General features: G+C 40.7%; 1 protein-coding gene across 1 annotated transcript; it reads left to right on the top strand.

Moving 5' to 3' along the window:
- Nucleotides 1–13,529: 13,529 nt before the first annotated feature.
- Nucleotides 13,530–57,426, top strand: spata17 (spermatogenesis associated 17). Its single transcript, XM_075471605.1, has 9 exons — nucleotides 13,530–13,598; nucleotides 14,068–14,157; nucleotides 15,121–15,202; nucleotides 16,592–16,642; nucleotides 20,006–20,109; nucleotides 25,589–25,712; nucleotides 39,705–39,920; nucleotides 43,629–43,775; nucleotides 56,852–57,426. Exons 1-9 carry the CDS (start codon nucleotides 13,531–13,533, stop codon nucleotides 56,945–56,947), a joined length of 978 nt encoding a protein of 325 aa, XP_075327720.1. The 5' UTR covers nucleotide 13,530; the 3' UTR covers nucleotides 56,948–57,426.
- Nucleotides 57,427–72,089: the final 14,663 nt, after the last annotated feature.

Below are 72,089 nucleotides of genomic sequence, written 5' to 3'. Positions count from 1 at the left end.
TTCGCCTCTTTTGACATGAACCTGTATGAAATCCCATATTAGCAATATCATTTATGAACATTGACTTACCCCCTGCTGCGTCCTGTGAGCCGAGTTCCAGCCTCGTTTTGGCGTTGAGGAAGGTAGTCCGGCTAGTTGGCTGGGGCTAAAAAAATAAAGCGTCTTGCTTCTCAAAACAATATGCGTTCAAAAGAGTAATACATTTGCATCACAAAATCGTTCTCCAAGAAAAAGTCAGACCTCACATCGCTTGGCGCTATTTTTGCCTCCCTTGATATCAATGCGTTCAGCCACCTAGCGATAGCCGCACCTGTTACAGCAGGGGAGAGCTCGGTCTGCACTTCGGTCTGCAGTTTACATTGGACGCAAGGCTTCACCAAAGTATTATATTTTTCAGCTGAGGAGAGGGAGATCTTGGGGTTTCTGCTCAGACTGTTGCCCATGGGACGCAGATAAGCAGTAGAAAATACATGGATGAATTTTTAAGCAAATTAATTCTAAAATTGTCACATGCCCTGCATAAGTGTACGCAATAGTATGTGTCTGTGTCTTCTCTATGAGTTATTTCTAGATGGATCAATAGCATCCATACGGCCAGTTCAGCATGGGATGGGTAGGAGGACACTTTGGACATCTGTTTTCATCCTGTTTAATTTGCATAACTAACAACCATTTATCAATCCAAACAAATTATTTTTTAATGGACCACACCACATTTCTCTATTCCTGACCACTGACTGATCCAGCACTGTGCAAAGAATTAATTGATCACCGAATAAATGAGACCATGCTGGGTGATGAATTGAATTCTTACATCGTCCATCATTACCCAACCACAAACAAAAAGACTAGTTAAAACTTGGTCAAATATGGAAAGACAAACTTTTTGAATAGTCAGACAAATCGCTGGTGGTACACAGATTTGGCATTCTTACTTACTTTTTTTTTTTCGGTGAGGGCATCAAATTTATAATCATGTATACACACAAACAATTTGGACCAAAATTCAGTTAATAGTGGCTCATTGCTAGAAGTTGAGATGATAAAATCCCAGTTCCAAAAAGACTACATTGTGTTAAATGTCAATAAAAACAGAATGCATTTCATTATTATGTAGTGAAAGTATTCACTAACAATTGAATATTTCAAATGTTGAAAGTGAGATCATATCACCTTATCTTGAATTTGATGTCAGCAACGAAAAAAAACTAAACAAAGAAAAGTTGGTACATGCAGCAAGCCCCACAAGAAGACCATACAAAACAAACAACAGACAGGCCAGACATAAATCATGTCGTTGCTCCCACCATAGTTATTTTGGCCACTTAAAGACATGGTTGGTAATCCTGTTCAGAAACACATTTTGTAATACTGGGTGAAATGGTCCGTCTATCCTGAGAGAAATCTATACAAGATGTATTTAGAAAAAGGGACGAAAATAATCAGACCTCTGTGGCAGCTGCAGGACTGAGAAAAAGCCGACCAATCCGAGATCAGCGTCCCGCTGATCTCGGATTGGTCGCCTACAAAAAACCAATCAGATGCCTCTGCTTTCTGCCTACGCCCCCCTCTGCCGGCTCCCTGCTCCATGTGCGCACGCGGTTCTACCAGCTTTGGATGAAGCACTGACGGAATGGGGAGGGGGGGGGGTGGAGCTTAGAGGAGGGGACACTTTCGAATCTTGCTAGCTCTCTTGCTAGCTCTCTAGGATTACCTACCATAGCTTTAAGTAGCTAAAATTTATACTAATCTGCTTCGGCAAGCAACCTTTGGGGTCACTCTTTATGGTGAGACAATCTCTATTTTCATTATCTAAATTTAAGGATAACACAAACTCATTTGATCATTATACCAAATAGAAGCAGTTGGTTGACATGCTTCAGAAAAACTATAATTAAATAAGAAAATTGTTTTTGTTAACTGGCACAGAATGCACCAAATCAAGTGAGATATTAGTGTTGTTTAATGTGGTCACTCTGTGTGTTTGCTAGAAAACCAGTTGACCAGACAACAAAATGTTTCGCAATAATCATTGTATTGTGTGGGATTGCTTGCAACTAAACAGGCTTTTTTGTTTTGTTTTTGGTAGGTAAAGTAATACCCAGCCAGCCCCTTCATTAAGGACCTTACGCAAGCAGTGTTGGTCAAGTTACTTTTAAAAAGTAATTAGTTACAGTTACTAGTTACTGCTCCCAAAAAGTAATTGAGTTAGTAACTCAGTTACCACATTGTAAAAGTAATTAGTTACTCAGCAAAGTAACTGTGGCGTTATTTTTTATTTTCTATAACGCTGTTACGTTCTATAACATCTTTAACATCAAATATGTTTATATTAACTGATTGAAGAATAAAACACTATATACAGTAATTTAGAACATTCTGTATTTATTTGAACTCAATAGATTGCAGCCAGCCATTTGATGCATAGAAATAAAAACATAAATATTGAATATAAAATGGTGATGGTGGTCACCTGTTTCTGACCCGAAAAATCGAGTGTTGTTTGTTTTCGAGTGGCTCCGTCTCCTTCGCTGGGGCTCACGCTAGCTGCATTTGGGCTTGGGCTTGGGTTAGCAGCTGCAGAAGCAACAAGTGTCATACTCGCATGGGTTGATGTGAGGTGCTTCATTAGATTTGAGTTACTTGAGGCAGACGTGGATAAAGTTTTTTTCCCTGGGCATAGCGTACATGTTACATACACATTCTTGCCTTTTATCTCCACGAGTGAGAAGTAGTGCCGGTACTTCCAGTTAGAGAACGCTACCTTTGAACTTCCCTGGCTCGTCGTCATTGTCGCTGTCTTGTGTGTGTTTAGTCGTAGTAGTCAGCGCATGCAGTGAGACAGAGTGAGCAGGTCATGCGCCCACCCAGCCAATCATCATCGCATTTGCAACGGTGTCATCATCCCCACCCCTGCTCTCTCCAGCATGCAGCTGATGTGTAGCCGAAAGCCTACAACCCAATTGTAGTAACACGCCACTTTATATTCTCAGTAACGATAACGGCGTTGTAACGATGGGAAAAGTAATTAATTAGATAACTCCGTTACTGGAAATATAACGCCGTTAGTAACGCCGTTATACTTAAACGCCATTACTCCCAACACTGTACACAAGCACTGCATTTAAGAATGATTGTCATTCCATTTCTAACTATGTTAAATGCAAAAAAACAAGAGGCAAACTTGTTTAAATCTGTTGCTTAGAAATTTTTATATATTTTGAATGAGTGGCTGCTGACACATGACAAAAAAAATGCTCTTTCATGTAATGGTTAGATTGAGATGAGATGAACTGTCAGTAAATGCCATTAAGACAGCTGAAAAAAACATAGACTGGCTACTTAGTGTGGCCTCTAATTTTAAGTAAACAACTGACATACAGTATAAATAGGCACACTCAATGCTGCACTCACTCACAAAAGCATAACCCACACTCACACCTGTAAACATGACTATGTATGTATTCTTAATTAAGGTTTTATGTAAAGACAAAGGCAGATTCAAATGGATTTGGGACGTATGCGCACACATACCTATGTACACTTTAACATACACACGCGCACACTTCTAATATTGTTATATTGCTGTCAGATTTTCAGTGGCTGGGTTAATCAGAAAAGCAAGGGGAAGGGTGCTATCTACTCACCACACTACCACATTTATTGATTCCATTTACACACACACACAGAGACACACACTCACACACACAAACTGACACCCATTTTCACCTGAAGAACAGGCACTCATAACACCCCTTTAACTATTCTATTGGCCCCAAATGGATTTTCCCATTTTACGCTGTTGAGGCAGGGGAAACACTGGAGCAGAACTGAAAGTGATATAAATGTATCAAAAAACAGATGAACAAACATTGTGGGAAGATTTATTACTGGAGATTTTATTAAAAATTGGAGGCGGATGAATTGATTTTGGTTTAAGGGAGGGTGTTATAAGGAACAATTTATCGAGATGGCCCAGCTAAGATGCATTATTTTCCGATTGTTATCTGGCTTCACTGTTTAAGGGGCTGATTTGTGTTGTGTATTGCATTTTATGGGTAAGAAAGAAAGGGGAACTTTCAATGATTTAGATGGGATGTATTAATCAAAGGCAGCCGGTGTGAACCATAGATCGCCAAGCAAAAGAGGTACAGGTGACAGCTCATTCTGCTAAAGAATGTTTTGGAGCTGCACATCACCGCTTCTCAATTCCCCTTTCCTCTTCACACCCTTCGTCACCTCCCTGTTTTTTTACTCTCTCCATCTCACTATCTTTCTCACCTCATCATCTAAGCCTCTTCCCTTCTTTTGCGACTATCTCTCTATACACTTGCCTCTTTTCTACAGTGTGGTGCACACTTGGTTTTAATTTTATGAGGCTGAGAGTAGCTTTTAACCATCCATGCAGCAAATAAACTGGGGATTAGGAGTATTTAGTGTTTTCCTCCTTCCTAAATGCTATCTCAGTGTTCAGTGACCTTTGTTGCTGCATCTGACATGTTAAGAGACAAGTCCATCATCCTCAGGTTTATGCATTCATTCCACTATCAGCTGGCAAATGATGTACTGTTTGCCTTTGTATCAACTATAATATTAGAATACTATAAATAAATTCAAAGAAGTATACAGTTATGTTAAACTGACTAGAGACTAGCACATGAACAGAAATGAGACGACTACTTTGCAAAGGGCATATTTTCAGTGTTGAGGACCAATGCCCTCTTTCGAAAACAGCAAGACATTCTCTCTCCCTGTCTCTCACCCACACAAACACACACAAGTGCACACGCACACACTGAAAGGCTATTTGGCCTGGCCATTCACCTGTGGTCAGAACTGATTTACGCTGATTTGAAACTTAGATTGGTTCAGTGATGAATGAGGCAATGTGTATATGTGAGACGCTATGGGTAAAAGTGTTATGGCTTGAATATATTAATACTACAGCATAATGACTAACCTGAAAAATTGACTGAGAGGGGCTCTGTAACTAATTCCTATAGAATTTAATCTATAACAAACTTTTACATTTGTACAACTCACTTTACAATCACTCCTTAATGCATGTATGATGCCATGGCTATCAGTTAGTGAATGGAAGGGGGAAAACAAAACTATCAGTGAGTATAATGGCCAAGAGGTCAAACTTTGTCTCAGATTCTTGGACACACTTGGTGGTAAAAAAAAAATGCAGGTGTGTTGATGCATGTTATTGGGTAGTCACTGGCAATGATCAGCTTCATATTGAAAAGCCGGGTGTGTACAAACAAGTATCATGTGACCACTAAAGGTCACCGTACATGTCTCCTGCAATATATACACTGAAAAGACAGAGTGGTAGATTTATTAAATGTTTTAGGGCACGCTACGTTCATATAAGACATCCAATGATCAAGGATTGCTGCACTTTTTTTTTCTTTTTTATTTGCACCTTTGTTACAGATTATACTTTTATGCTAGCCCATGCCAGTCTTATTTTTTATCTGATGCAATACCATAGACTATTTAAAAACGATGGACAAAGTCAGCAACCCTTGGCAGGGCAACAGTCTTGTAATAACGATAATAATAATATTATTAATGTTATACCAACAACAGCCACCAGGCTCCAATAGTTTCCCAATCAAAATGTATCAAATTTTCACATTAAATATTCAATTTTCCGCAAGTCATTATGGTGTCATTCGGGGGCTGGTGGTCTTCCTGAAAATGTCCATACTCAAATAAATATTAGTCCTCAAAAATAAATATTTTTTTATTAAATCAGCTTTCAAGAATCAATGTCTAGCTTCACCTAAATATGGTCACTTCGAACTCCAAAAAAACCAAGATGGTATCAGCGCACAGCATCATAGTTCACAAACCAAAGAAGTACAACGGCTCTGCCAATCTTTTTTTTTGCGCTGACAACTGAAACTGGCTGCTTCTGAGCAAGTGCAGATATATAAAGCACAACACCAAATACGCACTTAAAAACCCTCCCACATGTGGTCACACCACCGCAATACATAACTGAAAACATATAAATGGGATCAGGAGCCCCTGTGGCCAATGGATCATGCACAGAGGCCCCTGGGGGGCCAAAGGTCAAGGTCTTTACAAGCAGCTGAAACCCATTGCTTTGAAACAAAAGAATGTACTGTTCCTTTAAGCCAGTGCTTTCTTTGTCTGCGTATTTATTTTTTGATTGATATAAAAAAAAATTACAATTGAAGATATGAGTGGTCTCCATCTACTTGGATGGCAGTTATGTGGTTTTATGTGGGTAGGGAAGTAAAGATGGCAGAGTACTGTATTCAGTTGTCCAGAAACCAGAAACAAGGTTGGGCCATACCATAGCTCCATTTGAACAAGTTCTAGAGTAGCAACATGGGGCTGGAGGCAACTCCAAGCAAAAATCTCTGTATGGTATACCTGTGATAAATAAAGAATAAATAGCAAAATGTTAATTTTACCCAGTGTAGGTGATGTCATCTTGAGCATCACAACTAGATGCAGGACCTGCAGATGGTGGCCGTATTCTTGGTGTCCCCAAGGCAAGACTCATGGCCAACCCCTCAAAAGTGTATAATTAGGCGCAGGGAGATTGAATGTCTTGGGAATCTCTTAACCTGAAGACGGGTGCATCCCCAGCTAGTGCGCTGCCATTACTGACTGCCTGCGGCCCAGACTTAAAAATGATGGCAGGCAGTTTGCACGGCTGGCTGGCAGGCTACAAGCTGTTTGAGCTCTGGATTTCGCATTTTTCGTGCTGACCAGCACCAGGAGATACTTAATGCTGAAGTGTCCCACTACTGAACCAGAGATTTTCTTTCCTGCCTTGTGTCTGAACATGTTAAAGATGGAAGGATGGCAGATCATTTGTCTCAAGATGAAAGTAGTACAGTCTTCGTAGGTGGTGCGTCATAAAAACAGCAAATGAGCAAGCTGCCTTGGTTGTTGAAAGTGGTTTACCGGGACAATCAGAACTTGCAGATGTAGTTGATCTTAATTAACATTGACATCTATTCCATGATTGCAGCTCTCCTTCAAACACTATTGGTTCGAACATTGTTGATCTTTGACTTATCATTGGTACCAAAAATTTACTGGTAAATTCACCACATACTGTACTTCCCTCATCAGGTTTGGCAATACAAGAGCTTCAAATGAATATTGATGATCAGCACAGCATTGACATCTCATCCTTTCTAAGATCTGTACGAGTGGTCCATTTTTCATCCTTCATGCATTCATGGCAAGAGGGATTTTCCTTTTATATTTCAGAAAAGAAAGTCTCCAATTCTATATCTGTATTACTTTAGAATTCCTCTGTATTTCCTGTGTAGTATAAAATCGATTAATCATAGCATTAAAAAACTGTCCAGATGGTCTAAGTTTAAGTTAAGCATGCATGCAAAAAGGAACTTTGATAACAGCAACATATGTAGGTACAGATGTTCTCACAAGAAGAAATTCAATTAATCATTAAGTCACTCCACATGTCACTGCCTCAGCTAAACAAGGTCCAGTGCATCTGAGCCAGAACTACTATATGTTTTCATGCGTGTGCAAATAATTGAGTGTGTGCGTTTGTATGTCCCTGTTGGTGTGTCAGAGTTGATTGCTCTTGACTTCATTAATCTCTGCAGTGTGGTTATGATTAGCTCTCTGAGGCATGCCAAAGGACATCTGACACACTCGCTCACACACTCACTGTCAGGTCTGGCCACCTCTCAGCCTGTCTCTTTCACGGTCCAACCAATTAGCTGGGCTCAAAGAGAAATAGACTAGTTCCTGTGGTGACAGGACACATGTGCACATACAAACATGAAAACGATTTGTTATATTGCTAGTGCTATAAATGTAGCTTGAAGCAACAAAAATGTGAAAAGTTGTGCTTCAGGAAAGGTGAAACAAGAATATCAATAACTGGGAGATTCAACTGGCTTGGTGAGATGTTTTGATGGTTGAGTGATATAAAAACTGGAACTTTGAAGCTGGCAGAGATCTTGTGAAGTCATTGGTGAAGTCCAGATGCTCTCATAAATCTAGTTACACAGCTTATTACATGTAACAGGATATATCATCTGTAAATACATACAAAAAAGATTAACTAAACACAAGAAGGTAAATAAACCAAGAGATATAAGGCAAAGAGGTTAATGACCAAGCAAAACAGTATTCATGTGCATGAAATTAAAAATCCTTGTCAGACAAAGAGAAAGTTAGTAAGCAATGTCAATCAGACAGACATAAACCAGAACTAGAAATGAACGATACAGTGTATGGGTAAGGGCAGATGAAAAGAACAAGTGAAGTGTAAGTGGTGAAGTGCTACAGAGAGAAAGAGTTGTGAGATGCAAGATTACACCCCGCCATGATCAGAGTACGGACTGGATGATTTATTTTCCCTCTCCAATATTGAGTCCCTGGAAAAAAAGAAAAAAAAATCTACATTCCATTAAACTACTGAAGGATTTATTTTGAAAGGAGAATGTGATTGTGGGCGTGAATGTGTGACAGTGAAGGAATGGTCATCAGATGTGGCAATCACGCAACAAAAGAAGTCTCTTTTTATCTTACTCTCCTTACTCCACTTTGATTGCTGTTGTGTCTTTTCCCTCCATTCTATGAAAATGTAGTAGACAATAAAAACGTATGCAACCAAAATTTGTTTGCAAATTAGATACAGCAACATTCACTGTTGTGTTTCCTTTTTTCTCATGTGGTCTGAGCATCGCGTTGTACATTCAAATTGCCAAACATCTTGTCCAACATTTGAAATGTGGTCTTACATTAGAGTTAAAATGCATTTTTGCATTTGCAAATGCAAATGCATTCACACACATTTAAGGGAAGATTGTGCTGCAATCAGGAAACAAGATCACGAGTCTTTGGTCACATGTTATCACAGATCGGTCACACTGTTGTGAGTGCAACAAATAAAGTTGTGGTCAGAAAGCGCTCTCCATAAATCCAGAATGTGCAATACCTACATTGGTCCACATGGCAAAACCATAGCAGCTTCATGATGAAGTATTTTGACAACTTTTTTGAAGAAATTTGTTTTATTCCTATGTTTGCCATTAAAAATCATGACATGCCTTCAGTTTAATTCATGTGAAACTGTCACATAGTAATGCTTGTCATTTTTAAGATGCCCAAAAACATTTCTAAGTAAAGAGGGAACAGTTAATTGTATTAATCCGTAGACTGTCAAAAGACCTGAGTTGGAGCCCCAAGAGGCCTGGCATTTTCTATAGAGCTGTTGCTTTTCACCTTCACTGTCACTTGGGATTGGTTAGGATCAAATATTAAGAATACATAGTTAGGGATAGATACAGTACATGAAAGGGTTTAGCATAAAAAATGCATGGTTAGCTATCTAAAATAAGATATATGTGGTTGGTTTAACACCACTATGTTTGTGTCCTCTGGAAAAATATGGCTATGATATATTCTAAAGTCAGACCGAATCGCAGAGTAAAGACTAGAATTTAGTCACCAATCTCCTTCAAGATTGTTTCATCTGGATTAGACATCTGGATCATTTTCTCAGCCATCATTCAATTCAATTCAACATGGACCTTTTGGAAGATTCACACTTTTAGCATTTTCCCCCTTAAATCTGATTCAATGTTCATATTTCCTGAATTGACTGTTTAAACTGCTGTCAGATGAATCTATGTGTCTGTGTGAGTGTGTTTGTGTGAGAACGCAGACAACAATATGACAAATTGTTGAAAAGCAAAATGAGAGGAGTAATGATAGAACAATAATGCCACATGTGTACTGCAGCCTGCACATGTGCGTGTGTGTGCGTGTGTGTGCGTGTGTGTGCGGTGATGAATCTCTCATTGTGACAGTGGGGCCGGCAGCAGCGAATGTCCTTCTGGGTGGGACACACACACACACACACACAAACTAAAACACGCATACACAGATGGAAACGACCACACTAATGGATCATCCCTGTCTGCATGCAATCCGCGACAAATAATGATGAACCACCCCTGCATTAAACTATTTTACACAATGCTCAATTCATTACTGTCCCGCCCTCTCTCTTTCTGGGTATATGTGAGATAATAAAGGTATGATATTTCTCCTTTACCGGCAAAATCGCAGTTTTTATCCATTAGTATGATATTAGGAATGAGGAAAGGTAGAAGGGAGGGGGTTGGTTGGAGAGGGAAGGGAGAAGATTTCAAATTGGTTTAAAAGCATTGCCACTGTAAAAAAAGAACAGCACCCCCAGGCAATAGATACGAGGGAGCAATTTGCTTAGTTTGCTAAGAAGACCAGGGCCAAATTCCAACATTTTACCTTCAACTCTAACACTTCTTGGAGACAGCCTCATGTGTGCGATAATGGAAAACAATGGGAAAATAATGTAGGATAAAAAAAATTACATTTTGAAGATTAATTGAATATTGACTAAAACATTTTAGTGCTCTATTAGACATTAAGATTTTAAATGTTTCACGCCCCCATGTGTAAGAGCACATAAGTTGATATAAAGTTCAGAAATAATAGATTAATGAGATGAATAATACTCCCCAAGGGAAATCATGTTTATCATTTTGCTGAGTTCAGAGCAGACCCTGACCAAAATTTCAAACTTCCACAATAGATCTGAGCAAAACATTTGATTTTCTTAGATTTCAATCTTGTGTTTCTGATGAAAACATGAATCTCATGTCATTTTGTAATCAAGATTTTTTCAAGAAACTACAGAAAAATAGGTTACATTTCCACAGTCGATTACACATTTCTTGTCATACAAGTATTATGAAAATGCTTAATTTCATGTGCAAATAAGTCCAAATCTAATTAAACATGAGATACTTTGCATAACTTTCCTACAGACAAAGTGCAGTAAAATGTCATCTTTATCTTTAATTTGCACTCAGTTTATCTCTCAGGTGGTCTTGGTGAAGACATGTTATAGAAGCAAAATCTTGACAAATCAAAATGAAAGAATTGACCACTACAAGCATGTTAAAACAAGATTTTTTTTGTTCATAACTGGAAATATAATAACAGAGTAACAACAACACTAAAAAAGTCAACTTAGTAGTGAAATGTGTTGGGAAATACAGTCACCATGATATATTCTGTTATATCAAGATACAGTGTTTCCTTAATTTTCTTTTTTGTTGAAAAAAAAAAAGTATGCTAGTGGGTGACAGCATGATTAGATAAAAGTTAACAAATATGTTCTTTTGATTTGAAATATGTTTCTCTGCCTCACTTTTCTCAGTGTGGAAAAGAAGAGAAGAAAGAGTCATTATGGATTTCAATTAAGTGATCCCTGGGCAGAGAGGGATCCGTCAGAGTGGAGGAATTAATGTGCTGCGGACAGATGTTTAATAATAATGGCCGAACTGGCCCTGCCGAGAAACACACATTCCCTCTGACGCACCCAGCTGTGGCCGGAGGACCTCGCATGCATGGACAGACACGCTAAAAAAACACACAGACAGGCCCACATACACAGGCACTTTTGTATAATCACTCATACACTGACACATACAATAATGATTCAAAAACACACACTGTGCAGAGAAATGCGTGAGAGTCTCAGACACCCCCACTTCCCTGTACAAGCTGATATCACCACTGGTGTGTGTGTCTTTATGACCAGCGCTGGCCACAGCGCATATGGCCCTCATTTAGGAACAATGGGCATGGAGAATGACTGGCTCGATGAGCCTCCTCACTGTGAGAGGTGACTGGAGCCATGTTAAATGACATGCCCCGTACGGAGAGATGGAGTAAGACAGGGAAAGAGTGGATCTTCATGAGTGATCCTGGATAAGGACTTATTGCCTCACTGAGCAAAGAAAATGTTTTGAGCGAGAACTGACAGAGGATGAGGAAAGGAAAAGCTGAGAGAGCAGCTAGTCAGGCTGGGTGCAGAAGTGGATTATTAGACAGCGTGTAAACAACATGTCCTTTTATGAAGTGCTCTAACTCTCCTTCTCTCACAGATACACACCTGGTGACACCTCATCAGTGCTTAAGCAGGACGAATAGCTTCCAGCTATCCTTACAGTCTTGTCACAAACAACGCATCTCTAAAATCTCTCACCCCTCCTCTCTCACACACGCTGTTCATACCCTCTTGTCACAACAACAACTCTCCAGTAATTACCAGGGTGGCCGCCCTCCTACCGCCCTTCGATGGATGGGATGAGCAACCATGGCTTCGACCCTGCAGCCATAACTCTACCTAGGACGTCTGCTGACTGCTCTTCACCACTGCGGTGGCCCACAGACAGCAAATTGGCCTCAAAGAACGATAGAGAGACAAAAAGGGATTCTAAAACAAGCTCACTCTCTGGCTCACAGTGAGGCCGGCAAGAAAGAGCATGAAGGCAGACACGTACTCATTCACTTTCACTATTTGTCGTTTCCCAGTCTCCAAGGAGTAATCTATAATACAGACATTCCTCTCACCAATGGCCAGACAGATACCGTTCCTTGCACAGATACAAAACTGTACACACAAACACACACATAAACCCTGCTGAGGTGATCATTTTGACAGGAGAATATGACTGAAGAGGAGTGGAGTGAAGATGATGGGAAATAGGGAAGGAAGAGCAGGAAGACATAAACTGATAACTGTATGATGAAGGGTGATAACGTCAGGAAAGGAAGAAAACAGATGAAGGGATGGATGGACGAGGTGAGCTGGCAGATCAATACACACATTCACAATCTGCATCCAGAGCGCAGGCATCTTTCAGATGTCTTTCTGGCATTTGTGTTTATTTCACTATTTTCGTTCATTAAGATCTCAAATCAAAGTCTTTCGGTGTAGGGACTCTAAGATGACTTTGTTTCTTTCTCTTGTCAGAGTTGTTTTTTCTTTAGGTCTATATATTATGGAGACTATAAAAGATTACATTTTTTCAGCCATGAAGACCATAAAGATCTTTATATCATAAAGATCCCCATTCCGATAAGGATCACCATGACAACCAACACACTTTGAAGCATCACAGTATTGTTGTTTTTCTTCTATAGATACAAAAGTGATAGAAAACAGCATACAAAGCACACAGTGTAAAGTCACAACTTTTCTTTGTGACACTCTTCAAACACAAGTGCAACCCAGAGGGCTTTCCAGAGCGAAACCAGGACGTTAAAGGTAAAAACAACAAGCAGGTCTGGGGCTTAATTACCAGAGGATGTCAGGAGGAGAACAGTAAATAAGAACAAGGTTTTCTAAAAAGCTGTACATGTTTTAAAAACAAGATGAAAGTGATCTTGCAAGTTGCCCGTCCATCCCAACTGGTGGTGAGCAAGCTGAGCAAGTAGCCCACTATAAAGTCACAGTGAGTCAGATAATATCAACCAGACTTTAGACATCGTATAAACTTTTCAAACTTTACGTGGCATCAACATAAGCCAGAAGTTTTAAAACAGTTTTGTTAAGATAAAGACACTGTTTTTAAAAAAAAGCTTTTTTTCCTACAGGTTATGAACACATCTCTACGCTGTTGTCAAGACAACAAGTAAACTGACGACTGAGCAGACATGGCGGACCTCCTGAAAATAAAATGTGCAATGGAGGACTTTCGAAAGGAATACTTCCTCAGAAACAGGTGTGTATCGAATATATATGTGTATTTTCTTTCTTTTGTCCCGACATTGCCTGACTTACTTTACTCTTGGCGTCATGCCTTCGTATGGGATAGCTGAGTAAGGTTTTAAGTGAGGTTTTCAGTCAACATTCTTTCGATAGTCGTTGACTTAGCAACAAACAACAATTCCGATGGCATTTTCTTTTTAAGAATGTATTTCTTTTTATCGCTTTTTAATAATTTAATAATAATTTCATAATTTTTAATAATAAGTTTTAAGCATTAGCGACCGTCTCATTATACTACGGAAGTGTTCGGAACATGCAACAAATGGGACCACATGGAAGTGTTGATGTGTGCTTTGCACAGCAAAATCTCCCCTTTTAGTAGGCTACAGTCGAGTACTGATCGGTGGTATGCAACACAATAGAGAGAAAACTGATATAATTGTCATTTAAATGTTATTTTTGTTTGTGTCTATGTGCTTTAGACAAGCCGAAGAAAACAGACAGAGGGAGACTCAGGCCGCCACCAGAATTCAGAGCTGGTTCAGAGCCTGCAGGGTGCGGGCATACTTAAGGTATTTTACTGTTTGTGTGTGTCTTTTAGATCCAAATTGACTCTGTAAACTATGAAAATAGTGAGGTTTGGTTGTCCTTTGGCAGTTGTAAAATATTCCGCAGGGATCTAAGAGTTAATTTGAAAGGAAACCTTTATATTATCCCTATGCCATAATTATGTCACTTCCAGAGCTTTGCAAATGGCCTCAAGGAATAAATGTGTCTTGCACTCTTTGCACACACAGAGAAATGTATGTATCTATCTCTGTGCTTCCTCTGATACTGTGACCCCAGCACCATTCTGCAGGGTCAGCAGACAAACTTCCAGACAGTAGGTTAATTCAGATTACTTTAGTTAATTGATCAATGCGTTAAGTGGATAATTAGCAACAATTTTAGCTGCTTAAGTGCAACTCCGGGGTTGTGATATCCCCACTATAAGCATTGATTTTCTGGGCATATAAATGGCCTTTTGGAAATTGATGGCCTCATTGGAGGCAGGGAATCGTAGTGAACTTGCATTTAGAATATGTTTGAAGATGAATACAAATGTGCACCACTGACTAAAGGGAGTGAAAGGCTCATCGGGCATGATCGAAAAGCCTGGAAGAGCAGAGGGCTTCTGTGAGTGTGTGTCTATTTGAGAGCCTACTTGAAAGTATAATGTTTCCCTGACCTTTTAATTTCAGTCTTTTGATAGATTTTTACAGATTTGTTTGGAGAAAGTCCCTTTTTTCTTTAAGGTTTCCTTTAAGGTTTTCACTCTGAGCAGAACTGCATTGCATTCTCTTCTTTTAACATGTATTTTATATTAAGATGGATAAGCTCTGAACATAAACCAGCTAGTTAATGATCAAGCAAATATGTCCATCATTTAATTTCCCCCATGTGTATTTGAATAACTTTTCTTCAGTGTTTTGTTCATTTCAGCCACAAAAAAAAAATGCCCATTCAATCCTCTCCCCAATATGATTTTATTACAGCCATCTGCATAAGAAGGCAATCATTATCCAGAAGATATGGCGGGGCTTCACAGCAAGGGCACGTGTCAGACAAATGGTGAAGGTAAGCCAGAGCCTGCAGCCGCTATAGATATATTGATTATGTTATGATAGCACGCATTAGAATTCAATTGCCATATTCCTAAGTCCCTGCCTCTGACCTTAAGAAATATAATTCACTCATTACACATTTGGAAATGAACACTTAGGAAATACGATGCAATATGATAAGGAATTCCATCTATATTGCAGTTCCTGGGATGCACAGTGAAAGTGTGTTGTGAGAAATAGAAATCAGGAAAGAGTTGTGTGCACTATGATTTCGTATATGTGTGCTTCAGTAAAACAAGGCCCCATTTTCAGCATATTGCCTCCAAATGCTTCTTAATTGAACAGATTGTTGATACCGGATCCAATACCCAGTGCTCTCACATATAATTTTCCCCTGGATTGAGTTTTGTATATGTATCACAACAAGCTATTTATCATGCCTGTAAATTGACTGTTTGCTAAAGCATAACTGCCAGCCGCCGTTTGGGAGGCGTTCAAGAAATAGAAAGCGGGGGGTTGTAAAATAAACAATGAAGGATATGTAACAACACACATATGGGCTAAAACAAGACTGTTTGGTCTAATTTGGAAACAGATGAGCACTAATTAGAATCTCCAAAGTGCCACATTGCACTATTTTGATTTAGCCCAAAGATATTCCATGCTTCACCTCCTCTCTTTCACTGTCTGCCTTCTTCTTTCTTGCAGACCTTATCATGTGTAATGTGACTTGCACAAAGCCTCTTCTCAAAACATCAAGCTGAATTTACAACCACCTTTCAAGTCTTTGTCTTCCTTCCCTTTCCTGTCTTCCCTCTCCTCCCTGTCATTATTGAAAAAGACGAATTGAAATATGAATCCCTTTTATGGCCGACACTCCAGTTTGCTCCTGAAATGTGCCCCCAGTGGTCGGCTCGCACGTTTGGTCTGTGACGGCTCGTCGGGCGTGCTGCTGAATATTCTCGGGCCTTTTGTTGTTAGTCTCTTCTGTGGCAGCGCTGTCATTGATTATGAAATCCAAAGGAGAGCGTTTGGCCGTCATACATCTCCATTAGCGCGCTGCTTGACTACCATAGATTTTCTTGGCCCTTGTCTGCGTTGGTGTATTAAAAGAGTACCGTCCTCCTCTTGATACAAAGTCCCAGTAACCACTTTCTCTTTTCCTCTCTTCCTTTCTCGCTCCATGTCCCTGACTTTTTCTCATTCTTCTCCTCTCTCTTGCTTTCCCTCTTCCTGTTTTTGCCCCCTCTCCCTCCCCTTACCCCCGCTACCATGGCCCTATCTGTGCTGTGTCTGTGCAATGTATTATGTATAAAGAGCTCTTTATCTTTGACGCCCGCTGTGGACAGATCAGAGGGCTGGGAGACAAGATGTAACGCCATCTTTTCCTTTGTGTTCACAGGCGGCATATTTTACCATGAAGATGAATTTCTACAACGAGATGGCGGTCAGGGTAAATATCACCACGGTGTCTTGTATTAGCAAATGGAGTGTCGTGATGGGGGGACACTCTGTTGCTCTGTGTGTGCTGAGAATGGGAGGGCCCATGAGGAGCAGCATCTTAGCACTTCATCGTCATAACTCATCGCAAAAACTGTCCAGATTTTCTTCCCTACTTTTTAAACATATGGCACAAGGTTGACATTCCTGCTCAGCTTAGACTTATGCCACATGTGTTATTAGTAGACTAACTAGATACTAGATTTTTTTTAGGTCCAATGCTGTCAGGCATTCAGTGAATCAAAGTTGTGGCAGTGTTTTCCACACAGACATGTGGGCCTTCCAAAGTATATTTCCCAAAAGATTAATTAATCTTTTACAATTTAAGATGGTAAGATCACACTTTTTAAAGCTGCAACACACTGACAAAGCTTCTCTTCCTACCTCGCTGCCCCTCCCCTCGATACAAACACTGAATCGAAACATGAGCACGTAGGGTTGGACCAATTGGAATTTTGTAGTTTTCCCCTGACACTGTTGCCTTATCCACGCTCAGAACAGGAATTCTAAGAGAAGTTTCAACGTGATCTGTTGGTTCTGTCAGCTCAGCATCTTTCTTTTTAAACTGGCATTAATATAGGAACTGGTCCAAAACTAGACTTGAAATGGGCTGTATCTTTCTAGTGCCCTGCCATGACATTTGGTGTGATTTTGCTATAAATAAAATTAACTAAGTATTTCCAAAGAAACATTTTAGACCTTTCAGAAACCATAGGTGACTTTTTTAAAGTAAAAAACTTTTTTGAACCAACCATAGCTGACCCTTCCACTGGTAGTCGCAGAGAACTAAGATCTTATGCAATGCCCTCCACATTTAAGTGTCAGAGACAACAATATTATGACAGCTGGCATAGATGTGAATCAGTTCCAGGGAGAAAAAACTAAGTACATTATGTTGGTTGAAATTTTGTCTCTTTTTTGTGGAGGATTATTGTTGTAAGGTTAGGGGTTGTACTCCCATAGTGTGTATGATCTGATCCTGGGGGAAACTTGAAATCTGTACTGAATATATAAGTTATGTTGAAAAGGTAAGGGATGGAAATCATTGTTTCTTAACTTTCAAGTAATGTATTTCACAAACTAGTTTGCAGCTTACCATGAATACGCTTCGTGGCTCCGTATCACTGTCTACTCAGTTGTGTACTGCGTACACAGCTATGTTCCCCTGACCTCGACACAGTATAGTAAACAACGGAGTTGAAGGTGGGCAAACTATGCGATGACTCCATTTCCAAATTTACCTAAGCTTCTTTTTCTGCATTATGTTCTGCAGGAACAAAACAACAGTCTTAATGGCTCATATTGGCCATCATATTAAACAATACACAATACAGTACAATTTCATATAGCATGTTATACCTAGTTTTATCAAATGCTCTTTTTAGTCCCATAGTAGCTACTACTGTTCCACTCATTAATCAAAACTCTGTGGCTGTGATTGATGCTTTGGCACTTTTACACATGGATATTTCACAGAAACCTTATATTTTTAGAGTTCCATATAGCCTTCTTATTAGGCGAACACTCTCATTCTGCCTAAACCGTTAAAGGGTTTTATAGCCCAACAAAAAAAATCCACTAGTGTTTATTGAGGGTGTGTCGCTGTCCAGATGGACAAAGATGGTTATAATATTTTCATATTGTTGGGAAAGCCTGGAAATTGAAGGCTTCATGTTTTACTCTTAATAGAAACCCAAACAAATAAAACTGACCACCCTGTTGTTTGAATAAATATCCGATTTAAGGAGAGACACAGATTCAGAGGCAGTCTTTGACCCAGCTGTTGAGGTCACCCGGTGAAAGGTGTTAGTTGATGTCACCATGTAGAACAAAGCAAATGCTTCGGAAGTTAGAGGAGAGAGGTTTTTATTACCCATTAAAAATAACCTTCATATTTCTATAAAATTCCCATTGTTTCCTTTAGGAAACAATGGGAATTTTAATAGGGGGTTACGTGAAAAGGGTTGGTGGCTCAGTGGTTAACAATGCAAGAAAGTACTTGGTTTAATCCCCACATGGGTCCAATGAAGCTTTGCAGTGCTGAGTGTTTTCTCTGTTTGACTTGGATTTTTTGAGGGCTCCCGATTATATCCTGCTGCCCTTGACCAAGGATTTGGCTTCAGAAGTAGTCTGTCCCTGGGCACAACACTGTGCACTGCTTACAGCTCCTAAAGACCTATCATGAGGGAGTACAGTGATAAAATTCTGATTGACTAGAGATTAATTACATGTTCCTTAAGTTCATAATTGTCATACAAAGCTAAAGGTTATTTTGAAAGTACAGACCTGAACCTGGCCAAGTACTTTTTATCATGCCACCTTTGGAAAGTTTTTAATCTATGCCAGATTTGCAGATGCAGTATGTTAGGAGTGGAATTTCTTATCTCCTGCCACAGGCACCTTCTGGATATGATAGAGCAATAGTGTTTATTTAAGTGTATGAAACTCGAGAGAGTCTCTGCAAAAACAAACGAGTGAAGGACACTTGTACTATTGCCAAAGAAGTATTTATTGTTCAAATTGAGAGAAGGAAAAATATAAAAGTGAGAAACAATTATCTCAGGCTCCCCTTGTGACATTTCCTTTGAATCAATTTTGAATCTATTCTTTTTTCTCTCTTCTCTTCTTGTCTTCTTCCCGGTGTGGTAGATAACAGAGGATAAAGTATTAAGGCCGTAATAGAAACCAGTGTTTACATGCCGCACCTCGGATTTGTATTAGATTCAACAGCATCGATTTCACTAGTCAACAAAGGTCAGCAAGAACTTGGGTGGCGCCAATTACTTTATTTAAAATTATCTATTGACTGGCAGATCAATGCTAATTCTCATTTTGCTCTTTGTTGTTTTTCCCCATCCTCCAGTCCTCCTCTCGCCCTCTTCCCTCTTCTCATGGCATGATTATTCTTTTACCTGCAATTGTTTTAATCTCCTAATTAGTCTGAAGGACATCCGCCCCTTTGCTTTAAAATGGTCCACTGGTGTGTGTGGGCGTCTGTGCTCGCTAATCTGCAGCCTCCTCAATCAGCAAGGATCGACATGGTTAAATATATGGAGCTGGGACAGCTGTCGGTCCCACCTTGGAATGTCCCCCTGCTGCTATAATGTAGGGTGAAAAAAAAAGAGAAAAAAAAGAATGCATTTTATGTTTACGCCATCACAAACAAAACCCCTGAAAAAAGATGTCAACACTGGGATTGATTCAGATGCTGCTTTGCAGAAACCTGACTGTGTGTGTGGTGATCTGAGGTAATTGGTAACTCATTTCGTCATCTTGCATGCAAAGTTCTGAAGAAAACCTTTACAATTCCTTACAGATTCAGCGGCAGTGGAGAGGATTCTTTGTGAGGAAGTATATCCATAACTTTTATGAACGCAAAAGCTATTTGGAGGGGGTAATCGTGAAAAATGAACTTATGAGGTAAGACGAAACATATGTATCCTACTGTATACATTTTTTTTTTACAGTTTTTTCCTTCTTGTTCAATAGTTTTCACATTTCATTCATATATGCAACCAGCGTTGTATGTTACAACTGACATGTTGTATGTTACAGTGGGGCAAAATACAACATTGTTCTTAGACGAGGTAAAAAAATTTTACATTTTTTTTGTATGTTTAATGAGTTGCAAGGAACCCTTTATACTATATGTTGTAATAGAATGTGAATGTCTTCTGATTGGACCTGTAGGCTCAGGATATACTCCAAGTTACTACGTAAAGGGGAGATGAATTAATTTGATGAGTGAAAAGACAGTTGAAAGCCGTTCCTATAACATTGAAATATGGGAGGACGAGGTAGGATGTAGGGAAAAGTCAGGGAATAAAAGAGAGCGAGACATGTAGCGATAGAGGAGAAGGAAGAGGGAGAGAAAGAAGTCCTTTTAAAACGCTTGAGGCAAAGAGACAAAGAAGTGAACGATGTGAAGAAATTAAAAATTAGCCTCTGATTTGAACCGCAGCTTGTGCATTAATAAAACATCCTGTGCTTCAGGGCTTTAGTGCTAGAGATACGCCATCTTTTATTTTTGACAATAAAAAGAAAAAAAAAACATCACTATTAGCTTATAGTGACATTTTTAATGTTGCTAATATATTTTACGAGAAAATATCTTTAGGCTTCAGCTAAAATTAAATGTAAATTTGTTAAAGTGCTCCTTGGATCACTGACTTTCCCCCTCACTTCCCCACAAGCGTTCCACCTTCCCTCCTTGCCCTGTTTAGAGCAAGAAGGGACGAGGCTGTTAAAATCCATTAAGGAAGTGTTGCCACTAAATTCACATTAGGCAGTTTACCGTCACACATACCTGTATTTAGTTTTTTTTTCTTAAGTTATGTTGTTATATTGTGAAAACAATTAAATGCAAAGAAAAAAATAAAATCATCTGAGAAATCTGGAAGAAATGCTTTGGAAAAAAAAAGAATAATTAGATAAAATGAGCAGCTTTGTGATGTGATTTTATTTTATAGACTTGGTCTTACTCTTATTAAATGTGTGACATCCCCACTCCTTTCATTCAAACACACACATACACACACACAGCCCCTCCTCCACAGTGCTTTGGGGTGTTTAGGTCACTTTTGCTCCAGTTAATCACATGTTTATTTAGAGCTGCAAGGGTCATGATCAATTAACGCCGTGTCGTCACTTATTTAAGATATCCTTTCTACGTTAGCTAGTTAGCCCTCAGATCACACACTGCTTGATCGCTCACCCCACAAAGGTCTGCTATTGAATATACCAGCATGTTCTCTCCCATTGTAAGTCTTTCTGTTTGTCCAAACTGTTGAGTATATTGCTAAGTGTCAGACTGATGGTAACCATTCAGTGAATGCAGGCCTGTAGTGCATGATGCAGAAGTAGTACAAGCAATTCCAAACCTTTCTCTGTCCTTTCACGCTCATAATCTCTATTTCAGTCTCTCTTTCTAATGACTGATCTCCCCAGCACGAAGCGACGTGTGCCATTTCATTAGGTTCAGCATCCACCTAATCCCTGCCGCTTACACCATCCTCTTGTATCCACTTCCCGGTCTCCGCCTCCCTTAATCTCTAAGTCTTACCTCTCTTTTTTCTCTCTTTCTTAATCTATTTAGCTCTAAATCTTTCCCTCCATCTCTCTGCCACAGGTTCACTGTGCTTCAGTCCATCCTCATTCATCCTTTCTCTCCTTCTGCATAGCCTAATGAAGTCAGGACCCCGGCGCAGTCCCCACTCTGCCACAGTTTTCCTTGATACCCCAACAATTTATCACTTTGTCAGGGAGACACTTAAAGTTCCTGGGCTTTAATAAGGGCATGCAGTGGGACGATGGGGGCAATTAGGAAAGCGGAGCAAGCCCGCTTTGCATATTTACTAAATGTGCTGGTGTCATCGCTGCCGCCACTAACATGGCCTGTTGACTGCATGATATATTCTTCTATCTGCAGTAAACAGCTGGGTAATTATTACTGCCATAATCAGATAAATAATTATCTCTGTGATGTTGCAACTACACTGTGAAATCTTTGAAATATCCTCAAGATTATATATATATATATATATATATATATATATATATATATATATATATATATATATAAATACTTTATGGATTCCCTCTTGGTTGAGCAGCACTTTTCTTTTGTTTTTTTCTGGTGCTGTGCTGTCTCTCTTCCTCCTTCACATTTTACCTGTCTTTCTTCACTCCAGTCTTCTTCATTCATCCCTCTCTTTGTCCCTTCCAAGGACATTCATGAAAGAAGAGCTGCTATGGTGGAGAGAGTGCAGGCCTGCCCTGCCATCACTCTCCGCTTCCAAGCATCAGTCTTTCTTTAGTTGCTCTTTCCTTCTGATCCAGTTTGGGTGCAGACAAGTTCACTCCTTCATTTTGATTGGATTTGTATGTTCAGTGTGTGTCACTCTTGAGTGTGTCTTGTGAGAAATAAAAGCATGAAAGAGGTGTAGATGCTTTCTTAAAATTTCTGTAGTATTGATAGTAAAATTTTCTGCCCTCGAATCGTGGTGGCCTCAACATCTACTTCAATGAATTAGCTCATCAGTGAGTCGATCACTTTAATAGAAAGGTTGTGTTTTTAGGGTGCTGAAGACTCAATACATTGAGCGACACTGTCTAAATTATTTGGCTGAATAGCTCTTCCTTGCCAACAATAGAATCATTTAATTCGAGCAATTTAGTCAACCATTTGGGTCAAGCCTCCATTAAATATTTAGAACCCAGCCAATTAGCTGCTTTGGTTCTGGCCTAGATGACCAAGGGTGTGGCCTTCTGTTCCTCAGTGCCTCATTCTGTGATATTCCGTCAGTCCTTGACTCTCTGTTGTGAACCATGGAGTAAATTATTAAGGAATAAGTGGGAAATGTAGCTGTACTATATTAGCCATTTAAATAGGTTAAAACTCCAGGGCGAAAGTGTCAGCAAGGTTTCAGTCATTGCAAAGTACAGGTACGCTTGATTGGCTTTTTCAATAGTTCAACCGCCTTCAGAAGTGAAATGTAGTCAGACTCCTTTCACCTTATGTGGAATGGTAAAAACGAAATTATCATGCAACAGCTGGTCATATCCCTTGACGATTTCGGAATATACTGAAATTGTGTTGGCAACATATATATTACGCTGTGGTATTTAGTCACAATAGGAGCATATAATAACAGAAAAGTGCACTGTTTCACGTTTCAGTGCTTCTTTGTTAGTGTCTCAAATGCTGTTTATGTATAGTATATTTATTGTCAATACTCAGTAGAGAAAGTTTATTGAGTGGTTGTGGTGCATTAGCTGGTGTATTTTTCCTTTGATTATAAATAAAGATTCATATTTACATTTAGCCTTTGAGCCCAGCTTCCATCTTAACCCAGTTTAGTCAATGAACTGATTACATTCATAGCATTCTAAGTTTATACCTGATGGCCAGCAAAATTGTCAAGAAACACATTGTAGCCCAAATAATTGTTGCTTGCTGTATGTATGTATTCCTAGGCAGTGCTCCATGATCTTGTGGCATCAAAAAATAGAAAGGTATTTTTTGTGATGGAATATCAACCAAGCTGATTCCACCCAAAGCATCTTAGATTGCATAAGTAACAGATCTTATTGTATAAGACAGAGTTGAAGCCATTCTGAATTTAGTTATTTTGTTTTCAAGAACTTTCACTCAAACGCACAAACACACTCACTCACACAGACAGTCAAGCACACGCATGCACACAGACACGCACACATATACCGAGGGCATGTGCGGCTTGCCGAGCAGGGCTAATGAGGGTTGTATGTTGTGGCGGCTGGTTGGGTCGACACAGATCGAGGTGCCTTCAGCCGTTACAAATCTGTTTGGCTTTTGTCCACTACACAGCAATTAATAACACCGGGACTGGGGGCAGGGAAGCAAAGGTCACCCATTCAGCCCGACCTACACAAACGTGCATAGAAACACACACAAACACACGCACACACATTCAAGCAAAGTGTCGGACATTTTCGTATGAAAACTCATACATATTTCTGACAGATGCACACATACACTGATAACAGTGTCCCTTAAACTCTCTCAGCTCAGACACACACAGACATTTGAAAACAGGTTATGACCCTGAAAACATTGGTTGTCTATAACCTATTATTAATGCATAGGTGAACAGAAATACAGATTTACACACATGCATCAACTGGTTTGTGAACCACAATGTCCCACAGTACACCACAACCTAATATTTTACATTAATAAGTAATATTCCTGTTACCTGGATAGACAAATAGAGGCCAAGCAACCTCAATATTTACACTCTACACATGTCTCCACACTTTATTAAATTGCTGTGCCTAATATAACAGAAACATTCACATTTAGACTTGCTCCTCTTCTTACTACACGCACACATAGAGCTCAGCATATTTAATTTATTTTGTAATTTAATCCGGTGCTCTGGAAGAAACAAGAATGCAAAGGCAATGGAAACGTGTTGTGATTCCTTTTAAATGTCAGTAGAGGCAGAATGTGTTAACCTCACATTACAGACACACTTTGTGTATCCTGATTTCTGTGTGGAGGTTTGTAATTGAAAGCAGAAGTTGAGTAGGCAAAGAAAGAGAAGGGAATAATTAGAGAGAAGGAAAAAAAGGGGTAGGAAAAGAAAACAGATGCGGGATTGCTGATGAGCTAAAGCTAAACTCTTATTGGTATTGCGCTTGTGGAAATAGATTGGTTTTACTCTTAGCTTTGTGAGCGTCTTTTCAAATTATCATGGCATGTGTGATTTAGTAATTGTTTCCAATTCCCCTTTTAAGTTATTACCCCCTCGTAACAATAAGGGTGTGCGACTGTGGAATGAAATAGCTGTGTATGGGGTTTTAATGCATCCCATTTAGCCAGCTTCACTAAACAGATGTCACAGACAGACCTGTCCTGGCTGCGGTGATGAAATATATCCATCATCCTCCCACTTATACCCCTCACGCTTCCTCTTTGCTTTTTTTTTTTTCCTTTTACGCAGTCCCATTCCCTTGTTTTTCTCCCACAGCTGCTTCGTCTTTCCATGTCTATCCCTGTGTGATTAGTTTTTTTTTTTCTATTCATCTGAAGGACACTTAAGGGAATTATCAGACTTTTTCCAAATGCATATTAACACATGCACGATTGTATTTCCGTGGGGTTTACATTGTGTAGTATGTATGAACTATTATTCATGTGTGTTATGATTTGCGTCTATTGTTATATAGCTGTGAAATTACGTATTATATGTCTAAAACTTTGAATATAGTAGATTTTTCTCATTTGCTTCGTTTATTTCGTTGCTTTATTGCTTTTGTGGCTTGACTGCTTGATCCCTACTGATACTCATTATTAGATGGCAGTACAAAACTTATATATGCAAAAATCTTTGTGTATGTTTTGTGTTTCCTATAGGAGGGAACTGGATGAGATTGAGGAACTCCAGACAAAAGAGAAAGAATATCTACAGATGATAAGAGAGAAGACAGCCAAAGTCACCCAAGCTCAACGGTTACACCACCTCCTCAGCACAAAACAGGTTGGTCCACAGGAACATAGACATTAATGCCCATGTTTAACATAGACATTTCATGCCTATGATTAGATGGATATTTGAACAGAGAGCAAGAAGAAATTGCGATCCCACATTAACAAGAGCTACCTGAAAACAGTAGATATTAGAGAACTGCATGTAAAGTATAGATTAACTGATTCATTGGTTTGGTCGATTAATTGGCACCGAATGGGATATCTTTTTTTTATCAATGGCTGAACATCCACTTAAGTAAAAACAAAACCCAGTAAACATACAGTATGCGGCCAGCTACAGTGATGAAGCAATCCCTGTGTCTCTCCTGTCATGGCTGTCATCTTATCCTCTTTACTTTTTTTACATGTACGCACTTGCACTTCCTGTTTCCTGTTTACTTTTTTAACTTCTCTTTGGCTGCTATAAACCACTGACCATTTGGTATTTTCTCAGATTTTGTCTTATTTAATGCAAAACTGCTCGTGTAATCTTACAATTTCTTTCTTTCTGCTGTTACTAACTTTTCTAACAAACTACTCTAACTTTTACTCTACATTATGTTTCTTCTTTATAACTTGTTTTCCATTGGTATTGTTTGTTCCTTAAATTTTCTTTAGATCCACCAAATTGGAAAACAATTGAAGATTTGTTTTAACCTGAACCTTCTATAGTCCGTGTTAATCATAGAAACTGGATAGAAATAAAGTAGTCAACAAGAGCTACTTTATTCTTAAACTTTGAGCATCATAGAGCTGTTGGATATAATACGGCTTTTTTAATCTATTTGTATTCAGTCAAAGATTGTTCATTTCCAGCTTTGTAGGAGGAAGTGGAGTGTTTTGGCCAATTAATCAGCTATCAGATTTCTCCTTGTCCAAACAATTTTTATTTTGTTTGTCATTAAAAATGCCCCAACGTCAACCTCGGAGTAAAATCTCATGTTCACTTCAGGACATTTGCTGAATTTGACAAGTAATGTATTATAAGGAGTGACTCAACTAAGTTGCAATTATAGTTAGAAAACCACATCAGATAAAACACTGTCAACCCAACCATTTGTACTGACTGCAAAATCATTGTGAGGTGGCAATGTGTATCTGAAATGTCTGTTCTGGAGATGAAGCCCACACACACATGCTCACATATGTGCCAGTGTAGTGAAATGTGGTGGGACTCACACAGATAGAGGTAAGTGCTACAGATAAAGAGTTCCTCAAGAGACTGGCTACAGGGAGAAAATAATCTTCCCTCTTTCCTGTTGTCAACACAAGTGGACTGTGTGCAGTTAAGTTCTGTGTGTATACACATGAGTAAGAATGGGTCCTCATGGCTCTTCTGATGTGCTGAGTACAGTATTTTAGTGCTTCCCCTGGCACAGGTGTGCTTGGTGTGTGGGGCATCTACGCATCACTGTGACTCCCCACAGGGATCATAATGAAGACAAAGCACACTGGTCACTGTTGATTCAGCACCAACACTCCTCTTACTTTAACTGTCTATTTCCTTCCATCTCCCCCACCTTCATGCCTGTGCAGCTAGCACCGTCATCTTATGGATTACTACCTGCTTCCTGCCGGTATCCCATGTCATGACACACACATTGTAACATCCTCATAACTTTTACATGTTTTATTATGGAGGTGATAGAAGCTAGAATGCTGTCAAGATGCTTTGAGCTGGCTGTATACCCACATGCACATTGTTTTTGCTATTTTGCCCTGTATTCATGAGATTGGTATTTTATGAAGGAAGAAAAGAAAGCAAGGGGGAAAGTTTATGTATTCCTCCCGTCCTCTGTCTATCTCTCTCTCTCTCTGTATATCTACCTCTCCCTCTCTCTGCATATGGCAGGGGACTTTTTTCCTTCGTAGCTTTGACCTTGTCAGCAGTGAATAGATGGCTCTCCCACACAGTTCATCCTTCCTCACTTCTCGGACCCCAGCCCACACACACACACACACACACGCATGCTTACACACTGACACACACACGCTCACACAAAGCTTACCAAAAGACCCCAAGTCCCTCTGACAGAGACAGAGATGCAGTGTTCCAGGGGTCAACATCATTGCTCTTCTCATAGCTCGTACTTTTGGGCTTGTGTTTGTCTCTATGCGTGTGTGTGTGTCATTCAAAGAGGTGAGATTTACATTTGTGTGATGTGTATGTCAGTGAAGTTCTTCATGTTACAAACTGTGAACAATTTTTCAATAAATTAGTTGTTGTTTCTGGAGTATCTGGAGTATTTTTTTTCTGGAGTAACTTTATCATCACCCATTGGTTTGTGAAATGCCCTATCTTGGACATTGTGCTTTTGAAAATAATTCATGCCTGAACGGGATATTCTGTTTTGAAGTGGCGTTTCTACTTTCCCATTAAACTATTTCATGGACTGGGTAATGTTAGATTCGGTTCTTTTAGCTGGAAGCTCAAGAACGGACCGGAGTAATTCAAGTGAAAATGAAGTCAACAGTTTCAGCAACAATTTGTATGAATGTTTCAAACACTGTTCTTCCTGGATTTATTTTGGACATTTTATTGTTCCTTATCTCATCACTGCGATTTTTGCATTGTAAAGCTGTTTTCAGTTTATCTACATAGTTTGGTGTCTTTCCCAATCATATGCATGTTAAAATAGATGGATGAATTAATACTAATTGCTCTAGTACAAAACTAAACCCCCATTATAATCATTATATCATTATAAACTCAGGCCAATGATCACTCAGAGTCTGTTTGGATTGTTCTCACTCTCAGGGCTGAATGAGAGAAAAAAGGGAGCAAGGTTGAGAAAAGACCATCTTAGGGTGTGCGCATTTATGACAAAGAGAACAACTATAAAATTAAATTGGGAATATTATGGCTCAAAAAGCGTTTGAGGCTTTTAATTATTCATTACTCATTATTTCCTGCAATGCTGCTGCACAGCTGATCTTTAGTTAGTAACTTCAGGCCTCAGGTCAAGCCTCCAAATCTGTAGATTTTTTTTCTTATAGGTCTCTTATTAGTGCGTTGATGCTGAAAAAAAATTATTAACTCTTGTCAATAAACTTTGGGATCAAATATATCATATATCAACTTTTTCCTTCTGTATTATGCATGTGCTTGATTCTTACTCTCTCATTTGTTTCGAAAACATTTGGAACACACACACTCAGCCTCAACTCGCACACTCTTTTTTCTGCATTTCTCCAGTCCAATTTATCTGTCCCTCGTTTTTCTTCTCACCCCGGACCATTTTCTTCCATCTTTCATTCAATTTTTATGACATATTCACACGATAAATATACTGTTATCTCCCCCCTTTTTATCTATACCAAACCCCAATATTTTGAAACAGAACCACTTGAGATCTGCATGATATGTGGAGTAAAATATCAATCAAGCAGGAACCCCACCCCACAGTTGCATGAAAATAAACCAAATTCTGACCCTGTGTCCTACAGTTTAAATTTGTTCAGTCAACCCGACTCAGTTTCGGGATTTAGACTGCTTCGCAGCCCGGAAGGCCTCAATCCTTCGTCCCAACTACCGTCAGGGGAGCAGCCCTTCCGTCCCGGAATTCCACAAATTTTATTTTTGTAGTCGACCCGGTTCCTTTTCGGGAATTATAAACTCCCTCGCACCACGTAGCTATTCGTGCACGGAAACCTCTTAATTTTGAAGACAAGTTCCCCGAATGGGATATTCATTTATAAAATGAATTTACCTTGTCTTTTATTTGATCGAATTCACCTGTCAGGACACTTATTCACTCTCCCTGTGTGAGGCTATGTGTTTATACTGGACGTGTTACCATTCAATGCAAACATCAGACAGTACATTAACACTTGGATTTACCATGATCAGAGGACAACTCAATTCAGACAACTTCATTTAGGTTATTCAATATGCAGAAATTGCACATTTAGTCAATAAGGGGTGTTCTGCTCACCTTTATTATGGCGCCTCAAATTGTCTGAAAAAAGTCGTCCCTCCAATCACCTCGAGCCGTCCTCCCTTGCACGGTGGTCTCAGAGCTTGCCAACCACGGGTTCACTAGCCTAGAAATCTAGACGCCCCTAGCGGCCGCAAATGGAATTTGCTTCGGGGCTAGTCTAGTCACTTGTGGTCGTTTTGCGAGGTTCCAAATCAAAACTTAATCGAGCCAATCAAATCGTGAGGAGCAGGGTTAGAGGCCGGGCTACCTAGTGACGACAGAGGTGCGACGTTTCAGTGTGTAGTTCCAGAGAGAGGTAAAAAAAAAAAAAAAAAAAGTCCCAGAGAGAGGTAAACAATGGCTGCGCCCGGCGAACAGGCTTATATAACAGCTATATTGCCTTCCATTAGCTAGCTCTCTTTAGATTTATAGGGAAACGAAGTAAACTTACATCTGAGAGCAATCCCCAGTCAATTGCGAGCATGATGTACCGAAGACGGCGGGCCGAACGGCAAAACCGGAAGTGCGTTGCTCACTGCGGCTAGCTTTAGTAGCGACAAATTCGTGGGAACAAAATTGTAAATAGCTGGTATTTTGTCAGATTTTCAACACCTTGGGGGTCTAAATGACTACTTTCTCGCCTGAAAATGTTTCAAATGTTGCTAAAGTTATATATTTACAGAGTTTATAGCTTAAGAGTAATCAGCTTTTCAGGCCATAGACTACAAACCACGATGTACATTCCGTCGCGTTGACTACGTAAAACTTCTTCATCGCTCTGATTGGTTGTTGCGCCATCCTATTGCGTGGCGTTAAACTTGACAGACAGCCGTTTATCCCGCCCACACTGCTATCCAGCGTCACTAGACCCCTGTAGAGCTTTTTGCTGTACGGGTCTGGCTTGCTAGGCTACGGGTTCACGGCACCATTGTTAGATTCGGTTCTTTTAGCTGGAAGCTCAAGAACGGACCGGAGTAATTCAAGTGAAAATTAAGTCTTTATTTGTAGTCACACGTCAAAGCATATCAGCGCTGGGCTCAGTGGGAAAGAATCCCCGCAGGAAGTCTGTCAGACAGCGCCTCGATTTCCGGTTGTCATTTGTATTTATAGCCTCATAGGTTGGACTCACACTCGACCGAGTATGATTGGACATGAGTAGGTTCAACATGCTTCGTCATATTCGCTTGATCAGCCCAAAACAATGTGTGTGTGTGAATCTGCCCTTGCTTTCCCAGGCTTTCCCAATTGTTTTGTCTTTCTACTCCTGGATCACTTTAGGTCATCATGGAAAAATACTGAGACTTATTTCATTCATAATGTCTAAGAACAAAACCAATTTTTACAGTAATGGACCTCAAGTGGTGTAGCAGCATAGATGTTCTATATTTAAGAAAATGTTGTGACAACACATAAGTAACTGTCTGATAACAATCATTATCTATATGCTTAACTTCACATTGTTATGTTACCACCTGGTTGTGGGTGTTGGTTGGTTCAAGAGGTCTTCTCTCTAATGAGCCATCTTTGAAACACTGATGATGCTGAAGTTGTATGTAGACTTTTCTGTGTAGTGCATTTTGCTTAGCTGTTGTTCTTTAGAGTATGTTGCTGAATCAGAGATGTTTGGTAGCTGCCTGCAAGCCGTGTGATGGTCAGAGTAGGAAACCTGTACGGAGTGGTTGTAAAATGATCTGTGCTGAGCTGATCCCTCCTTTAGAGTCAGTTTGAAAAAGGGGAAAGAATAGAAGTCTCTGAAGGTTTTGATGACTGGTCAGGGTTGCAAGCCCCATGGGTGGTTCCGGTCAGGTTACAGGAGGAATAAAAGTCCAGTTTAACTCACACAAATTGAAGCAATCCTGTGGACTTCAAGCACACCTATATATCTGAATCACTCATGTCTCTCGGTTAATCACTTGAAAACTGCGTTTTGATGTACGTTTGAACATACATGTCATGAAAATGTACATCAAAGTAAAAAAGAAGAAACTTAACGGACATAACAGGTTTGTTGACATTGTATTAGTCTTTTTTTGTGTACCTCTACGTCTGGACTTTATTTCTGATGTCTATTACACTTTTAAGGTAGGGATGCATTTGTAAAAACTTTCTGTTTTTAGCAGGATCGGTAGAGTTGAATTGATTTCCTTTTTCAATTGGCAATGATTAACATACTCTATAATGAAACATTTACAAATTAACTGGTTTGTTCATGAGTTATTGTGTTTGTTTGAGTTAATATACTTGGAGCAATATTCCACTTATGGGTTCCTCCTCCTCTTTCTCTGCTGTTCCAGTCTTTTAGAGTGGCTTAAACAGCGAGCAGTGTTATTAGCATATAGAGTAGATACACAGTCCTCAAACTCAAAGCTTTAATTAACACACGGCAAAAGGATCACTGCGATTTAAATAATTATTACTGAGGCCGTCTGCAGCAAATTTCACCCTCATTTTAGTACCAGTGGGGGAAAGTTTTATTTGTGTTTACATCATTGTACATCTATGCTTTTGAACAACTAAGTAAAAACCTTGGACAAGAAAGATTCTACAAGTCTGCCAAATTTGGGCACGTTTTCCTCTTATCCAGCTATTCAGCTATCCATCCACCCATAATAATTTGAATAACTAAGGATTTTTAGCTTCACTTGAAGCTTTACCTAACTACCATTCCATCTCCCACTGCAGCACCTTGGTGATTCCCTGTACAGATTCCCTGTATACACGGAATATGTAAGATGGAGAGACTCTCGACACAACTGACAGTGGTTGATTACTTTGTTGCAGTTAGTTACTTAGAAACACTGTTCTCTCTGTGGATAGATAATGTCAACTCAGAAAACCTGTTTAGTTTGAGTTTTTTGAGGCCTTGATATGTTTTTACTGTGGGGAGACTGGACACCTCATCACCGCATGCCCAATCCGACCGTCTCAGGTGAAAAGAGACTCTGTTGTTACAAGCTCCACGCCACGCAAACCGTTTACTGTCAAGGTAACACACAGAAACACCACCTTTAACTTAGAGATTTTAATTGACTCCGGGCTGATGAAAGCCTCATGGATTGGGACGTAGCCCAAAAACTGGGGCTTAAATCTGAATTACTCACGCAGCCCATTAATGCCAACGCCTTGAATGGAAAATCTCTGTTTTCCATCACTCACGTCACAGAACCGGTAACCATGGTCACAGATAAACCTCAAGAAAACATTCAATTTTAACTGTTCCACTCTCCTGCTCACACTCTGGTTTTGGGTCACCCATGGCTCACCAAACATAACCCACACATTGACTAGCCTTCGGGCAAAATTTTGGGATGGGGAGGAGACTGTGGGAAGGTGCCTGCAGACCAAGTCTGGAAAATCGGCTCACGCTGCTGTAAAAACTATTTCTGTTCCTGTCACAGAGTTCCAGCTTCCAGACTTAACCTCGATTCCCTCCTGCTACCACCATGTTAAAGACGTCTTCAGCAAGGACAAAGCCACGTCTCTTCCCCCACATCGGCCCTACGACTGCGCCATTGACCTCATCCCAGGATCCACTATTCCCAAGGGCCGACTCTACTCACTATCACGACCAGAGCAACAGTCCATGAAGGATTACATTGACTCATCGCTCAAGGCGGGACTCATCTGCCCTTCTTCATCCCCTGCTGGAGCAGGCTTCTTTTTTGTCAATAAGAAAGACGGTTCACTAAGACCCTGCATTGACTACAGCCCGTTAAATGACATTACAATAAAAAAATCGCTATCCACTTCCTTTAATGTCTTCAGTGTTCGATCAACTTCAACAGGCTGCCATCTTGACAAAACTGGACTTACGCAACACTTACCACCTCGTCCGCATTAGAGAGGGGGACGAGTGGAAGACTGGATTTAACACCCCTAGTGGCCACTACGAATACCTCGTCATGCCTTTCGGTCTCACGCTCCTGCAGTATTCCAGGCCATGATAAATGATGTTCTTAGAGACTTTCTTGATCGCTTTGTTTATGTTTATTTAGACGATATTCTGATTTATTCTCCAGATCTGGTCACGCACAAACTTCATGTTAACCAAGACCCGAAACGTCTGCTTGATAACCATTTATATGTTGAAGCTGAAAAGAGTGAATTCCATGTAAATACCACCACCTTTCTAGGTTTTATCATCTCTCCCGGTAAGGTCCAGATGGATCCCACCAAGGTCAGTGCTGTGGCCGAGTGGCCTACTCCAGAAAACCGCAAGAAGGTCCAACAGTTCCTGGGTTTCGCAAACTTTTACAGGCGGTTCATCAGAGGCTTCAGCGCCATCGCCGCCCCGCTTCATGCCCTCACCTCACCGCTGGTTTGTTTCCACTGGGGGCCGAAGCAAGAAGAAGTGTTCCAGCGCCTCAAACACCTCTTCACCACCGCACCCATCCTCACCTTGCCTGATCCACAGCGCCAGTTCGTTGTGGAGGTGGATGCTTCTAGTGAGGGCATCGGGGGAGTTCTCTCCCAGATGTCTGGATCTGACGGTAAGATGCACCCGTGCGCTTTCCTCTCCCGGCGGCTGAGGTCGGCGGAGAGGAACTACAACGTGGGGAACCGGGAGCTGCTGTCGGTCAAGGTCGCTTTGGAGGAGTGGAGACACTGGTTGGAGGGGGCAGTACATGATGTACTGTACATCCATTTATTGTTTGGACTGACCATAAAAATTTAGAGTATATCAGGAAAGCCAAGAGGCTTAACTCTCGCCAGGCCAGATGGACTCTGTTTATTAACCGATTTCGTTTCACGTTGTCTTACAGGCCAGGGTCCCGGAACATCAAGCCAGACGCCCTGTCCCGCATTTACTACCCTGCGCCTGTTGCCAAGGAACCCGAATCCATCCTTCCACTGAACTGTGTGGTTGGAGCGGTAACTTGGCAGATAGAAAAGGAGGTGAAGGAAGCTAACGGTGAGACCCCTCCACCAAGTGGTTGCCCAGATAAATGTTTATTTGTCCCGGCTAATCTGTGCCCACAGGTGATTCATTGGGCCCACACCTCGCTGCTCACCTGCCATCCAGGAGTTTGGAGAACTAAGTTCGCCAACTCCCAACGGTTCTGGTGGCCTTCCATGGAGCCGGAGGTCCTGGAGTACATCGAGGCTTGTTCGGTCTGCGCCCGTAATAAAACTTCCTCCGGGGTACGCAGGGGGCTGCTGCACCCGCTACTGATTCCCTCCAGACCGTGGTCGAACATCTCTCTGGATTTTGTCACGGGGCTCCCGGTCTCTGAAGGTAACACCACGGTGCTGACCGTGGTGGACCGTTTTTCTAAAATGAGCATTTTATAGCCTTGCCTAAGTTACCTACTGCCAAAGAAACGGCAAGTATCATGATCCACGGTTTCCCCAAAGACATTGTTTCAGACCGGGGGCCCCAGTTCGTCTCCCGGTTCTGGAGGGAGTTCTGTCGGCTCATCGGTGCTTCAGCCAGCCTGACCTCAGGTTACCACCCGGAGGCCAACGGCCAGACCGAACGCCTGAACCAACAGTTGGAAACCGGCCTCCGGTGCCTGGTGTCCCAGAACCCGACAACGTGGAGCACCCACCTGGTCTGGGTAGAGTTCGCCCACAACTCTCTGCCCACCTCCGCCACCGGTTTCTCCCCCTTCAAATGTGTCTATGGTTGCCAGCCTCCCGTGTTCCCTGACGCTGAGCGAGAGGTTTCCGTTCCCTCCGCCCACGCTCTGGTTCGCCGCTGCCGGCGCATCTGGGCCGCAGCCCGTCAGATTCTCACCCGCCAGGGGGGCGGGTCAAGAAGGCCGCCGACCGCAAGCGTCGCCCTGCACCTGACTATCAACCTGGGCAGAAGGTCTGGCTCTCGGCCCGAGACCTCCACCTCAAAGTCCCCAGCAAGAAGCTGGCACCGCGGTTCGTGGGTCCTTACAGCATCACAAAGGTCATTAATCCAACCGCCATCCGTCTACAATTCAATTCAATTCAATTCAATTAAAAAATACTTTATTTATCCCAGAGGGAAATTAAATGTTGATGTAACTCAATTAAATCAAGGAGTTATTATAGATGCTGATGGCTGTGGGCAGCAAAGATTTCCTGTAGCGGTCCGTTTTGCATCCAAACTGAAGAAGCCTTTGACTGAAGAGACTCTGTTTTCTGATAACAGTCTCATGGAGAGGATGTTCAGGGTTGTCCATAATTCTCTTGATTTTATGCAAAATCCTTCTTTGCATTATTGTCTCCAGAGGTTCCACAGTCGTCCCCAGAACAGAACCAGCCTTCCTTATCAGGTTGTTGAGTCTTTTTAGGTCCCTGGTTCTGATGCTGCTGCCCCAACAGATGACGCAAGAGGAAATGACGCTCTCAACAACAGACTTGTAGAATATCTGCAACATCTTGTTGCAAACCTTGAAGGACCTTAGCTTCCTCAAGAAGTACAGTCTGCTCTGTCCTTTCTTGTAGATGGCTTCACTGTTGTGTCTCCAGTCCAGTCTGTTGTCCACATGAACACCAAGGTATTTATATTCCTCAACCACCTCCACCTCTTCTCCCATGATGGAAACAGGGTTTGATCTGACCCTGTTTCTCCTGAAATCTACAATCATCTCCTTTGTTTTGTTAACATTCAAGATGAGATGATTGTTCCCACACCATGCCACAAAGCGGTCCACCAGCTCTCTGTACTCAGCTTCTTGTCCATCTCTGATACACCCGACAACTGCAGAGTCATCTGAATATTTCTGTAGATGACAGGAGTCTGACTTGTACTGGAAGTCTGAAGTGTACAGAGTGAAAAGGAATGGTGAGAGTACAGTCCCCTGTGGTGCTCCTGTGCTGCTGATCACCTGGTTAGACACACAATTCTTCAGTCTGACAAACTGTGGTCTGTTTGTAAGGTAGTCATTAATCCAGGTGATTGTTGAGGCCTCCACCTGAGTCTTCTGGACTTTCAGACGAAGCAGATCAGGCTGAATTGTGTTAAATGCACTGGAGAAATCAAAGAACATGATCCTCAAAGTGCTGCCTGCTTTGTCCAGATGACAGTGGGTTTGTTGAAGCAGGTGTATGATAGCGTCTTCAACTCCAACTCCATGGCGATAAGCAAACTGCAGGGGGTCCTGATATGTGCTGGTTTGCTTACACAGGTGGGTCAACAGGAGTCTCTCCAGGACCTTCATGATGTGGGATGTCAGGGCAACAGGTCTGTAGTCATTGATGTCTGAAGGGTGAGTTTTCTTTGGTACCGGAACCAGACAGGATGTCTTCCACAACAGTGGTACCTTCTCTTGGGTCAAGCTAAGGTTGAAAAGGTGTTGCAGAATCCCACAGAGCTGCTCTGCACAGGCCTTCAGGACTCGGGGGCTGACACCATCTGGACCTGCAGCCTTGTTCCGGTCCCTCAGAGTGCACCCCACCTTCCACGTCAGCCAAGTCAAGCCCGCCAAAGAAAGCCCCATGGTTCCGACCACCAAGCCCCCGCCGCCGCTGGAGTCGGCCGACGGGGGAGTCCTGTACAAGGTTAAGAAACTTTTAGCCGTACGCAATAGAGGGAGGGGCAAACAGTATCTAGTGGACTGGGAGGGTTACGGCCCAGAAGAGAGACAATGGGTCCCGAAGAGCTATATAGCCAACCCCTCCCTCATTACTGACTTTTATAAGGACCACCCTGAGCTCCCTGGACCGTCCGGAGTCGGTCCTAGAAGGGGGGGCTCTGTCACACCGCGGTGAGGTTAAGTTGGTTTTTGTCTCGTCTCATGTATTGTCTCGTCATTTCCTGTTTTATTTTGAAAGATTAACTTCCCTCTCGTTTCAGGTCACTTGCCCTTCCTCTCGTGCTCCAGTCTGATTGTCGTATGAATGATTCCACCTGTTTCCCATTATCCCGGTGTGCTTAAGAGTCTGCGTCTCCCCCTGTCTTGTGCCAGTGTGTCGTATCTGTCCGACTGTAGTGCATCACTCTCGCCTTTGTCCAAGCCTGTACCCAAGCCTCGTTTTCCAAGTTTACCTGTTGGTATTTATCCTCGAAAGAGAGTTTTTGTTTTCATGTTAAATTTGATAATTAAATCCTGTAAGACAGAGGTCTTCAACAGGGGGTCCGCGGAGGTACTGCAGGGGGGTCGCGAAATCTTTGGTTGATTAGACAATTTTCATTTGTTTTTTTAAATTTAAAATTTTTTTTTTTTTTTTTCTAACAGTTTTTTCTCACAAATTGTGTGCAAACGTGTGCCATCCACAGATGGTTTGAGGATTCATTGTCCCATCTACATGCATGTTTAAAGTTAAAATCTGTGGATTATTTGAATAGCTCAGTGTTGTATGCAAGATGTTTGTTTATAAATGGCAGTGGCACGGCCAACCTGTACCTTGCACATGTTTAAAATAAAAACATGAATATATTAACCTGTGTATTATATGAATAGCTTAGTATTGAATGTACAATAACAGAGTAGCTATGTTTATACACGGCACTAGACCCCGTTAAATATAAAACACAATTGTATGCCATATAAATAGTAGGGGGGTCCCTGCTCCAACTCTCCATCAGTTTGGGGGTCCCTGGCCTGAAAAACGTTGAAGACCCCTGCTGTAAGAGATACAGTGATAGCTTCGTTTATAGCCTTCTTGTTTTTTCTTCCTAGTTGGAGTGATTTTTGTTTGTAATTTCCTCAAAGTGTAGTTCCTCCGTTTTTATAGGAGAGGTGTTTTGTTTTTCCTCCGCAGCAGGAGTGATCTTTAGTTACCCGTAACATTTCATAGTTCTTTGTTTGTTCCTCCGTTTAGTGGAGTGATTTTGAGTTTTGATAATTTTTATAGATATACTTCTCCATTTTGGAAAAGTATATTATTAGCATAATATTCTATAGCCTGATTAGTTTCTCTCCGGAGGAGCTTGTTAAACATGTATGTATGTATGTATGTATGTATGTATGTATGTATGTATGTAACATTGTGGCTAAAATTAATCAGGATGGTCTTGTTGGTGATCATGAGACTTTGGACCACCATTGTCAAACAGGACCGCATTAAGATTATGGGGAAAGTATTTGGTAATCTGCTTGTAACACCTGGCCTTTGACAACATAGAACCTCAAGACAATAGTCAGAAACATACAGTGTTGAGGAGGCCATTAAAAGCCTGCTGATGGTTTACAAATCCCAAAACGGTTTAGGCCCAAAATACATCTGTGATATGTTCAGAGAATATAAACCCAGCAGATCTCTTAGATCCAAGGACTCAGGTCAGCTGGTCTAGTCCAGAGTCCAGACTAAACACGGAGAAGCAGCATTTAGCTGTTATGCTGCAAACAAATGAAACAAACTGCCAGTGGAGATTAAACTTTCACCAAATGTAGACATTTTTAAATCCAGGTTAAAAACATTTCTTTTCTCATGTGTCTATGCATGAAATCTGTGCGGTATCTTTTAATTTATCGTGACTGTTGCTTGTTTTTAAATGAATTTTAAATAAATTATTTTATTTGTTTCTCTTTATATTCTTTTATGTATTTTTAATGCTTCTTCCACTCCCTGCTGCAATGCTTTTATTTTATGTAAAGCACTTTGAATTGTTTTGTACATGAAATGTGCTATACAAATAAATTTGATTTGATTTGATTTTGATTAACAGAAAACATTAGAATTGCAATGGTGGCAAATAAACGCTTTTCAGATTTTTACTGGGAAACGATATGAATAATTTTGGACATAACCTTTCAAATTATGAAAGATTAAAATGTATGTTGTGCATCTCCAACACAATGACTAAAAATTTAGATGCTACAATATACTGTGGGCTGCACGGTGGTGTGGTGGTTAGTACTATCACCTCACAGCAAGATGGTTCCAGGTTCACTTCCTGACTCAGGCCCTTCCATGTGGAGTTTGCATGTTCTCCCTGTGTATGCAGGGGTTCTCTCCAGGTACTCCAGCTTCAAAACTTTAGTTGAAATTTGGCAGAGTTCTTTAAAAACTACAGGAAGTCATTGTCTTTGCTTCAAGGACTTGTTCCCAAAGGTACTATGTACATAGCCATCAAACCACTGCACATGGTCTTTAACAATAATATGTGTGTCTGTCAGTCTTACACTTTGTCTTTAATGTAATGTAAATCTTTCTTTCTTCAGTGCCCAGGAGTCTTCAACTCTCCGTTCAGGCCAGCCCCAGATGAGATGGAGCTACTGTTGAGGCAGGTCAAGTACCAAGCCCCCACCAAGGTGGCCCCTAGGGATAGGGCTAGACTCATGGGCATTCCTAGCCCAGCAGCCCCCGGTTTCTCTGGGACCACTAGAGCCTGCAGCTCCAGGCCTATACTGCCTCCCATTGCCAGTAAAAAACAGCAGGTAATGATCAAAGCTTGAACAATGATAGATGAGATTGAAGTTTAGGGGCAAAAAAGGGAAAAAAAGATTGGACTGTGTGAAGAGGTGATACTGAATATTTATTTAACAAAGTGTCATACTGATCTCTGGGGCCATTCTTGCTCCATGTGGGATGGTTTTTGATGAAAGCAACTCTTAGAGAAGATTGTCATCATTAAAACATTGCGAACTACTCTCTTGGGGACCATTGAACAAAGCTGTAGAGCCTGTATTTGATTTTAAGACTACAAAAATGTTATGTGACTGTGTTAGTATCAAATGTATGTGTGGGGTTTTATCCAAATGAGTCCTGTAAACAGCTGCCATTAATGTCCTACAACAGCATGGTCTGTATTGTGACAAGCAATGTTCTTGCTCTCTAAAGCCTCAACTCGGTGAGATATTTCTTTGAACTAATTTTTTTTTTCTATCTGTTTAAAGAAAAAATATTTCCATCCAGATTAAAATGCAAAAATTCCCACAAATGCTGAAATAATCATGCCAGGCCAGTAGGGGGCGAAAACATTTTCAAAAGTGCAAAGGAAGACCATTCTGAGCATGCCTGAGGTCATTCACACTTGACAAAAATGTCAGCACCAAACAGTGGTTTTATGGACTGGCAAAAAGGAAAGATGAATGCAATATTTTTAAGTGCACTGACGAAACAGCGTTGTTGCTCAGTGTGCCATGGCAATGCTGGGCTCAGTGTGACAACATGTTAATTTCTTTGAGTCAGACACAAATACAGAGAAAATAATTTTCACTGACCAACTTCTTTGTATTTAGAAAATATAAACAGTTCTAAAATTTGATGCCAGCAACATGTTCAGGGCATCTATAGTGAAGTACTCTTGAGTGCCCCAAAGTATCGGGTGCTCTCAAAAGTACTTCTTTCTGACCTGGGTCATTTTGGAGGAGTAGTTCATTTATTTCCGGTACTCTGTTTAGTCCCTGGTTCCTACAGTGGAAATGCAGGGGATCAAAGACTAGGTCTGTGCAAAAACCCTTAGTCCTCGCAGCTAATCTTTAAACTCTTACAACTCAGGCAGGCGAAATTCCGCATAGTTGCAGTCAATCATTAAAATCACGAGTCCTGTGCTTCATACCAGGTATCATGTTTAATCATTTTACTGTTAGTTATGACACAAACATTTTATTTTCCTTTCTTGTTCAGTTCTGTATCAGTTCTGTAGTTATTGAGCTTTTGGATTGCGCTTTTCCTATCATAAAAGGAACAAACAAACTATGACAACAGTGCTAGCAATAATTAAAACCCCACGGTCTGCAGCCTTTTTGTCTCATGAACTTCAGCCCAGAACATTTCTAGACATGTTCCAGAGGGGCTGCATGACTTCTTGTGGAGATTAACTCGCCTGCCATCTAGTAATAAATCAATGAGTGAGCACATGTGTGAATACAGCAGCAAATCCTCCAGTGCATTTACAACAAATGAGTGTGCAAGCTGATGAGCTGCAGCTTCTTACTATTTTGTTGACCTCTAATTTCCTTTCCTGCTAGTCGATATGGTAGATACATCCTAATACTGTAAATGTCGATATCAAACACAAAAACCGCAGTGGATTGGTAGGGAGTACTATCTCCTGTTATTGTTGTGCTGTAAACAAAAACAAAAAAATCAGGATTTTTAAATGTGCTTTTTAATATCCTGTACTGTACTTGCATTCTACCCAGGCACCATCCCAGAGTATTTATTTTCCTGAAAGTGCATCTCTACCTGTGAAATAAAAGTTTGAGAGACTTAACTGTAACTGCAGAGAGAGTCAGGACCTACATTTATCTGCTGCACATACTCAGTTGTAACAGAAGCTTAATTCTCAAGAATCTTAATGGAGACTATTGAATAGCTCTGGGCTGTGTATTTACGATGTGTTAGTAGAATAAACTTGCATCCAGCTGTGCATGTGTGATTGTATACTGTAGCTTTTTACACGTTTGCTTGTGTGTATGTTGATGACTTTATGTAGCCATTTTACCATTTGTGCTATTTACATGCTGTTCCTTTTTCTGACAAAGCACATTACATGTTATTAATTTCTATTCATGTGAAACTTAAGTGAGCAGAGATTCGATTCGCTGCACTTAACATACTGATCAAGATCATAAGCATTGTCAAGAAAGTCTCTGGTGCTGATTGGAAACTCTGTTTATCCCTTAATAGCTTTATCTGTCTCTGCCTCCCTGTGTTTCTTTTTTGTTTGTATTTGGGAGTCATTAGTGCAGGAACCTCCTATTTCTTTTGCACTCACACCACACCTCGCACCCCTTCCATCCCTGGTGTGATAACTATCTAGCAGTGATGGATAAGGTTGAGGTGCTGGCTGTGGAAATGGTCAGGCCAAGCCGCTGATCCCATGGCGATAGGAGCAAGGGCAGGGTCCCTGTCCCTTCCTCTATCGCTCCCCCTCCTGCTCCCTCCTTTTTTTCAAAAACAAAACATCAAACAACAACTGAAGGTCACCCTAAACAAAGCAAAACAATTTAAGTTAATCAGCAGTTAACAAAGTTTACACTTCTCTCTTTGAGGAGACCATACACACTTTCACAACTTGAACTGTAAAGCATTTTTATCAGATTTCTTATTCACCTGACATAGATGTTTGAATTTTTGTTTAGCATTTGTAACTGAGAAAAAATATTGTATATGGATTCAAGCATGTTAGTCTTAATAATGATGCGGAAAATAGGACTGTTGTCATACCTCCACAATATGATGAAATCAGCCTTCTTTGACCTTTATAAAAAAAGTTTAATTTTTCATAAATCAACAAAGGTAACCCCAAAAATAAATGAAACAATTAAGTTTGTTTTCGGTCACAATTGTATGCATCTGTAAAGAAAATCAAACTATTCAACTGAATATATTTCAGACGTCTTACTAGTCCTTGATAATAAGTGTTTACAGTATGATAAGCATGAAGGAGTCTTGGGGACATAAGGAGGAAATGAAGTTTGGGAGTGAAAAGTAAAATTAAGATAAAATTTGAAATCTCAGTTTATATGACAAACATATAACTCCAGTGAGGAACTAACAAAGTCAAGATGTACAAAGACTAGCATGACAAACAGCTTAAAGTTTACTGGAAACTGGCAGTTTGATGAGTTAAATCAGTGCTGGTGGCTCTATAGTTTCCGTATTTGAATTTGAACAATTTCAAGAAGGAATTTGTGATGGTGTTTGTGTTACATTATGTTTGTATGATTTTTGATAAACAAATAAAGAAACAAAAGCAATCATGAAATTTGCCTGTGACAACATACTGTTGATGTGGCCACAGCCTACATTTCACGCACCCTCATTGATATCAAAGACAATTGAAATGTAACAGATGATTGAATTTCACTGCTTGTTGTTGTCTTGAAAATGTTTTGAAAAAGTATTCTACTTAATGCTTCAGTGTTACTTCAGTGTTAGTTTTTGTGGCCCATCTTTCAGTTTCCCTCACTTTTACCATGACCTGGGAGTTTATACTCTTCCTTTCTCCTGATTAAATTCCATTCACTTTTCATCTTGCGTGGCTTCTTAGGCATGAAAGAGAGCTGCAGTGGATTGACCTCTGGTTTTAGGAGAATCAGGAAAAAAAACAGAAACTGCTTCAGAAAACACACCGATCATTATCTGACTCATTATCTATGTCTGTGTGTGTGTGTGTGTGTTGGTGGTTATTCCACGGCCTGTTTAGAGAGCCAGGAGAAGTGTGGGAGCAGCGCCTGCAATGCCCCGACCTGATGCTGGGACTACAGACCTCATACACACACCTGGAGGAAGCCCAGAATCAGCTACGGCAACACGAATCTGAGGCTCCCGAGTGTTATACTGTAAGAATGATACACAAACACACACTGCGTTAACACAGAACTATACACAGAATTAGGATGTGTACAGAAAAAAGTCTTTACCTACAGTTAGACATGAATCGGAAGTGTTTCTTAAGAGGTTTTCTACAATCACATATTTATTTTTTTTGACAAATATCTATCTATATATATTGTTTTGCAGTCAACATAATCACAGTGAAACTCATAGGTGTAAGCCAGCAGATCACTTTAAGACTTCTTCAAATGGATTTATTGTGAACTGTGCTCATATCCCTTCCTACTTAAGTTCAAAGCTTTCATTAGTTTTAATTAAGAACGATGTATGCATGAGTGTGTGTGTCTTTGCTGAAACACTTTGCTATAAACTCATTAGCACTCACAAGCTAATCTACTCAGCTGAATGTGTGTAAGTGTGAAGTACTGTTATTAACCCACTGTTTGATCCGTCTCTTACAATAATTTCCCTGACTATGCTATTAAAGACCACCCAGTTTTTTTTACTCCCCAACCGTCTACAGTCTCTTGTCCAAGTGCAATCCAAAGACTATAGACTTGGGTTATTTTTCACTTTGTGTCCTATCAGTGTATTTTGTCCTTTCATTTACCCGTCGCTTTTCCTTGTTAAAAATTCATGCTCATCTTTGGTGTAAATGAATCCACGCTAATATGCAACTTATATATTTTCTTTTGGTTGCCAGAGGAGTAGAAAATGTGCTCCATCATATGAGACAGAGCGGGAGCTCCTTCAGATAGTAGATTACACAATGACTTTTAGAGGAGGTATGATGAAAACTACAAGCACAAACATACATACATTAATTTTCTATACATGCATCAGCCTTCTCAGGCCAGCAGCGTTCTTATCATTGTGTCCATTCTATGGACTGTCATAGAAAAGGATAAGTTAAATAAATTAAAATGTTAAAATTGTACATAAAAACTTGCAGGTAAAACTTATTCTAGAACATCATTAACATTTGAAATTATGTTTTCTAATATACCTAGAGTACATACTTAAAATAAGACACCTCTGGTAAATGGAAATCTCACAAACAGAACAAGCCTTGTGTATTATAGATAATAATGAAAATGTGTAAACGTTTATGCATATGATTTTTGTATTTTTAGCTGCTCCTGCATATTGAGATAGAAATGGAAAGTGTAAAGTACTTGGCCAGAGAGGAAGGAATTTAGTCTTTGTATGCCATAGGCTTGTAATAATTTAACCTGTTAGCATTAATCAGATGTTAATCCCGGATGTGAAGCTTGATCGTGAAGTCACCTCAGATGTGGCGTTCAGCCCTTGCAAATTAGTGGCAGTCATGGGTTTTTGAACTTGCCTGGGTTTGGTCTGAAAGATATAATTCTCTTCTCAAAGAAAAGATGAAAAACAGAGAAGCAGTGCAGCCTAAACCTTTCAACTTGTGTTGCACAAATTTGTCAAAAGTGACAGCAATTTAATAAATCGCCGCTCTCCATCACACGCATATGACACCCACCCACACGGTTACACACATTTCCCAGCCATGCCCTCCACTGCTCGCTCTACATGTATACGTAAATGAGGTGTATGCATTGGTGTGTGAGTGTGTGTGTGTTAGTGATAGAATGTGTGTGCATGGGCCCTGCAGTCGGGTCCAGGCATTAGGTAATTGACTGTGTCTTTGCTCAAGGCCTTTCATGGATCACCGTCCTTTATTAGCTCACTTCCCAGCACACGCACTCACACATACGGGCGCACACACACACGTACAAAGTTCCCAGCAGCTCCACCCCAACCCCTTACTCCCCACCATCAGCACCCAGACCCAATTGCCCGGAAACGAGGAGTGAAACGAGAGAGAGAGAGGAGCAAGGGAAGAAGAAGAGAGCAGTGACAGGGGAATGAACTAACACGGCCCGAGGAAGTGGAGATAAATAAGTAGAGGAGTGAGTGGGCGGATGAATGGGGACTCCTCCAGCTGACAACGGAGATTGGGGGAGTTTAGTTAGGTGTATTTTACACACTCTGTGTCATACAGTGTTTGAAGAATGCAGTATTATCAGCAAGGTCGTCGCTCTACAGACACCAAAAAGGGAAAATTTAACTTGCACCACCAAAATTGAAGTCACTGTAACTCACAGTTGTGATGAGAAATAACCATAAAGTGTCACTCTACGGGCAGTTTTATGGCACTGACTGTCCCAGAAGGGGTGAGAAAAGTTTCATGTTTTGTAACATTATTTTGCTTTTCGTCCCCTTGATAGTATGTATTATGTAAATTGTGTAAGTGATTGCTGCAAGTTGTGGCCACAGCACAAGTGTCCTCTCAACTGTGGCTGCTCAGCGGCAAATATGTAATACTGTCGCTGGACAGATTTAGCCAGTTAGCAGAACTCCCTTCACTGTGTCATTAGGCCTATAACCGACTGCTGTCGAGGTTGATTGAGACAGGTTGCAGTTGTGATTATAACTGTGGCCATAGGATGACATGCCTGTCACTCTGATTGTGGCTGCAGCACTTTGGTTGTTGTGATTATGGCTATGACACATTACAGTACTTATAAGACGATAAGACATAGAGTGGGTATTTGTGCATTGAAATTACATGATTGTGCTTTCTGAGTACTGTGTTGAACCTACTGTATTTCAGAACTCCTTTAATATATAGATTATATGTCACTGCTTGTTATAAACCACAATGTCTTGTAGGCTAGGTTAATGTCAATATCCCCAAGTGATTAGTAGCAACATTAAAGCTACTTTTGCATTAGGCACAGCTTGTCATAATTTCAAAGATAAAATTAGCTGTAATCCATGCCATCATGATTCAAAAGCCTCAACAGCTACAGCTGTCTACAGTTTGGCCTCTTTAAAGAAATATCAAGCAGAACTATTAGTGGTTAAACAAGTGTAGCACATTGTTGGTATGCTATGCTAGATACACGTAAGTAGATAAGTATGTTTGTATGCATGTATTTTGGTACACCTATAAAATGTTGCTAAACTTTTCCTCTTTTTTGCATGACACTGCTGTGTAGAATGATTGAATACAGTGATAAAAACAGTGGTGCCTGTCCTTTGCCCAGGCCTGTCACGATGGTGCCACTCAGAACTCATCAAACCTCAGATCTTCCCCCCTCACGTCACTGCTTGAAGCTCCATCTTTCTGTATCTCTCTACCTTTGTTTATGCTCTCTCCTCTCACTCTGTGGTAATTAGTGCGTTAGTCCTATCATTGGCATCACCGGCAGCTACAGCAGCAGCCAGCAGAGCTTCTTGTCACAGCTCACAGGGGCAGTGGAGTGGACAGCTCAACCCTGGTACTCGTCATCTTTATACTGTGCCACGCCAGCCTCCCCCCAGCTACATTATCTAGCTATGCTATCCAGCCATGCTCCTAATTATTTTCCAACCCGAGCCATAGCCCTTTCACCCAGCCTCTGCCACATTACCAAGCCCTGCTTGTAATCATCACTCTAAGCCATGCTTCAGCCGCTCCACACAGCCCGAAGCCTCATCATTAACATAGCCCTTTTTTTTTCTTCCTATTTCTAGACTACTGCTCTTTGGCTTGACCATCACAACTCTTGGCAGTGTGTACGCAACACCCCCAGTCCAAACCAAGCCCTAGAAATAACCCATGACTCCTGGACGTTTATTTACCTTAGCCATCTGGGTCACAGTAAGACAGTCTGTCAGTATAAATGTAGCCTTGCCTATCAGAAATCACACACATGTCCTCACACAATCACACATGTACCCATTCCAACCTCTCCGGGACCTTAGTGCTCTGTCTCAGGTGAAGGGTTGCTGTTCTCGCTCATACTCTATGTGCCCTTACCCTCACTGCTCACTTTCAACACTGAAGAGTAACTTCATTTACCTCAGGTATTTCTTCTGCGGCTTTGTCCTTCACTCATTTCACATCTCTCATCTGACTCTTTTTTTAAAGAAATTCTGCAACACCAGCAGAAATCAGAGTTCTTCGTGAGAATTACAGACTGTATACATTGGTATATCCAGTGACCTTCTCATACCAACATAGTGAAGCCGGTTATCCTCCTACAGGTAGGCTGAGCAAGACTTCCAACTTCAATAAAAAAAAAAAATGCAAATCAATAAACAAAGGGATTAAGAGCGAAGCGAGCACAGGAGAGAGACAAGTTGTCAAGAATTTAAAGCCTGTAAAGTTCTTAAATTCAATAGTGTTGTTGATGAAGATTCAGCTGAAGAATAATCCTAAAAATGTGGTCATAAATCAAACTGAATCATACTGAAACGAGTTTAGAGATAATGTGTGAAAACTGTATAAATTTCTTTTAATTTTTATTTCTTTTTGAGACCGTGATCGGCTTTAAATCAAATTGATATTCAAAGGGATAAGTAAGGTTTTGAGTGAACAATGCCCACACAAATACTGTAAATTTCTATCTTCTGACTAATTGCGTATGCAGATATGGGAAAGCCCTCCTTGTTTATGCTAATTTTGTGGTTGTGTTATTAGACATGTCACTAGCGGTTCTGCCTGTAACCATAGGGGAAAGCTAATTAGGAGGCTACTTGCTAATCAAGTACACTACGGTGAGTGGTCACGTCTGTGTCTGTGTGTGCTCCAAGCCTTTCCTTCCCCTCGCATTAGACTGACATCCATCACAACTTTCCAAAGCCAGCATCTGATCAGAACCAACTCACACTGATACAGCACACACATTTGGTCAAGTATCCCTTCTTCACACAGACATATATAATCACAATCGCTTTATTATTGCATTGAGGGTGTGAAGCTTCAGGCAACAGGGAAAGGAAACGTGTATCTGCAAAAGTGCACACATGTGGGGTCTCACTATTAATGGCCTCAGTTGTGATGTATCACTATGATACATGCAACTGATGTATGAAGGATCCTTTTAATGGGACCAGTATTCATTTGCAATTCCACTGAAATAGGCCACAATTAGAGACAATGGAATTAGGTGGGGCAGGAGCAGTGAATGCTGTCCAGATTTTATGTGTGTGAATGTGTATGTATTCCTTATGTATTAAGTCCATCCAGCTATCTGTCACATCTGCATTAATGTCCATGTTACTGCAGTGAAAAAGAAGGAATGCTAATTCTCCATAACCATTTTACAGCATGTGTAAAACTCTGCAGAGCCTTCATTTGCACAGCCATAAAACATTCCCCCTGCCACACTCCATCCCACTCAGGACCTCAGATTTATCAATTAACCCAACACTTTGCTTCCATTACAGTGGCATTTTGCACTCTGAGGCCTGCGTACAGAGTAACAATAAGGGCCAAGTGCACACCATGTTATTAAATGGACAGGCTCAAATAATTAGTGGTCATATTTTAGTGTGACTTACGAGAATGAATGACATTAGATTATTTATGTTCAAAGACAGTGGACCTGACTTAACCAGATATTGTGGGTCACCTCAGGCCACTTCTTTAACCTCACTTCATGAATTTATGTCCACAGCTCTTTTTTTAAGCCAATAAATAAAAACGGTTGACAAATTATTGTTGAAAATGTTTCACCCTCTGCCTTGAGTTGGGTGTAAGCTTAGAATTATCATTTTATTTCAGAGAGCCACTTTTAGGCTCAGGTCAAGGCTTTCACATAAAGTCTGAATGACCTGAAAGGGGAAGAACATAGAAAAAGAAAAAAATATATTTTCAAGTAACCATTTCATATTAATTAACAGAATACATCAAAGTTGTCCTTCCTTAAGTTTACCATCTTTGCAAGTTTACCCTTGTGGCAGTTATGGCATCAGTGAGACTCAAGGATAACATTTGGATGGGGAAATAGGTCATTTTAATATTAGATTTACAGTTATTGTGATATCTACCTTCTCAGTTGTCTTAGTTGCACTTTATTTGCTTTAATGCACACAACACAAACCCTGTGCAGAGTAAAGCACAGCAGCAGTATTAGCATGGAAATAAAAGATACCCGCAGTATAAAATGCTGTGGCATCCCAGTTATTCTACGAAGGAATCCAAAAGAAGACTGTTTTTCAGTCTATGCAGATGGAGTCCACTTCATATACAGTACATGTATGTAAGTAAAACAGGCAGACAAGCTAGATAGGGATGTCTGTACTTTAATGGACTCCCTGTCCCTGTGCAGATATGCTCCACTGAACCATACTGCATGTAGTGTGGTATAATCACTTTCTATCTCCTTCTCCTGTCATCACTCCGTCTTTGCTTTGCTGCCTTGTTTATGTGCACAACAGTTTACTCTTTTTCTGTCTTCCTCTGGTGCAGTACCTACCAGCAACTTTGTTTTTCCCACACCTATCAAATGAGTTGATATGAGCTGAGTGCAGAATACACACACACGCACAAACACACCTACATACACACACTCATACTTGAGCAACATGACAGCCCTCTCATTCAGTAGTGTGTTGGGGATGGAAGTCAAACCTGGCTGTGAAATGCAAATGGACTGTGTTAAAGCAACAGTGTAGATGGGCACCGAGGATACAGCAGACAGGATTCATTTTGTAGGCTTACACGAGTCTTCTTTTATCAAAACTTGCATGAATGCATTTTTAAGATGCAAACACAAGTTGTATTTTTAATCTGTCAGTGTGTCTGCCTTTGTGTTACCAGCTATGAATGTGTAAAAGTAGGTGTCACTATGTGTGAGAGTCTTGTTTGTCCAGTGTGTGTTTGCATTTCGTAGACGTGGGTTCATACTTGGTAAGCGACATGATGTGAAAGACACACCTTTATCTCTGCTATTAGATGGTTCATATATGTGCATGCCTGCGTGTGTCTTATTACAGGCTCATATGTCCGCGAGCTAGCCATGCCGGAGTGTGCATGATGAGAAGGTGGGGGGAGTGACCGTGGGACCTGGAAAGGGAACCAATCACAAACACTTAAACCTGCAAATGGCCTTGATGTCCTGTGCAAAGCAGCCTGTGTTGACTGATGAGCCTGTTAACCCTGGCTGAAACAACTCCAGCACAGGGGATTAGACAGCAGTGCTGGTCCCGGCTGTTCGCAGGCAGTTTTGCATGGGAATTGTGCATATTTAATCTGAGGTGTGCGCTGAGGTGCAAAGACAAGCCTCCCTCTTCTCCGTTTCTCATTATAGATGTGTAATAGCACCCCGAGGCTGCGGGCCTTAATTCACCAGCCCCAGCCCCAGTCTTAATCTTACCCTCAGTCTCAGCCCCCACCTTCCACAGTGCCTTCTCTTAGAGCAAATCAAAGTCCTAGTTGAAACGTCTTCCCAGGCTTTGTCTCTCCTACATGGTTGTTCCCTATTTTAAGCCACAGGGTGCCAGTTGTCTTATGGACAAAAAGTATCTATACTCCAACCCCATTTTGATGCTGTACCGACAAATGAATACAGTTCTGTTACTTTTCATGTGCACCAATTTGTTCACAATAAATTCTATCGCGAAATGACAAAAATAATGGCTTTTTGCCTCACAGAGGACTGCCCTTTGGTGTCACAATCAACCATCTAGTTTGTTTCAAAAATGCACCAGCCCAAGTCCTGCTCTCTGACTTCTTCCCACTTCTGAGCATTTCTTTTTTCATTTTCCTCAAGCATAACCTGAGGAAATACCTGACTCTAGTAAGTGTTCCCCTGGATCCAAACTGAACACAGCCCTGAAAGCATCACAGAGGAATGTGCTTGAATAAGAAGACAGTGATATATGACCCTTGAATTTCAACTTGAGTAACAGTTAAGAGATTTTATGTTTCTTCATGAGGATCACCAGGTAAATAGTAGAAATATGATATCTAAAGGAATATAGAAGAAGATAAAAAAAAAAAGTAATACGATTGTGTGAAGCTTTTGAATTAAGGCAAATTGATTCACGTGATGGCTGTATTTTTGTACAGCAATCCTTGTATGTGGTTGTTTTTCTGATTATTGATACATTTCATAGTCTTGAGTAAGGAGTTGTTGCCCTTTTTCATTTCATTGACTTTTATCTTTGTTTCTAAATGTTGCATTAGTTGGGAATTAAGGGTTTACTGCCTGATTATTTCGACTTTTTCAGTGAATAGAGCTCTCTTAAACTTCTAATTCCATCTAAACAATTCATCTCTTTCTTTTCTCATCCTGCTTCAATCTGAACCAACACGTCTCTCTGCTGGAAAGAACAATTAATGTCTTCTTACTCTCTTGCTGCTTTTTTCCTTTCCCTTATTCTTCAAATGCCTCTTCAGACACATGCTTTGTTTTTCTCATGCATCTCCCATGCATCACATTACTACCTTATGAGACAAATGTAGCAGGAGCCATGGTTTGTGTGTGTGTAAGAGGGACCTCATACTGTGTGTGTAATTTCTTGTTTGTACATGGTTCCAAACATCTTAGGCCACTGCAGAGCAGGGAAGAGATACAGAGAGGGACAGAGAGGTTGAATAAGACAAAAAAGATCGAGAGGAAAGGAAAGAGAGAGGGGAGAATGGAAAACCAGGATGATAACAAACACGGCTCAGATTTCACAGACGCATATTTCATCAATCATGTGAATAAGTCGTGGTGATTATGCATGGCGGTGGCAGGCCGAGGGGGGCTGATTACCATACACCATAAAGGCTGCTTTCTTATCTCACACACACTGATTAGTTTCTGTCTGCAGATAGCCTCTCACTCTTCGCTCTTTTTCTCACACACATACATACACACAGACACTCATGGGGTGTGTCTGTTTCTATCATACGCATGCACGCATGCACACATTTTGCAAACAAAAAACACGCACTCGCACACACTTAATGCTGCTAGCAATCCAGATGAAAGAAATTTACCTGGTGGCATTAGACCAACCCCAAGAGCCATATGAGAAAAGTTCCCTGAGCCTGTCCTTGCTAACAGTTTTTTTCTTTCTTAATCAGGATCTGGAATCATTTTTCAGATAGATGTGGTTTTTACCATTATATCAATATTTTCCGAGAACAATATATTTTGTCACTTTGGTTGATCTTGAAAGCAAAGTTTTTTCTTCCTTATAGCATAAACCATCAAATCATTTCTTGGTTAGAATTTACTGAACTCCTCTTATTGTGATGACCCACTCGGATCATTTGTCAAATGCACACATTTACTTGACATGTGAATCACTCTAACTGTTGCTTTGGATTTTGCCCATGTTAAAATGTGAATATGTTGTTCAAAAGCTTTTATTGATGATGTTGCCATGCTTCACTGGTAAAAGTAATTAGAAATGTACAGAAAAGTTCTGCAAATGTTCTAAGTGGCACAACTGCTTCGATGTGTCTTGCACATCTGTGAAAAACGAGTGAGGTGAAGTGAAAAAGCAGGAAATCCAGAAATTGTGAGTTTCAATTCAGTGTAAGACTATTATTTTGTATCATGTATTATTTCTGCTAAGCTGATTGCAGAAAGATGTTTACACCTTTGGTGTTTATGTCATCTTATGTTTGTATTAGCTTTTACTGTATACACTGCAGTGTCAGTTGTTTTTCTGTAACTATGGCTTTGACCAGATGCAGAACAAGTGGGTGATGACGACATGAAGCTGGGACAAAATTAGCTACGTATGAAAGGCCTTGTTTTTTTTTTGTCTGAGCCAGAAAATTAGAAGAGCCACTTTTCTCATTCTGTCAGTCTGATATATAATGTAAACTCATTTGGTAACCAGGCAGGAGCTGTGTTGCGCCGCAAGTGAGGAGTGTGGCTGGGACGCATTAGGGCCTCCTGACAAGGGCCTGGGTGAAATAAGTGAAATTAATGGAGCTCCTTTCATGTCGGACAAGGCCGCGGCACCCCTTTCACGCCGCATACAGTCACAGAAAAGTCAATACTTTTTTATTACTCCTCGCTTGCCCTACATTCCCCACTACAAGTGCTCTGCCCACTAATTGGTTTCAGTTTGCAGAGAAAGAGAGAGAGAAAGCAGGAGAAAGCGAGGGAGAGGACTTCATCGCAAAGAAAACTGAAGCAAATAAATCAATCTCATATTTTTTCTCCCAGCTGTCTTTTTTCAAAGAGTAACATCATGGCAGAGAGAGCTAGACATGAGAGACAGAAATAGAGGAGAGAGGGAGAGGGTAAATGGTTGGTTAGAGCACGCCTGGTCCCCAGGGAGCATAATGATATCTGGGAGCCTGTTAATGGAGACGAGTGGTTAAAGTGGTCTGGGGCCCTGGCCAGGTCACCCCTGGGGGTGTCTAACCAGCAACTCCACCTCAGTTGACTGCTCACTCTTAGGGCTTGGAGGTACAGTGAGGCATCCAAACAAAATATAATTTCAGGCAAATGCTTTGGTAGTTGTGCAGAAAATGAGATTCAGTTCAACTGTGTGTGTGCGTGTGTGTTCAGATGTTGGAATAAGTTGCATACATCATGGCCATTTTAGTGATTATACACCTGCAGCATTTCTCAAGCCCTTGTGTGCTGTCATTCTGTATGCTAGATAACCACAAATGTTGTCAGCATGTGTTGTTTTGAATGAGCATTGCTTTTTTTTTCTAGCCATAGTTCAGGATGACAAAGCTACACCATGTGAGGGATTCTGAGTTTGACTACTTTCAGGTCAAGTCAAATCAGATTTTTTTTTAAATATTTATATTTCAAATTATACATTTTTCCCCAAGCGACATGTACAGCAAACATGCTCCTCTTTCCTCCTGTATGACCCTCGACTCAGATAACAAACAACTAAACCAAAAACATAACTGAAATTATACAACTGGATGCTTGCTATTTGGAAGAAGTTTATGTGTGTGTGTGTGTGTGTGTGTGTGTGTGTACTGATGTATGTATGTGTCCTGTCTGCCAGTATGCTGTTCACTGTTGTGCTAAGCTTAAGTGGCAGTGGGGTTAGCCTCTTTCAGAAACAGCCCAGCTACAAATTGAGGTGACACTTTGAACCCCACTCCAGCACAAATATGCACACACACACACACACACACCAGTCAGCCCCCAGTTAAACGGAGGTTCCACCAGTCTCCATTTCTCTCTGCGTCCCAGCTTTCACAGCTCTACAGTGTGGGTCAGGGCAGGTTTAGGGAGGCCACAGCATGTGTGTATGTATGTGAAGGAGCTGTCACACAAGGCTGGCATCACCATCCAGTTTGCCATGTCTTCCTTGGTTTGACAAGTCCCGGCTCTCTAGCCTGTGGCCAACACACACACACAAGCTGTCTCTCTCTCGCTTGTCTATCACACACATGTATCATATGTGAACATGTATTGTTGGAATGCATAGACTGAGTAGATATAAAAGTGCACACACACACACACAAACGCCTGCCAAAATGATGAATATTTTACAATGAGTGTGTTTGACAAAGCATGCAGTGTGCTCTAAAAATGGTGATGGTAACACATCACATCGCATCATTGTTGCTGATAAATAGAGCTTTCATTTTAAATTTATACTGGAACATGCTTTATTTTTGTGGACCAGAGCTTTTATTTGTGACATGTCTGCCTGATGGACGTCATGTCTGCGTGCATTTGTGTGTGTGTGTGTGTGTGTGTGCGTACACTTGTGTGTAATCTTCTCAGCAGTTGTTGGCGTCAGATTGCGGAGGGGTACTGTTTGTTACAAGGACAGGCTTGTCCCCGCCTCCAGGCGTCGGCATTATGATGATTGTCATGGCGATGGAGTGTGAGTGACAGGCGGGATCACATGTGGTAGCCGCAGAGCAGGAAGCCCGAACCGCCCCAGTCCCTGACATTAGTTTGTCCTTCATCAAAACTTTACAGTCGTTTATAACTCACTCCCTTGGTTGCAAAATCTTTCTTGTTAATGTTTTTTTCTTTTTTTTCTAACCATCTGTCCCTTTCATGTAAGGATCTTTTTTTCCTCCCTTTTATTTCTATTGCTCCATTCCTTTCTCTCTCATTTACATTTCATGTAATGGCCACTCATCTTTAACTCGCTTTCTTTCATGGTTGCTCCTCAGTCTTTCTTATGCCGTCTTCTTCAAGTGCTTAACTTACATATAATAAATATTAAAATGGATTTTTGTTGGCATCACAAAAGTTTCTAGGTAATCTGAGCATTGGGTAAGGAGCACAAAATACCTGCACAGTCCATTTTCTGAACTACTGCATGCTGGCTGGCAACAAAGCCACGTACAGAGTTGCAACGTATTAGTGTGTTTGTGCATATGTTTATGCAAGCATTTTTAATTATTAGTTTATTTTTCACTTTGCAGTGTGTTTTGTTAAGATGTGTGTTGGTGCAAGCTTATACCTGTGTGTGTGTGTGCGCGTGTGTGTGTGTGTGTGTGCATAAATGCATCTGTATATGTGTCTTTTGGTGGAAAAACTAGAGCTTTTTGTACATCGCAGCAGAAAAGGAGGTCAGGGTTTGCATGGAGGCTCAGGCATTCATCATTAGCCTGCTGCCGCTGCTGGTAATGTTGCCCGTTACAGGCGTGATTAAGAGCCCCGCTTAGTTCCAGCAGCCGGTGCAGACGCACAAACACATGCAGATGTGTGGTATCGAGTGCTGCTCCAGTACGCTGCAGTTTTACAGAGAACTCTGCCATCACCCAGTACAGCGTGCGCTGACATGAGTGTGTGTGTGTGTTTGTTTTTTTGGGGATTGTGCTGTACATGGTCCCTGACTGCGAGAAGGCTTCAGGGCCTGATGAGAAACCTGTCACAGTCACTCATGAAAAGAGCAATTCACTGCTCTGCACACATGCACACTCTCATTGTGATGTACACACACCAGCCCACACAGCAGTTGTGCACAGTCTTGGTGAGTATATCTTTTAATCATTATGGATGAACGTACACCTTAATCCCCATTTATGAAAGCCCGGAAATGCCAGTGGCAGCATTATGACAGCACTCATCTGCCATGTTCAAGGGATGTTACTTTTTACTCATTATGGTTCAGTACGCAGTCTCAGAAACAAATATATTTGCAAAGATAAAAAGACACTGTCCACTTTTCCGATTCAAAGGTCATCCCCTAATTGCCACGAGCTTGTGACTGATTCTACATATCTGAAGTGGTTTGATTGACTTCTTTTTGCCAAATTAACTGGTTTAAAAAAAATTAACTGTCTCTGTTTTTCTCTGCTTTTCTCATTCTCTCTCTTGCCTCTCCTCCCCTTCAGCCATTCAAACCACTTGCAACACCCTTGAAAAGTGTGCTCGACTCTACTACAAGGCAGGAAATGTTTCACACCTCCTCCTGTCCGAAAGGAAATTAAAAGATAACGAAGCATTTCTCATTGAATGTATTGTACATTGTTTTTGTGTTCATGTTAGTCTTATCCTACTTTTTCAAACCTGGATGTGCCACCTGGAGTGAGAAAACAGATACATGTGGCATGTTAAGCAACATCATCTTGGTTGCTGAACATTGACTGCTTGTAGATCATAGTGGTTTATGTCATGAGAGAGAAACAAGTTGAAAGCTGCTGTATACGTGCAATGAAAAACCCGAATACTTCAACAATTTTAGAGCAATGTAGGTAGCAAGATTACATATTTTCCTTGTGAAGGACATGTTCGAAATACGATCAAAACTCTGGATAAGGAGTGAAACTAATGTGCATGTAAATGCTCTCAGTTTGTGTGCCCGCAGGCAGTTATGGGGCCTGTAATGAAAAAGTTCTCCTGTGATATTAACCAACAGCTCAGAATTACTCAGGTCATAGCACATTGCACATTAACAGATAATATACACATAACACTCAGATACATTGCGCTTCATTGCTCTGCACTGAATAAAATAAGACTTTTCACTGTGTGTGGTCTAGTCTTTTTTTTATGATATAAAATGCCAGAAGTTGTTTGGTTATTTTGGCGACCATGATTTGAGATAATACTATCATTAAATCATTACGATGCTAATTATGGTTTCGAGCTGCATGTGGTAAGGTGTGTTTTAATGTATTATATGATATTTAAAGGTTTCTTAATCTTTAGATTATTTGTTTTGTCCTGCCAACAATTACCATCTAAATTAATTCATCTTACTATTACAGATTACTAAGAAAAACTTTAGATAATAACCTTCCATAAGCTAGAGTCAGGGCTTTTTTTTCAAATTTTTTGTTATAAAAAATTATTTGGTGGAAGTTTTAAACAACGCCTTCTTTTCACCTTCTTGACAGTGTCTTCCACATTATGTGTCTACGGTCCAAAACTTCTTTGGAGACTATTTTAGCTTTTGTAAAAAATTAAGCATTAATTATTCAGAAAAGCCCTGAAGTTTTACAAGAAGTGAGGACTTCATATCTGTCCCTTTTCTGCCCTGAGGCAGAACTTCCTCACCTGCTAGTCTGTCTGATGACGAAATATAAAGTCAATTCAAAGCCTTCACTTCCTGTCTCTGTCAGAGAAGTGACACAAACGTTTTTCTTTTTTTTAATAAATCTACAAATTACCATTGTTGTTTTTGCTCTGCTGCCACAGTTGCCCCACTTGTTTTTCATGTATTTTCTTTGATTCTTCTCCTCTTCCTCTCTTTGATGTCGTTGGCATTCCCCCAGGCCTGTGCTGTAAGGCGTGGAAGAGGAGCGCAGACAGAGCATTTAGTAATGGCTTCTTAATGGGCTTGTCGACAGCCACATTAGAGCACACAGGCAGTGGGCGAGGCCAGGCGACGGTATGCCAAGCCAGATGCCATGCCAGCTGTGGTACTCAGGCACTCTCACTCACACTCTCATTTGTAATCACATTTCTCATACGGATGGACACCATGTGCGCAACGATGAGAATGCAGACAGGGAAGTCTCCTCCCAGTTTGATTCTGTATTTTCTTTTCATCTGCTTTGATTTGTGTTAACACTGATCTGGGGCTCATCGCAGCTCTCTGATAAATGTCTTCTCTTGACTTGATCTGAAAAACTGCCACAAGAAACGGATAAAATCCCCCAAAACAGTCGTCAAAAGTTCCTCAAATCCATCTGGTATTTATTTTCTGTGCAGTAGCATATAGTTTGTTAAGGAATGGATCATTTGCACAATTTTAATACATTTGTGATAGGATGATATTGACCCAACAGTAATGCTTCGACTATGATTTCTTAGTTGGACTCCAGTGCCAGAGCAACTTGAGTGGTTTTAGCCAACACTGTATACATACTCAAGGTTTCAGGCAACTTGTGCTTTTCACCTTACTGAGTTTTCTATTGTATTTGATAAGTACAGTGCTGTTATCGTGATGAAAAATGAAGCCAAAACAAGCAAAAAACCCAAATAAAATTTTCCTGATCAGTCATCCACAGGTTCATTCTCTGTGTAGTAAAGGGAGATTGGAGACACACTTTTCTGCCTCTGCACCTGAACTAAAGCCAATGTCAGAGATGTAAAGCTTTTAAAGGACAACACATGCAAGTTACAAGTTTAGCAACTACTTGAAAAAGAGAGGACTAAGAGGAGGCTATGAATGGAAAAGGATGGCAGAGAAAGGGAGGAGTGATTAAATGAATAGATGGATGATTGAATCAATTAATGAATGTTAATGTGCCATGGTGTAACAAGGGACTGGAATGTCATTGCCAAAGGTCTTATAGGTCTCCAGTAGGGGGAGCAGTGTGTCAGTGACTCCAGGCTGTGTCAAAGACCTTTATCAGTACAATAATGTGAAAGAATGAATAGTCAGAAGGTGGTTCTTTGTTTCCTCATCTGATCTGATCTTGTTGCTACCAAACCAAATTTTCCTCTGTCAGCGATGATCGAGTGTGATGAGGATGCAAAGAGAGAATGGTGTGTGTGTGTCTGCGTGTCAAGTCGTGTGTGTGTTTATGTATTGGCAGCTGATAGCATTTTAGGAGCTGAATCCCATATACAGAGCAGCGACCCTCAACACTGTATCGACAGCTGCCAATTGTCACTCCTGTGACTGACAGTTCTGTATTGATGGGGGGGATCTGCTGACAGAGAGATGGAGGACAAAACAAAAGGAAGCCGAGCAGCATTGGTGGAGAGGGGCAGAGGAGAAAGTTAAGAGAAGGAGAGAAAACAAGCCCAAGCAGGGTAAAATTGGGACTTGTGGAACTTTCCCAAGGTCATGGTAGGTGAGAAGGAAAAGTGGAAAAGTTTCCAACTTGGGTTTGGATCAGTTCACCTTTAGCTTTTTTTTTTTTTTAATTTGCAGGCCAGCAATGAATCAGTTAATTCTTATCAAGATTAAAATCTTTTGATAGACTCAGACTCTTTGTTTCTGAAAAAAAACAATTTGCTTACGACAAAGGACAGTCTTGTTGGTTGTAGCAACAGTTTCATTTTCCAAGTACATCTTCAGGGAGCTCAGGGGTAAAACACTACAAGACAGTATCGAATTTAAATAAAGGTTTCATTGTTTTGGTCGTCTCTCCCACAGCTGATATTATAGAAGGTGATTAGAAAACTCAGTAGTATCAGTAAAGTGGATAGCTTCAGCTTACACCAGTCAGTACTTACTTACTTACTTACACTAAGGATCTGATGAAGGATCTTTTAAGTGATATGTTTATATTAAGAGGGAGCCTCTGGGCTTTTTGGCTCAAATAAAAACTGCATCTTTCTATAGCTGAATGATAATGGATGAGGCCAGACCATCCTCCAATGCTGATAGAAGAAGATAGGTCTGGCAAGACTCCTTTTGTTGACCTCTCAAATAAAAAGAATTACAACTTTGTTTTTATTACAAATAAAATCTCTCGGAGAACTGTGGTTTGTGTGAATTCAGTTTGAAGTTCATCCCACAATGACAGAGCATGGCCACAGAGTGAACAAAATGAGCAGCAGGGTGACAGTTGTCCAGAGGCAGAAGAGCACAAGAGCTCCATCACAGCAGAGTGATGGGTTTGACCATGGCCTGAAGGTAAGTGTGCTAACACTGAAGCCTGGAGCTGCAAAGGATAACATCTGTGTTAAAGTAAATTCCTTATAAGTTACTTTGTTTAACTAGCATATTAGTATTGTTTGACTGATGTGTTTACCTTTTATGGGACACAAAATCGGGCTGTGATCACGCAACAGGTGTGGCAGTTTACGAGACAGTCCTTACTGCCTCGCTGACTGATTGGCAAATGGCTTTTGATGAGCAGGGAAGCTCTGATAATCCTTTTTCTTGTTTCTCATTGTTTGTAGAGAAATTGTGATGACGTGATGATGATCTCCATGTCTTCTGATTTGGCCTTTGTTGCCCATTTGCAGCACAATATTCACATCACATGTTAAATATCTTATATATACACACATGAAGTGCACACGTTTCTATCGCTTTGTGTGTATGTGTGTGTGTGTGTGTGTGTGTTACCTCACCTCAGGAAACTTGTGGCTAATTCTATTAATGGGAGGAGAGAGTATGTAAATGAGGGGAGACAGCTGGTGATGAAGGGAGGTTGATGGAGTGAGCCTGGGGGGGGCACAGAAATGCACACACACACACACCCCAGCTCTTTTCCTATACGTGAAAATGTTTTCTTTAGAACAGCAGACATTAAAAAGGAGATGGGAGTCATAGAAAGGACTGATTTTTGTCTGAATTGTAAAACTTGCTATTTGTAAAACGGACTTAATTTGTAAACCGTATTTTTAACGTGCAAATGATTTCATCTGGAAACAAAGTCCTTCTGGTCGTGTAGGTTTATTGTAGAATGTGATGCATGTGTGCCCAAGCCATTGGTGAACTTTGCATTAACTTTATGTGATAGGAATTATCAACTGAAAGTGGAAGGAGTTAATTTTCAGATATACATAATCTCATTGCGAGCTGCACTGTGAGGTGGTGGTTTTTACCGTCACCTCACAGCAAGAGGGTTCCTGGATCGAGCCCCCCCATCACCCTGAACTGGATTAAGTGCGAAAATGGATGGATGGTTGATCTCATGGCAGAACACTGTTGCAGTGACTGAGTAAAATTGAGTTATCTTTGTCAGAGTGAAGGCTTTCTGTGAGTTTCCAGAACTTGAATAGGAAGCAGCGCATTTACCTTTTTTGCTCTCTCCCAGTTGAACCAGCTCCCAATCTACATACAAAACACTGACACCCTCTTTCCTTTCAAAACTAACCTAAAAGCTTACCTTTTTGAAAGTGCTTTTATTTCATTCAGTTAGATTTTGTGCAATACATTTCTTGATATCCTTGTTATATATTTTTTTGTTTTCTGTTTTTATTTGAAAACTGTTCAATGTGTTTAAAGTGTCATTCTTTATGTCTGTAATTTTGTTTTAAGTAATTTTAACCTTTACTCTGTAAAGCACTTTTTGTTCATAATTGACAATGATTTTATAGATAAAGTGAATTTTTCATTTGTCTCTTGCAGCATTTTATTGTTGGATTTGTTTCGGCGTGTGCAGCGTGTTTGCACGTGTCGGCCACCGTAGTTAGGAGTTATTACTCAAGTAATTTCATAATCATGCATTGCAGTTAAGGTACAAAAACCCTACAAAAAATAACAGCTGAGGGATACACTGCCAAGCCATCCTTCTCAACCTAAACTCTGACAATACTACATTATAGACAGGTAGACAGACTTCCATGTTAAGAATCTTCTTAGAACACTGGGCAGGCAAATTCAGTTTCTGTCAAAAGCTGTAATTTCAAACCTCGAATAAATGTGAATATAAAGCTTCATTGCCCTAGAACCCTTGCCTTATTTTCTGATAAGCACCCAGCCCATTTGGAAATATTATGTACCCCTGCACTGTTCCCATTACTGACATCAGGATCAAGGACAACAGAGGTAATAACACTGACTGTGGCATGTTGTAAAGACACCATAGTTTCCTTAGTGTCAAAAATCTGTTTCCTCAATTTTCAGGTAACATCTTACTCCGACTCTCCGGTAAATCCCAATGGACGTCTTTCATTTAAAAACCGCCATTTCACAAGATGCAAGCCATTAATAAATCTGGACTGGAGTCACAATTCAAAAGTGTCTCGCAATGGTTACTACTCTGTTAAGTCACACACATGCACATACACAAACAGGTAGGTTCTTGGTCATAATCCTATTTTGTAGCTGTGACCACTCTCATCACCTGCCACCATATGCACACACACATAGACACAAACAGTATAATCCTGTTAGTAACTGTGATAGAATTCAAGGGAGATTTCTTTTTTTTCCCCAAACAGCGAATCTTGGAAATAAAACCTAAGATTCTAGGGAAAAAAAAAAGTAAAAAACTCGTGCTTTTATTTTCAATATGTTGGGAATCTCACCTTGATCCCTTTTGCACCTTCTGTTTCAGTAAAAGGCCTCAGTAGCAGGTGACAGGATATTTATCTACTTTATTTTATTTTCACTAAAAATATTTAGCTCCGATTTTCTCCCTTCTGGCAGTTTTCTATAATGTTAAGACCAAATTCTGCCCATGTTCGATTTGAAAATGACCACAAATGTGTGTCAGAAGGAGGTTAAAGGCCACTGAATGGTGCTGAGTGTTCTTAGATATACATTGAACTGTCCTAAAGCACAGGAGCAGCATGTTAAAACTGTAATTGATGGTTTTCCTCTTCCAAGTGAGGTATTGTTGGCTCAATATGCTTGACTGACAGGAAATGAGAGAGGAGGCTGGCCAGTCTGTCATATTGCTAATGTGATAGGTAATGCCCAGAGGACATATAACACACAACTGAGTGACTCCCTTTCTGTCTGTCTTCCGATACATTCTGTACACACCTCTGTTTCTCCATCTCTGTCTTTCTCAATTTCCTCCGCTTGCACATATGAAGAGTTTGTCAATTTTTCTCTCTCTCGCACACACACACACACACACACACTCAGTTAATCGCTCACACACACCTCAAATCTTTGGCTGTGTGGCGTTTTACTGCAGGTTAATAATGAGAAGAGAGGTGTGTGACCCTGTCAGAAGTGTGAGAAACTGACCCAAAGAATTCAGACAGGGGCCGAGACCCCCCAACCCTGAGGCCATTATGGTGTGCGTGTAATAGCGAGAGGAAAAAGTGTGTGTGCGTGTCCATCCCCGTCTTCTCATTGATGACATATGTGGGGTCATTTACATACTATTACCTTTTTTACTGGATATGAGGTATAACACGCACAATCACATGCATGGAATGGTGGACTAGCCTGATGTGATGTCCCTGTCAGATGTCAGGATACAGATGGGATGGGATGGAGGGGGTGGTAGGTCACGTCTGTTTCACTTTCTCCCACCCTCCCTCTCACAAATGCATACATACACACACACACCTGTCTTGCCCCCCTAAGGTGCTCAGTTACTGAGAGTTGTCAGAATGTCTGTGTGGGGCCTCAACTGTTTGACATCTGCCTGCAACCTCCCCCAAAACATGCACAGACACTCTCCCCCACCACCTAATTTCGGAACAACAGAGCATCTCCCAGTGATCAACATTTAGACACAGTAATCACTTACTGGTCCCAGCTGCAGACGTACACTCACAAGAGGTAAAGAGTGGGTTATTAGGACGATTACACCACAGGCCTGAGATAGGTTGGAAAAGAAAGGAAGAGAAAGGAATCATAGCTTGTCCCACAGTGTGCGTGTTGAGGTTTTTGTTGTCTTAGCTCTCCATACACACACGGTGATAGAGAGACAAGCCTCCATTTGTCCCACTTTCAAACAAGATAATGAAGCTGTCATTCTCAGACAACTTCATTGGATTGGTACAGGAGCGCAGACTGGGGCTCCGGGACACACACACATCTACCTAAGCGCACATTGCTACAAGCGATCCCCCTGGAACCTGTTAAGCATATGTCAAATATAACCATGTATAGAAAGTGAGATTGTGTGACATATGTACAGCTGGCTGAATGGGAGACACAAGCCATAGAGTAACACACACATACATTTATGGGCACACACATCTCATATCTTTAACATGCAAAGAGACAGACAGCCCTGATAGCAAATAAAATGAAATCAACCTTGAATGGTAAAATCCTCTGTGAATACATGTCTCCTCTTTACAAGTCAATTTCATATCCTGCAGCTCAAGACCAACCTAAAGAGATTTGGGAATGATGTAGAAATAGATGGGAGATGGGAGGAAAAAATGGTTAAAGAAAGAAAGCAAATAAACTGAAAATGTGTGATAGGCAGAGGAAGAGGGGGTCTTGGTGAGAGATGGTTGAATTAGGGCTGACAAATCATAAAAGTGCCACAGATTTATAAGTACAACTAAGTGACTTGTGTAGTAGATTAAACATGAGTTGGTATTCTTGTAGACAGCTCAATGGGTTTAGACATATGGCATTACTTACTAATATTGAGGTTTTTTTGCCTTTTTGTCAAGTTGTCAAACTGAGTAGCAATTGGTTTTACATGGCCTGTTTAGCTTTTAGACAGAAAATAGATTTACTTTATTGGAAGCTGTGTAAATTAGATATGTTGTCAAGCATAAGTATTATTTTTATCAAACAATAAATCATAGATTTCATGATTATAAATCTTAAAATATGGGATTTTTCAAGTAAATAATTAGATGTTTCACATTTAGCCAATTTTAGATTTATCACAACAGCTACAGATAGTAAAATGCATCCTTCTTTTGGGACAACTACAGTGTTTTGATTTTCATGAAAAGATGAATAGATCAAAACAACTGGAAAAGATCAATTGGTTTGGATGAAAAGATCAAAACAACTAGCTTGTTTCCACTGAAAATTTGTCAGTGCAACTAGCAACAACTTGCTGCAACCAGGTCAATTTAGTGTTACTTTCTTAATGCTTCATAATATGTATCTTCTGTTCGGTCTGTTAATTTGTGGTCTTTAGATGTGTTGATAGGTTTTGTAGCCTTTACACATATTAGGAGGGACCACTAGCCAACTCTCGATCTGCAGCCCCTATTTTGGAATTTATTTATTAATGAATCTATCAATTTATTTACGTTGAACAAGGGTTTTGAAAGAAAAAAAAACGTCTCCACTCCCACGCAAATATAATCCAGACTAGTTTTACTCAACTGGGTGATTTTCTCAGTCTTTAAAGGTTCTCTTTTTTACACCGATGAGCCATAATATTATGACCACCTGCCTAATATAGTGTGTTCTCCTCATCCTGCCAAAAGAGCTCTGACCAGCCAAGGTGTGGTCAAAGAACATCTGAAGGACACTCCTGGAGTGTCTTGTACCACGACCTTAGCAAAGGATCCTGTATTGGGCTTGCTTCCTACGAGTGTTATCAGATCCCATCAGATTGGTATCTGGAGAGTTTAAAGGTCAGGGAAACTCCTCAGTGTCTTGGACATGCTTTTTAGCCCTTCCTAAGCTGTTTTTGTAAGACTCAGTGCTGTCCCTCTGCAGAAAGCTGCTTGTTAGGGGAGTGGTGTTGCCTGTTGGCTGTGGGGGGTGATTGGTCTGCAACATTATTTAGGTAGGTGTCAAAGTAAATTCCTGTAGGTCCCAGGATGTAGGTTTTCCCAGCAGAACATTGCCTTAGATCAAGATGAGAAGTGTTGCTCACTTTACTTGTCAGTGGTCATAATGTTATGGCTGATCGGTGTATAGGCTATGTGGGATTTTCTCTCGATGTATAAACTGAACTGAAACTGAATCAACCCAATCATCACTAGTCAAGGAGGTCTTTCTCACTTTCCCATTGAATTATTTGATGTTCTTGACCAAAAAAAAAGGGAAAAAGAAAGAAAGAAAGAAAGAAAGAAAGAAAGAAAGAAAAAAAGAAAGAAAACTCTGACCAAAATGGAAACAGTAAGACTTAAGGCACAGATGCAAAGTCATTAACTTTAAATCTTACTGTTTCTGTCTTGGTCAGAAACAGCATTGCGAGAAGAAGGGGAAAATTAGGGTAGCAGTTAACTTTTTCTATTCGATCATCCGCACATCCACTCATCTCTTTCTATTCAAAGACAGACATAATTACAGCTTTGAGTATTTAGCCTTGTAATTTACTCGTTTTATCACATTATTTACAACTCTTGCTCTCTCTTCCCTCTTACTTTGTCTCGCTCACTCGGCAGGGGTTCACCCCTATAATCTAGTCTGTTAGGTCCAATCCATATTCCAACTTATTATCACTCTCATTTGCTTATTAAGTGCTCCCTTGTTTTCTTCAAATAAAGTTATAATTAGAGATTTGGTGTCGGCAGCTTGAAATACTATCTCCTCTTTAAGGAATCTTGGGTGGGATGAGAGAGAATCGTGTTTTATCCTGCTCATGGAGTTAATGAGGACGTGCACAGCTTGATATTGTGTTTGTATGTGTGTGAGAGGCGGTGTGTGTTTTCTAATTATGTCTCTGTGACAGCTTTCTGGCCTCCAAAATGCCTGTATACTCTATACACTCTGCTGTTTTTTTTCCCCCACTTAATTATGTTAATTAAGTACATCACAGAAGAAGAAATATATACTTTACTCTCTTGCTTTTTACTTTTAAATGTTTATCTCTATTTGATAGGAAGGCTGATACAATATTTTGTTCCACATATCGTTCTTGTTGCTCTTCGAGCCTAAATTGCATTATCAGAGACTGAGAGGAGCTCATACTTTTGTGAATACTAATTACCAGCGTTTCCTGAGGATGATCCACTGATCCATTCTTACCTTCTTGTGACCCACCCCATGGGCTCAACCCTGTCTTGAGAAAAAGCAGAGTACATTAAGACACGCCCCAGCGACACACTGATTACATATGCTAGCTATGGTAATGAGCTGAGCTGGACAGTGCAAGACTGCTGCTGTTTATGGCAACTCATTATCTGGCCCATTGACCAGAACTGTTCTACACATCATAGAGCTCCGTGTCCTTTGCATCTACTCGACCATAACTCTCTGTGCTTGTCTGGATGGGGGGGGGGGGGGTGTCTGTGCACGTGTGTGTGTGTGCTGCTTACGTGCTTGTTTACATAATGAAAAGTTAGATGATTCGTAAGCTAATGATCTTAGTCGTATGTGTGGCATTAAATGTCCATTTGAGTAATACTTGCTGCTGTTAGTTTTGTTTAAGTGAGCATTTGCGCATGTATGCACGTGATTTTATGCTGAAGCCTCTTACATAGAGTGTGTGTCTGTGTGCATCTGCGTGCGCATGTTGCTGTGATCGCTTGCCAAAGTAAAGTGTTTGCAGCCGACAGAGACAGGGGCGCTAAGCTCAAGGGCACATTTGTTTCAAGCTAATGATAGAATGTAAATGGAGCAAATTTCCTCTGCAAGAGCAGAGGCTCTCTCTTGCTCAAGCGCACACATACACACACTTTCATACTATCTCTCTCACAGACACACATACCTAAAGACACACACTTGTTCACACACACATAGCGGCATCGTGTTGATGGAGTGCAGAATCTCATTACACATCTAATAGAATAAGTGTAGTGTGCGTATGGGGAGAGAAGAGGAGCAGCCAACCTGATTAGCCTTATCACTTTATTATGCCGCTCTGCACGCAGCACACAGGACAATTGCATTAGAGAGGAGCAGATGAGCTGAAGGCAAGGAGAACTCAGCAAACACAGCCTTAATTGATTCCTCACCAAATTAGCAGGGACAGGTGGGGGGCTCACTGGCAGGGTGGCTGCTTGACTGACTGGACGCTTCACTGAGTGGCTGACTTGTTGACTCGTTTACTGGTCGGTTGACTTAGTTACGGCAAGATAAGTTGACTGACTGATTGGTTTACTGGCTGCATTAGAGGCCTTTAGTGAAGCTAAAGGTGAGGAGAACTAAGCAAACTATTTAATGCTTTAATTGATTCCTCAGTAGATTAACAAGGACAGATGAGGTGACAACATAAATAACCTGCTGACTGACTGACTGAGACTGTTGGGAGGCAGACTGAAGGCCAACTTGTTATTCGTATTTAGTTGTAAGTTTAGTTTAGTAAGAGATCAATCTCTCTTTTTTATGACAGAATTACAAACATCGCAAAACAACTGAACCGATACACACAAAACAGACCAGAAAATAACAAAACATACACGTATATAGTTAGAACTAAGCCAGGCATAATTACAGGTTCAACTCTTTGAAAGCAAAGTTTAAAATCAATGAGGGTTTATGATGAATGGAATTACAAAGTTAAGTGCAGAATTATGAAATCCTTTTTATTTAGTAGTCCACCTGAAAGTCTGAAAGGGTTATTCAATAGATTAAAACCTTTGAAAAAGTGTCCCACACCCCTGGCTTTTCATCTTTTATATGTTGTAAAAAAAAAAGTCAGAGCACAATTCTCTGTTAATTGCATCCGTGTTAGTTATTCTTGTGTTGAAGTATGGTTGCTGGGCAGTGGGTGGAGTGTGAGGGAGGGTAGGAGGACTGGATCAGTGTGGTGGGGTGCCATGGGAGGTGGGGGGGTGTGCGGAGAAGGAGACACAGGACACAAGGGGAAGAGAGTTTGTCTTTGTCTCTGTAGGTCCCCCCTTAGGGATTTTGGGATAGTGGAGGTTAATGAATCTGATTGGCTGGTGGGAGTTTTTCTGCTGGTGCTGCGGTTTGCACTCTCGCAGAGCTTCACTTTTTTATTTCAAAGTTTGGCCTCAACACAGCGCAGCATGAAGGACAGCGTGGCAAACAAAAAGCTACAATTTACTGAAGCAGTGAAACAGCTGAGGAATAAATTCTAATGCATAAGCTTTTTAAATATTCATTTTCTTCACAGAGCTCACTTTCCTCCATCTCTGTTTAGCTCAGTGTGATATTTTGAGTCTATTTAGTCTTGATTATTATCAGAGGAGAATCTCAATGTAGTACTGTAGTTCAGTCAACTGTATGAAAAAATGTAATGTTTCTCAGTTTGTTGACATTGTGACTTTTAAGTAAATATCCAGAAAAAGTCATTGAGCTTTTACCCAACACCTAATTCTGTGTAGAGTAAAACCTCACAAATAAAGAACAAAGTATCCAGTGATTGTCATGTGCTTTTAAATAATCAATTCTTTTAATCGTAGTTTTCTTACAGTCCAATAGCTGAGACAAGTCCTGAACTAAAGGTTGATCAAAGTTTCAACATACATCTACTTACATTTTGATATGTGAAGCTACGTAGCTTTGCACACATGTACATACATGCATCCATGTCTATGTGTGTCCCTCTTGTGAGTGTGTATGATTGCCAGTGCGTGTATGAAGTTGTATGTGTGTGTACTAATGAGAGTGGGGGGGGCTGTCGCAGCAGTGCGTCCTCTGCTCTCCCGGCAGGTCACTAGCGACAGATGTTCTCAGCATATGTGGCGAATTAATTAGCCGCTAGTAAACAGAGGGGGCTGCCGCCATGAGCTGTTGGTCTGTGCCGATGCTGAGCCGCAACGGGCCACCTTTTGTCCAAATTCCACTTTTCCCACCATCCTCATCTAGCAGACAGTTAAACCGAGCATCATTCTTTTTGATCAGTGGACCCATAATGAGTTGGGCCCCACGCGTGTGTTTGAGTTGTGCATGTGTCCATTTGTGTTTCCATGGGGGTGGTGTGTATCTAACTGCACATATGTGTGCATTCTGTGTGTGTCTCTTGAGTTTGGAGACAGTTGACAATGGTGTATGTGTATATATATAGATGTGTATGTCAGTACCCCATCATTTGGGTATGGCAATGGGCCTACTTTTGTAGTGAGAGATCCCCTCGATGACCTAATTGGTTGATTGAGGTGCATTTCTGCACATGTGTTTGTGTGTGAGAGTGTGCCAGGGCCTCGGCATTCCCAGAGCTGGGAATGTTTTCAGTCTCTTGGCAGCAACTGGAATTACTTTGAGAACTGCGTGGATAAACACACAAAAGCCCTTGATGTTAACACACTTGGCTTGTATTTGTGACCCCTTTCAAGAAGATCCAATTGTTTTAAAGTATTTTTATATATTTTAAATATTTGAGTGTATCTATATTACAGTACCGGATACCGTACATAATACTATTATGCACATATTTTACCACATGAGTGAGAGTGTAAACTGCACTGAGTGTTTAACTAACTAAAAAAATCAATATAAACATCTCTTGTTAATCTTTTTAAAAATAAGACTTTAATTATGTAGATTATGAAGTTTTGGGGAAATTATATTTGTAAAAAAACATCTGCAGTCTATGATCAACAGTGTTTTTGTGTTTGTGTGTGTGTGTGTGTGTGTGTGTGTGTGGCTGCAGTAATGAAGTTGTTAGTTAAAGTGGCCCCCACCCCATGGGACTGGCTTAAGCTGTGTGTGATTGCTTAGGGATCGGGCAGATACACACACACTTATCATTATCCACACATACACATACACTCAGAGTCATTACTCCATTACGCACATGGACTATTGATTTTCTGCCATCTTTCCATCAGGTGAGAGCTTGCCAGGGAATATGGGAATGAACGCCTGGCTAGGAAAATCAAACTGTCACTCCTCCTTTCCTCTCTTCCTCCCTTCTCTCCTTTATTACAGACACATGACAGGTCAAAGCTGCTCACGTTCACTCCATTGTTTTTCCTCTACCCGTCATCGCTCAATCACTTCTTGCTTTTTAACATCCTCATCCAATAAATCTCTGTCTGATGATGTCTTTCTTAATCTCTGTCTGTCCTGCCTCTCTCTGTTCAGTTTAACTTTTTGTCTCCAGCCTTATTCTTTATTCGCTCCTCCTTCCTTTGCATCCCTGAGTCTTCTTCTCTCTCCTGCCCTCCGAGTGATGGATTCAGTTCCCTGTTTTCTTTTCCCTTTCCCCCTCTTGTCATCCCTCTCTCCTCAAGTCTCCAACACTGCGCAATCAATCAGCTGGCCCCTTCTCCCTCCATCCATTCATCCCTAAATCCCTTACTCCCCTTTGTAGTCCTTCTTTCCACAGATTTCCTAAACTTTCCTCCCTGCATACAGCTCTCTATCTTCCCTTCTTCTAATCTGATTACGTCATTGCCTCTGTATTCTCTTCTTTTCCCCTGGTCTTTTTCTGGTCTTTCTCAGTTATCCTTTTCTCTACTTTCTCTGATTAAGTAAAACATTCATGAGCCACCGTTAACAAGTATACAGTTCATAATCCTCATCGTGTCCTCCTTTCCTTTCCTTTCCTTTCCTTTCCTTTCTTGTCTTTTCTTTTCTTTTCCTTTCCTTTTCCTTCCTTTTTCTTCCTTATCTTTAGGTCCTCTGATCCCCCACTGTATTGTAACTTCTCTCATCTAATTTAAGTCATCATTGTGCCCTTTCCTCCTTCTTCTACCTTCTACCTCCTGTCGTCTCCCCTCACTCGCCCTCTTCTCCCATTAGTCCTCACCCCATTCATACCTTCAACACTTTCCCCATTTCATCACCTGTACTCGTCTTTTTCTCCCCTCACTTTATCTCTCTCTTCCTTCACCTCTCATGACTCCTCCCTCCTCACCTCTTCTCCCTGAGAGAAGGATATGGGATCAGAGGATGTAATTCACTGACAAGGGTATCTATATTTAATATTAATGGGCACGTAGGACCCTTCACTCTCATTCTTACACATACAC

The sequence above is a fragment of the Odontesthes bonariensis genome, chromosome 1 (genome assembly GCF_027942865.1).
Source record: "Odontesthes bonariensis isolate fOdoBon6 chromosome 1, fOdoBon6.hap1, whole genome shotgun sequence".
Taxonomy (NCBI): domain Eukaryota; kingdom Metazoa; phylum Chordata; class Actinopteri; order Atheriniformes; family Atherinopsidae; genus Odontesthes; species Odontesthes bonariensis.
Note: the sequence above shows the minus strand (reverse complement) of the source record. Positions and strands in the feature narration are given on the sequence as shown.

Bases quoted from the DNA above. Each gene is read 5' to 3' on its own strand.
- spata17 (XM_075471605.1), top strand. From the start codon at position 13,531: ATGGCGGACCTCCTGAAAATAAAATGTGCAATGGAGGACTTTCGAAAG. The intron at 14,158-15,120 runs GTATTTTACTGT...ATTTTATTACAG, and splicing joins AGGGTGCGGGCATACTTAAG to CCATCTGCATAAGAAGGCAA. The intron at 15,203-16,591 runs GTAAGCCAGAGC...TTGTGTTCACAG, and splicing joins GTGTCAGACAAATGGTGAAG to GCGGCATATTTTACCATGAA.